The 72089-nt window shown below is 43.9% G+C and overlaps 1 protein-coding gene and 1 pseudogene across 2 annotated transcripts; both read right to left on the minus strand.

Annotated features, from left to right (window-relative positions):
• Positions 1-862: 862 nt before the first annotated feature.
• Positions 863-36159, minus strand: LOC148115326 (sterol O-acyltransferase 2-like; annotated as a pseudogene). The gene is made up of 12 exons (XR_015731994.1): positions 36069-36159; positions 34252-34307; positions 33608-33735; positions 32038-32094; positions 31203-31310; positions 24195-24477; positions 23265-23340; positions 22177-22258; positions 21943-21988; positions 21176-21305; positions 1889-1985; positions 863-914 (listed from the first exon to the last, which is right to left on the minus strand). The product of XR_015731994.1 is annotated as a sterol O-acyltransferase 2-like (transcript).
• Positions 36160-44359: 8200 nt separating this feature from the next.
• Positions 44360-71979, minus strand: LOC117666479 (sterol O-acyltransferase 2). Its single transcript, XM_087886737.1, has 15 exons — positions 71843-71979; positions 68269-68327; positions 67573-67700; positions 67287-67343; positions 65973-66080; positions 60959-61241; positions 60395-60470; positions 59577-59658; positions 59345-59390; positions 58592-58721; positions 52375-52472; positions 51308-51406; positions 50803-50938; positions 47128-47273; positions 44360-45044 (listed from the first exon to the last, which is right to left on the minus strand). The coding sequence occupies exons 1-15, from the start codon at positions 71931-71933 to the stop codon at positions 44994-44996; spliced, it is 1590 nt and encodes a 529-aa protein (XP_087742863.1). The 5' UTR covers positions 71934-71979; the 3' UTR covers positions 44360-44993.
• Positions 71980-72089: the final 110 nt, after the last annotated feature.

Raw genomic sequence — 72089 nt, forward strand, 5'->3', positions numbered from 1 at the left:
GCTATTTTCCTGTTGCTCTTCTATCTGTGTCCTAATTGTGACTAAAGCATCTGTTTTGGAAATGTAATTGGACTTCTGAAATAACAAAATTTTGTTTTCCAGTTATTAGTTTTGTTTCTGGTCTTGCTTTTCAAGTGTAGAAACCCCAAACCAAAGGAGGGTAGAACAGAATGAAAGAAGGTTCACCAGGAGCAATCCATGCTACATTATTTTTTAATGGGCCTTGCTTGAATTCTTTGAAGGATGGTTTATTAGTCCATTTCCTGAGGCAGTACTAACCTCCAAGCATGGCAAAAAGCACAAACATGACAGGATAGAAGAAGCCAAAGGACAAGGTGAGTATGTATTCATGGAAAACTGCTGACAAAAGGAAGACGATGAGCATAGCTCCACCTCGGGTTCTCCCTCCAGTCAACTGGAAGAGAAGGAGCACAGGTGAATTATAGACCTCATCTTGGTGTTCATCAATAAACAATGAAGATAGGCATCGAGAAATTACACACGGCTGGTTTACTTTATGGGGTAATATAGGGTGGGTCTGGTAATCTTGTCAGTCCTTTCAGGTAGTTCAAACAGTAAACCAATAATAGTACTTTTATTGCAAGGTTACAGAAATAGAATCTTGCAAGTCTGAAAGCACTTTCCCCATTCCCAACCTTTATTTTCTGAACCACAAGGAAGAATCCCTCCTGAAATGTTATTGTACCCCCATTCCTGCTCCGAGCTGAGACATCTCCTTTTGACCATTGTCCTGGCTGCAGTTCTTCCTCCTGCCCCCCAAAATTATTCTCACAGCCCATTACAGCCTTACCTACCCACAGAAAATCTTGATAAATATAGCAGTACAGCCAGTCGTGTACAATCACATTCCATGATCGAAAGTATGTCGAGAATGATGTGGAATTCCACCAGTCCTAGGCAAGGAGAATGAAATAAAGAGCATGAAAAACATAGAAATGCCAGGCTTGAAACGGGAACATCACTATATTTTGGCAAGGAAAGAGACAATCCACCTTAGCTTGTCTGTGTACAGGTAGTCCTTGAGTTACAAGAGCAATCAGGATTAGGATTTCCATTACTAAGTCAGTGGGGAAACCAGTGGGAAATTGCAACTCCCAAACAGGCAGGTAAGTGGCTACTGTCAGGTGTAGGAGAGCAAGGAGATGCACAGGGTGTTAGGGAAGGGGTGAGATCAAGGATTGGAGAGGGTCAAGGGGGGCATGAAAAGTTAAATTTCAGCCATTGAGAAGACATGAATGAACCACCATGTGGGGTCTTGCAAAATCTTTCAGAACATGTTATTTGATCTCTCTTATAATCCCTAAACATACATGTTTCTACAGGCAGTCTTCATTTAGTGACCACAATTGGGAACAGCAACAAAGTTGTTAAGCGGTCATTAAGTGAAACAGTTATGTTATTTGCCTAATTTATTTATTGCCAAATTTAGATGGTTGCCTATCTCACCTAAAGTGACTCCGGTGCCATATGATAAAAGCAAAAATTAAAATATTTTACAAGCCCATTAAAACAATTAGTATGGAAAAAATAATGCTTGCAATCTTAGTTCTACTTTGTTTTGCTTTACAGACCTGCAGAGGCTGTAAATGTGAGATTTGATCATAACTTTACTTTATCATCAAGTTGTAACTGCACCCAGTTGCTAAATGAGGGACCACCTGTATTTATTACTTTGATAACAATTAATCAGATAACAATTAATGTCAGCTTCTTCAGTACAGTTGTTTTAGCAAGTTGAAATTTGCTTCTCTTTCAGAGCCATAGCCTCTCAGAACTCTGTGCAAAGTTTTTCAAACTGTTCTTCATGGCCAATGAAATCCAGACTCTCCATATCTTTCTTGCAACCTCTGCCACCCCTTGTTATCACCTTGTAGAAAGAACGGTCTGCAAAGCGCAAGATCTCAGCAAATATGTTTTGCTGGCAGTCTTGAAGAAATAGGCGATCAAGAGTAGTAAAGTTGTCCCTGAATGAGAGAGGTAAAGAAATACATCAGTTCTTCCCAGAGATTAAAAACTCAATTATTGTTACAAATTGAAGACAGACAATTGCAACTCATATTAGACTTTTAGGTTAGTATCCTAGTGGAATATCTATTGAGATTCTTAATCATCCAGGTCATGGTTGGTCCAAGCAAAGCTGCCTTTTGCAATTAACTAATAGTAGTTTGTCAATGCTGATGGTGCTGAAGTGGTGCAACAGATGTTTTGGGATTGCACCCATGGTACCTATTATTATGAGCACTCTCTTTGCTTTCTTTGGCTACAATTGTTCTGTTTGCATATCTTTATATTTTGTGATTTTTCTGCACTTTTTTTCTCTTTACTTCTGCTGTTTCCAGGTACTACAATGTCTACTAGCCAGACTTTTTTGTTGAAGGAGCCAATCTGGGTCAGTCACTGGGACCAGAGGTTTTGTCTTCTGAATTTTCGGACTCTAGCCTAGGCTGGAGAAAAGTTCCATGAAGATGGGCTCCAGCACGAGTCCGAAAGCTCAGGAGACAAAACTTCTGGTCCTGGTGAGTGACCCAAATTGGATCCTTCAACATTATCCTGGGACACATATATTCGCCTTCATTCGTGAATTTTGTCTTATCGATAATTGTTAACATAAACTGTTATGTGGCAGGTGCTTGTTTATTTTAATTCTAAAGTGTCAGTGCAGATTAATCTCTTCATTTTCTACTGTCTATTTTGTGCTCTTATCAGTTCCTGTTTGCAGGCAAGTGTTGTTATTATTGTTACATTTTTATCCACCTTTTGAATAAGGTGGAAAACATACACAATATTCAGCCTCCTACTTTCTTCGCAACAATCCTGTGATGTGGATTGGGATGAGAGGAATTGACCGGCTGCCTTTCATGCTTCTTAAGGCAGGCCTAAAACTCACTATAAACTGGTTAGAAGGCCAGCGGTTTTACCATTATACCCAACTGGTCTTGTTCCCAACATGTGTGCAGAGTATCCGGAGGCAGGCAGCCAGCCAGCCAGCGTAGTTTGAACTGAGTCATCACTCCGCTCCATAATTCAGTAAACACCTATGAGTGATTTTAGCTGGGCACAGAGGGAAGATAGCTTCACATTTTTACAAGGAAAGAGGATTGGTTTAATATAAATCATTCTTTTTCAGAGGCAGATAATAGGCTACAGTCAAATAATCAAAGGATCTGAAATGCAGATGCACTGCTAAAATTATATATTTATAATTATCCTCCCCACAAAAACCTAAAGCAATATATTTACAATTCTGTGATCAGAATAGATGAATTGCACAATCGCTTTATATATATATATAATATAATATAATAATATATATATAATAATATATATATATATATATATATATATATATATATATATATATATATATATATATATATATATTGAAAATACTGTGGGAAGTCCTACCTCCCCAGAACAAAATTTTCTACACAATATTAAAAGAGGCAGAATAGAATATTTCCCCTAAAGGAGAAATAATCTCCTTAATAAAGGCACAAAGCAATCCCCAGTCTTTCTGCTATAGGAAAACACCCTCAAACAGAAGCCTGAAGAGGCTAGGCCAGTGACGGCTAACCTTTTTGTTGTCATGTGCCGAAAGCTCTCTCTCGTGCACCTGCATTCATAATGAAATGCGCATGCGACCCCCTGTGCCTGCGCATGTGTGCGCGACCCCCCCATACCCTATTTTGAGCCTAGTAGGCCTCCCTGCAGCCTCCTGGGAGCATAAACGGGCCATGGAGAGATCGCACTGTATCCCATGCCCCATTTTGGGCCTCATGTCAGCCCTGGCATGCTTGATGGCATGGGGCTGCCACTCCAGCAGCGAAAGGCGACACTGGGGCAGTTCCAGCAGGGACCGGAAGACTCCGAGGCAGTGCTACACCCACTGTGCCCTTTGCTTGTGGACCTCAGCTCCGTCACAGACACTGACTGGGTTCTGGCTAGACCGGGCCTGGCCACCACTGCTGCTGTCACAGATGTCAATTGGCAGGATCAGCTGAGAACCAGGAGCGGTGAGTTCTGGGGATCAGGAATAGCTGAGAGGTGGGACGGGCGCTAATGCAGCTGAGCAGGGTGGGGTGCGCACAAGGCTAGAGGCTGGCCCATGGGAACATTTAAATGGTGATAGGGGGCACTGGGCAGCTAACCCTGACGTCATTTCACTCTATTGCATTCAATGATGGTCAGTTTGTGCCAGAGCGAACAAGATAAATACACTACGACTCAGGACTGAGTTTTGTGGAGTTTTCTTTTCTTGACTACCGGAACCTGACAGGAAGTCAGAGCTACCTTTATCAGCATGGCTGAGGGAATGCAGCCAGTTCTGGAGGCTGCGGGCTCGGCAGAGTCCATGGACTAGTGGAGCCTGCCATCCTGGAGGCCCTGTCAGTTCCATCGGTGGGTCCTTCCCTGGATGTTCGACCCAAGGAATGGCCAATATCAAAAAAAAAAAAAACCTAGCAGGCCAGGAGATGTTGGAGGCTTCTCAGGGTATGCTGCCTATTAGGCCTCCCTGCAACCTCCTGGGAGCAAAAATGGGGCGTGGGGGGGGCACACCGCTCCCCCCACACCCCATGTTGAGCCTAGTAGACCTCCCTGCACTTATAACCCATAATGCAATGCACGCTCGACTCCCCCCGCACACCCACGCCTGCGCTGTGCCTGCCTGCACATGTCCTACATGCACCCCGCCCCCCGCACATGCGCGCCAGAGATTCAAAAATCAGCTGGCCGGTGGGAGGTGCGCACACATGCATGGTGGAGCTGAGCTGGGGCGACGGCTCGTGTACCCGCAGAGAGAGCTCCGCGTGCCACCTGTGACATGTGTGCCATAGGTTCACCAGCACGGGGCTAGGCTTTGTGAATTGATATTTTGTATCCATTCATAAAGCCAGGCCCTCTATTCATAAACAAAGGGAAGTAAATAGCTCCAAATAAGCAGCACAATAGGCAAGGAGCCAAAACTGACAAGATTGCCTCAAACGAACAAAACACCTGGGTATTGCATTTCCCCTTCTGCCTATAGAACCAATCATGACCCCTACATGATGCCATAGGAATCTGGCAACAGCCATTAAGATAATCCCTACTCATGGTCACTCATGCCCTAGTCACTTCCTGTCTTGACTATTGCAACACGCTCTACATGGTGGTGCCCTTGAAGAGCATCCGGAAGCTCCAGCTGGTGCAAAATGCAGCAGCCCGCATGGCTTTATGCAGACCTCGGTGTGCACATGTATCACCTCTCCTGCGGGAGCTGCATTGGTTGCTGATTTGCTTCCGGGTGCAATTCAAGGTGCTGGTTGTCACATTTAAAGCCCTTCATGGCTTGGGACCAGATTATCTGAGGGACTGTCTCTTACCGGTCACATCTACCCAACCCACCAGAGCGGGGAAGTATGGAATGTTGCGGGTCCCATTCCCTAGCCTAGGGAGATACACCTGGTATGACCAGTGGTGAAATCTAAAATTTGTTACTACCGGTTCTGTGGGCGTGGCTTGGTGGGGGGGGGTAATATGACTGGGTGGGCATGGCCTATTTTTTTTTTACTTTTAAAACCATTTTTTACATGTAAAACCATGTAAAAAATGCTTTCAAAAGGCTCTGACAATCCCAGCTGAGTTGCCTGATCATCAGAGGGTCTTTAAAATCCCTCTGCCGATCAGGCAACTCAGCTGGGATCGTCAGAGCTTGGATCATCAGAGCTTGGTTCGTCAGAGGCATTTAAAAGAGAAAAAGGGCTCTGATGATCGCGCTGCTCAGCTGGGCATGGGGGGCGGGGGCAGGATTTTTGCTACCGGTTCTCCGAACTGCCCGCCGTCATTGCTACCTACTCGCCCAAGCTGGTCTGAACTGGGAGCATTTCACCCCTGGTTATGACCCAGAAGACAGCCCTTCTCTGTGGTGGCTCTCTCTTTCTGTAACATCATTTCCTCAGAGATTAGAATGGCCTCCCACTCTAACCCTCTTCCAGAAGAATCTGGTTCTTCCAGTGGGCCTGGGAACACAGAGCAGGATGGAGCCCATTAAATGGCTCGTGTTGAGCCAGGCTAAGATTCGATATTGGGATAAAACTCAAATATTAGAAATCCAAATCTTTGGTCAAGGCAGAAGTGCCTCTTCCATGCCAAGGTGCTGAATTGACAAACGGTATTTGACGTAGGTACAGAATTGTAAAAGGGCAAACTGACCCTAAACAGATACATCCTGTTGTTTAATGTTTATTACACCCCAAATGTCATGTATATCTTAGAGAAGAAAGACTGCTTCCCTTACTGTCCTCTTTACTGCTTTTGAGGCGCCTTTGAGCCTTTTATCTCCTCTTTTATTATGTCTTGAGCTCCGGAGCTGAAAGCCTGAGCCTGTGGGAACCAGGCTGTTATGTCTTTCCTAGAGATAGATTAAAGGGTAACTTCTACGTGTGAAATGTTGTACTCTTCGTAATAACTTTGTCTTTATACTGTATAAATATCTGGTTGAAATCAGCCATCTCTGTTCAGACCTTTCACTGTCTTTGGACTGTTTGAACCTTGCGCAATAAACTCTTTCCTGCATTGAAGAGCTTGCTCTAGTCCGTCATTTTTCCTATAACAGCTGGCGACCGCGGCAGGACTAGGTGCAAGGCGATATTTCGCTGAGGACCGTTTCGACCCCTCGGGACCATCGGGAGGTCGCTCCTGAACATTCTCCAGGCGCCACGGAGATACATCTCCGGGAGACAGCCGCGATAACCCTGTGGGCCCAACGGTGCTCTGATCGAGTCCAAGAACCCTGCAGTGCAGGAAAGGTGGTCTGAACAAATTCCTGGCCAGGAATCTACGGAGTGGGAGCGTTTTTAAGTGAGTATATTGTAAGAGAATTGTACCTGCCTCCTTTGAAGGCAGAAGAAGGGATTTGATCAATCCCTTGGACCTGGGGTAGGCTACCCTAACGAAGTCCGTGTCAGGTTGTGTGGGTGGTTAAGTCGTCGCATTTCTCGCTAGTGGCCGTGAGTTTCCGGGGCTACGAGTCGACGGCAGTGTGATAGAATGGGAGGGGCTCAGAGCGTGCCAAATACTCCTTTGGCATGCATGTTAAAAGGTTTTGACAAGTATTTCAGCAACCCTTCCTATCCGAAAGGATCAAAGGAGAGATTAAAATTTTTATGTAAGCATGTGTGGCCATTATTGGGGACAGGGTGGCCCCCGCAGGGATCACTAAGGGAGGAAACGGTGGATAAATTGTGGGGGGTGATTGTAGTGAATCAGGACAAATATCTTGATCAATTTCAATACATTGACCAATGGGCGAGAGCCCTAACAGAAAAAGCTGAGGATTTGCTGCAGTGTCAGGCTGAAATGGTCAGGCTATGTGTATCCAGATCTGGCGGAAAGATTAAAGGGGGGAGAGAAGGGGGGAGAAGTGAGCAAGAAAAAAACCAGGCAAAAAGAGGAGAGGAGTATTCAAGAAGGAGAAAAGTATTAACAGAGGATGAGGAGGAGTTAGTTAGACCCCCACCGTATGCTCCATTGTGGCAGCAACAGCCCCCAGCGCAGCAGCCCCCAGCGCAGCAGCCCCCAGCGCAGCAGCCCCCAGCGCAGCAGCAGCCCCCAGTGCAGCCCCTAGACCAACAGCAGCAGTTGCCGGGAGCTGTAGGAGGAGAGGGAGGTGGAAATCAGAGATGCATGAGCGATCCTGGGGCTAGACCGAAAATCAGGAAAAGTCCCCCGCTGGAAGAAGGTAGTCGGAGTGAAGGAGAAGATCGGGATGATAAGGGGTTGAAGGAAGTAACAGGAGGAGAGCAGGTGGGGGTGCAAACTCGCGCGGTAACAGCGAAGTTGAAGGCTAGCAAGCAAGAAGTTACAGCGCCTTTGCGCCAGGTGGATCAGATAATAGTAAACCAGCAGGGGCAGGTAGTAGTCAGCCCCTTTTTCAATACGTGCCGTTTACTACTACTGATCTTTTAAATTGGAAGCAACATTATGGGCCGCTGACTACTAAGCCCACTGAGATGGCGGACCTGTTTCAAACTATTATGTTAACACATAATCCAACGTGGCAGGATGTACAACAGTTGTTACGCACTCTGTTAACTCCGGAAGAACGAGAGAAGTGGAAAGCGGCAGTTAGGCAGTGTGTGAAAGAGATGTTGCCAAATGATGCGGATGTGCAGCCGGAGGTGTTGGTCCGGGCGCCTGAAATAGATCCGGGCTGGGACCCTAAGGAGGAACAGGACCGGACATGTTTGAGGGAATATCAGAATTTGGTGGTGCAAAGTCTTAGAAGAGCAGGGAAGCCCCCAGTAAATATGTCCAAGCCATCTTTAGTGATGCAGAGTGCGGATGAAAGCCCGGAGAGTTTCCTGCAAAGATTGATTGAAGCGTATGAGTTATATATGCAGGTGGATCCAAGGCAGGGGGATAATGTGCGGATGTTGAATGAAAGATTTATAGCTCAAAGTTATGAGGATATACGGCGAAAATTGCAGCGGGTAGAGGGAGCCCTTGGGAAAAATACGACGGAATTGTTGGAATTGGCACGGAAGGTGTATGTCAATAGGGATAAGGTGGAAAAGAAGGAGAGAGATGCTAGAATGCAAAAGAAGGCTGAGTTATTGGCAGTAGCACTACAGGGAGGAATGAGTTTCGACCCCAACCCAGGGACACCCCTGGGTCCTAACCAATGCGCCTATTGTAAAGGAGAGGGCCATTGGCAAAGAGAATGCCCCAGACAGATGATGAGAGGTAGAAGGATGATGAGAAGACCTGAGTTTGGAGCAGGGATGAGGGGGCAGTTTGCAGGGAGAAGGGGAGAACGAGGAATGAGAGGGGGCTTGAATAGAGGATTTGGACAAAGAGGCTTGGGACGAGGCTTTGGTAGAGGAGCTAGAGGGGGTGCCGGACCAAGAGAAGCGGAGAGTATTGGATTGGCAGACATGGTGTGGTCAGATTGACGGGGACCAGGCTTGGAAGAACCCCCGCCTGAGCCGTTGGTTACAATGAGGATAGGGGGCCAGCAGACAACATTTTTAGTGGATACAGGAGCAGGTAGATCAGTTGTAAATAGGCAAATTGCAGCCCCTGGATCACGTAAAATCCAGGTTCAGGGGGTATCAGGACAGATTATGGGACGGCAGGTCCTAAAGCCTGTGATGTTCTTTGGCAGCGGCAGTGAAAGCGGCGTTAGCGGCGGCTGCGGCTGCAATGGCGGCCGTCTGGCAACGGCGGGAAGGAGAGCATCAGCCATCAACCCTGCTGTGGTGCTTGACGGACTTAACGGCAAACTATAACATCGTCCGTCCGGGACAGGCTATGACCAGCGGGGGGGCTGCCCAGCTGATGGGTTAGTCCCTCACGTTGTTGGGAGGCCTCCACTGACTTTTGGGGGCTGGGAGATTTCTCCCTCTATTTTCCATCGTTCCCCTTGGCATTATACCTATCTCGGACTGGTTGCCATTTATGGACTCACTGGCACTGAAATCCAGCTCATATTCATCAGAGCCCTTCCCCCTGCCGTGGAGGGGGACTGTAAATTGTGTTGGGAGCTTATGGGAGCCGGTTCACTTCTTCCATCCCACCGGCAGAGGGGACTGTCCATCATACCAGCCACCGTGAGAGGGTGGTTTTGGTTTTTTGTGCCCCTCGAGCGGTGTCGGTATGGTATCATCTGCACTTCACCAGCAGAGGGGATTGACCATCAGACCAACCACCGTGAGAGGGTGGTTGTGGACCATTAGACCAGCCACTGTGAGAGGGTGGCTATGGACCTTAACCCCTGCTGAACTGATATTGCAAAGGTTCACTACTTCCATCTCACCAGTAGAGGGGACTGACCATCAGACCAATCACCGTGAGAGGGTGGTTGGATTGTATCCCCCTTGAACTGTGTCGACTTGGCAAGAGATCCTTCCCACTGTGGTGAGGGGACAGTGGACTTTGGACCTCGGATTTTGGATGTCCCCACTTTATTTGCTCCCTTTTGGACCTCTTATTTTCCATCTGACCCTTGGGACATGGTCACTTATCCTCTGTGGCAAGATGTATACGGCAGCTGAGCTTCTTGTTCTGCGAGACTCCCCCCTCTCGCAGGATTGGCCCTCCACTCTATCGAGGGCCTACCTCGATGACGGATTTTGGAATCCCGAGAGGTGGCATGCGGCGAAGAGGGGGTTGAAGGTTTTTTTAAAATTGTCATTTGCCAATCTTTTAAGGGGTTTTGGGAGGGGGGAGGGTTGTTTGGCAAAGGATAGGGAGGGTGATTTGTTGGGGAGGGGACCAGGCCCGTCACAGAGTCGTGCTAGGGGAGGTGCGGAGCGGGGATCGGAGGGGGTTGGTGTTGGTAGGGAGGAGGGCGATGTCATCAGGACCGTGGGTGGGAGGGGCAGGTATGGTGGGAGCAGGGGGCCATATCATGTTGTGGGGGCACGTATCCGCTGTCTCCAAGCAGTGACATGCTCCGGCCCCCAATGCTCTTCTCGTTCCCTGGGTTGTCCGTAGTCTCAGAGCCTGGGTCTTAGGCTGATGCTGTGCAACGCCAGGTCCGTGGCTAATAAAGCCCCCCTCATTTGTGAGCTGATTCAGGAGGGGGGAGCGGACCTGGCGGGTATTACTGAGACCTGGCTGGGCCTGGAGGGGGGGGTCCCCCTCGTAGAAATGTGCCCACCGGGTTTCCGCGCATTCCATCAGCCAAGGGCCCAGGGTAGGGGTGGGGGGGGGTGGCGGTTATTGTAAAGGAAGGTCTTGATCCTAGGGAGGCCACTGTACCTCAGATAGCCGGTTGTGAGTCTCTCCTTGTGAAGTGGGGCCATGGGAGGCAGATGGGCCTGCTGGTTACGTACCTGGCTCCTTGCTGCGTGGCAGCGACCCTGCCCGAGCTCCTCAATGTTATAGCCAGGGTGGTGGTTGATACCCCCAGGCTTTTAGTCATGGGGGATTTCAACCTGCCGTCCATCGGTGAAGCATCTGAGGTGGCTCGGGAGTTCATGGCTTCCATGATGGCCATGGACCTGACCCAGTTAATTCAGGGCCCCACTCACATAGGAGGAAACACGCTGGACTTGGTTTTTGTCTCTGGTCAGTGGTTGAATGGCTTAGATACAGGGGATATAGTTATTGAACCCTTGTCATGGTCAGACCATTCTCTCCTTAGACTTGACTTCCTGACCGCTATGCCCCAACGCAGGGAGGCGGAACCGATCAGGTGGTTCCGCTCCAGGTGCCTGATGGATCCTGATAGGTTCCGAATGGAGCTTGGGCCATTTCCTGAGACTCTGGTGCGCGACTCGACGGAAGACCTGGTGGCCGCCTGGGATAGAGTGGCTGTGGCTGCCGGCGTCCCGATATAGTCAGCTGGTGCCATCGCTGACTATTGGGGGGCGAGACATTGGCCCCCACGGAGAGGGCGCGTAACTTGGGTGTCCTCCTGGACGCACGGCTGTCTTTAGAAGAGCATATGACGGCCGTGGCCAGGGGGGCTTTCTATCAGGTTCGCCTGATACGCCAGTTGCGCCCCTTTCTGGATCGGGACTCCCTATGCACGGTCACTCATGCCCTCGTTACTTCCCGCCTCGACTACTGCAACGCTCTCTACATGGGGCTCCCCTTGAGGAGCACTCGGAGGCTCCAACTGGTGCAGAATGCGGCCGCGCGGGTACTTATGGGGGCGACATGGCGCTCCCACGTGACACCTCTCCTGCGCGAGCTGCATTGGCTTCCAGTGGTCTTCCGAGTGCGCTTCAAGGTGTTGATTCTCATCTTCAAAGCGCTCCATGGCTTAGGACCCAGTTATTTACGAGACCACCTTCTGCCTCCGATAACCTCCCACCGGCCAACACGCTCCCACAGAGAGGGTCTCCTCAGGGTGCCGTCTGTCAGACAATGTCGGCTGGCGACCCCCCGGGGAAGAGCCTTCTCTGTGGGGGCACCTGCCCTCTGGAATGAGCTACCCCCAGGGATACGACTAATCCCGGACCTCCGGACCTTCCGCCGGGCCCTGAAGACTTTTTTATTTCAGCAAGCCGGGCTGGGTTAAAAATTTTTAATTGGGTGAATTTTATGGGTAACGGGGTTTTAAATTGGAGAAGCCTAAGATAATTTAATTTTGTTTTAATGTATTTTAATATTTGTATTGTGTGTTTTTAATTCTGGCTGTTCACCCCCCCGAGTCCTTCGGGAGAGGGGGCGGTATAAAAATTTAATAAATAAAATAAATAAATAAAAAATAAATAAATGTGTGATTTTAAAGGAGCTGAAATCCAGCATGAATTTTTGTACATCCCTGAGTGCCCTATTCCATTGCTAGGCAGGGATCTGCTGAGCAAATTAGGGGCAACAATTTCTTTTGATGAAGGCAGTCAGAAAATGACCATAAGGCATTCTCCGGAGGAGATTTGGAGGTTGATGATAGAGAGACAGGTCGGTGAGAAAGAAAAGGAGGAAAAGTGGAGGATGTTTGATGTGCCAGGTTTGTGGGCAGAGGACAATCCACCAGGTTTTGCAGCACACCACCCTCCCGTGGTGGTTGAGCTAAAGCCGGGAGCGATGCCAGTTAGGATAAGGCAACGTCCCGTTTCATGGGAAGCGATCTATGCTATCTATGAGAGCATACAGAAATATTTGGAAGCGGGTGTTTTGGTGCCGACTCAATCCCCATGGAATACCCCAATTATCCCAATTAAAAAGGCAGATGGGTCTTATCGCCCGGCCCAGGATTTGAGATTTGTGAATAGCCTAACAGTTACCTTACACCCAGCCGTGTCTAATCCATATACTTTGTTAAGTTTAATCCCACCCCAGGCGGGGTGGTTTTCTGAGTTGATTTGAAGGATGCCTTCTTTACAATTCCTATTCATCCATCAAGCCAGCCGCTGTTTGCCTTTGAGTGGGAGAATCCTCATATGGGCACAAAAATGCAATACACATGGACTAGGTTGCCACAAGGGTTTAAAAATTCCCCGACATTGTTTGGAACAGCGCTGGCTAGGGACCTGCAGTATTACACGCCTCAGCAACCGGGGGATACAATTTTACAATATGTTGATGATGTTTTAGTGACAGGACAGACAGAGGATTTATGCTGGGACAATACTAAAATGTTGTTAGACTTGTTGCTCGAGTGTGGGTATCGGGTATCAAGGAAGAAAGCTCAACTAGTGAGAGAGAGGGTGAGGTACTTGGGTTATGATATTGAGAAAGGACACAGAGCTTTAGGACCAGAGCGGAAACAGGCAGTTTTGATGCTGGCCGAACCTAGAACAAAGAGACAACTGAGAAGCTTTTTAGGGTTGACTGGCTTTTGTCGTATTTGGATCCCTAACTTTGCTTTGATGGCAGCACCCTTGTATGTAGCCACCAGGGGCGCCAATACGGAACCCCTTGAGTGGGGGGGAGAACAGAAAAAAGCCTTTAAAGATATAAAACTTGCGTTAACTCAGGCGCCGGCGTTAGCCTTACCGAATTTGCAGAAGCCTTTTAATTTATATGTAGATACAAGTAGAAATATTGCAGTGGGGGTGCTTACTCAACCGTTGGGAAGTTGGCAACAACCGGTAGCATACTTATCAAAACAGCTGGATGGAGTAGCACGAGGCTGGCCGCATTGTTTGAAAGTGTTGGCTGCAATTGCAGAATTAATTCAAGATTGTAATAAACTTACTTTTTCCTGTCCTATAAATGTGCACTCTCCCCATGCGGTGCAGTCCATTTTGGATGCTAAAGGACATTTATGGATTAGTGGGCAGAGATTGGCAAAATATCAGGCAATCATGATTGAGAACCCCCAGGTGCGTTTGGTGATGTCTAATAGGTTGAATCCGGCGACGTTATTGCCAACGGAAGTGGATACGCAACACAATTGCCTACAAGTATTAGACAAAGTTTATTCTACCCGCCCTGATTTAATGGACATCCCGTTATCCCACACACGGTTTAATTGGTACACAGATGGATCCAGTTACATTGTGGATGGGTATCGGGTGTCTGGATATGCCATTGTAGATGATGAAGGAGTGGTGGAAAGCGGACCTTTGGGAAGTGGACATAGTGCACAGGTGGCTGAGTTGTGGGCATTGATACGTGCCTTAGAAAGGGCCGAGGGAGAAACATTGAATGTATGGACAGATAGTAAATATGCATTCCTTACTTTACATGCACATGGGGCTGTTTATAAGGAACGAGGGTTTAGAGATTCAGCAGGGAAAAACATTTTGCATGGACATCTTATTAGCCGCCTGATTGAAGCTGTAAACAAACCAAAGAAAGTAGCAGTGATGCACTGTAAAGGACATCAAAGAGGAGATGATAAGGTAGCTATAGGAAACAGAGCAGCGGATGTGGAAGCAAGGGAAGCGGCAAAACAAGAGGGGCCTTTGCCCGATTTATCTGTTTGTGTAGCAATGGATTTAGGGGTTATACCCCCTGAAATCAAACCAACATATACGCAACAGGAAAGTGTGAAAGCAGTGACAGACTTGAAGGCTCAGGTTGAAGATGGGTGGTATGTATTACCAGACAGGAGGGTTTTCGTACCAGCCTCAATGGCGTGGACACTAGCACGCCTAGCCCATGAAACAACACACATGGGTAAAACGGCCTTGGAATTAGCACTAGGAAGGGATTACTACATTAATGGGCTGGCCGGAGTCGCTGCCGGAACGGTTGCAAAGTGTGTTACATGTGCTAAGGTTAATCCAAGGCAAGGGCCCCTGCTGCCCCCTGGTGCCATACCCCGGTCATACATTCCCATGGATTATATTATGATAGATTTTACTGATATGCCTAGATGTGGATGGTTTAGAGCTCTGTTAGTTATGGTGGATATGTATACAGGGTGGCCTGAGGCTTTTCCAACAAAGACCAAACAGGCACGGGAAGTGGCAAGACTATTATTGAAAGAGATAATTCCCAGATTTGGAATTCCTAGTCATATCTCATCGGATAATGGTCCCAAGTTTGTCCATCATATTAACCAGGCAGTTGCAAAGGCGGTAGGAATAAAGTGGCGGTTTCACAGTTCATTTCGGCCAGAAGCAGGTAGATGTGTGGAACGAATGAACAGGACTCTGAAGGAAAGGATTACTAAGATTTGTACAGATAGTCACTTAAAATGGCCAGATGCTCTACCACTAGCCTTGTATGCCATTCGAAGCTCACCAAGGGACCAGCACAAGTTATCACCATATGAGTTAATGTATGGATGACCGCCAGGGTTGTTAAGAAGAAACTTGGCAGGGTGGCCAGATTTGGGGCATAAAGGGAGGGTCTGGAATATGGAAATGGTACAAGAACTTAATAAGCAAGTTGAGAGGCTTCAGCGATATGTGATGGAACAAGTGCCCCCCCCCCAGTTAATAACCCATTGTCATCCGTTCAAACCAGGGGATCAAGTGTGGGTCAAACATTGGAAGAAAGAGCCACTGGAAGGACGGTGGAAGGGACCTTTTACTGTTATTATGACTTCTCCCCTTGCTATTAAGATTGCAGAATCAAAGTCATGGATCCACTGGACACGAGTCAAGGCGGCAGCAGAAACTGGCTTGAAAGTGATCATGGATAAACAAAATCCTACTAAGCTAACATTCAAGCGTGCTCAAAAATAGTTTTTTTCTATTTTATATAGGATACTTGGAGGTGTGATCGATTGTGGGGATCCTCAACGGATCATAAGAGTGAACTACATACCCGGGTTGTCGTATTCTTTTGGAAGCTGATTAACGACAAGTGACTGAAGAACAAAGGATCCATGTGGGAGGAGAGTTGGATGTGGGTGTGTTGGGGATTGGGGGTATTGGTTCTGTCGATTATTGTGTTTTACAGGTATAAACAGTGATTTTGTGGACGACCGAGGAGCATCACGGCACCAGCTACTCCAATTCCTAACTGCCCGGATCTGCTCCTGAACACCCACTCAGTATAAATTGTTTGGTTACTAAAGAAATCTTGATTGTAATAAGTAAAAGGCGATTTCTGAATGTATTAAGATTTTTTTCATTTCCAATGTGTTGGTTCTGTAATTGTGGATGTGAGTGCTGTTGTTGCGCTCATTGTATAGACTGTGTTTTATGTACAGGGTGTTTGATTAAGTGTGACATAAAGATCATAGAAGAAGTACTAGCACACTATTTGGTGATAGGGTTAAAGACATCTCATTATACACTTAAGGTTAGCCCCACCGTTGAGAGAGCATTGAGGGATCGGAACAAAAAGGACCGGGAGGATGCAGAATATGGTGATCATTGGACTGGGATTATGGATGAGCGGATGGGTAATGAGACTACAAAGTGAGCTAGACATTCCCATGACAGAAGCAGTGAGTGAAGAGAACTGTGACCCATGCATATGCACAACATTGCAGGGAACACGGGTTTCTAAAACTTTGATTTATCACACTCAAAAGCCTGACGGGTGTAGGGAGTACAAACCCCAAACCTGTCAGGTAAACAATATCATATATCACATGTGTATGCTGAAGGATAAGGTACAATGTTACAACCCTGCAGAAGCTAAGCAAATCACTACTTATGAGATGTCAATATATACAACAGAATGTGGGAGAGAAGAACTTTTAAATAAGACGGAGTTTAGAAAATTAGGAAAGCCAGTAGAGATAACATTTGATGCCTGTTTAGCTATCAATCGTAACTGTGATGTGTGGAAATCAACATGTGGGATATTAGAATGGGAAAGAAGTTATATGTTGGACAAAAAGTATATGTGCCGAAAGCAGGGAGAATGCAGTGATCGGGACACATATAGTTATTGTCCATACTGGGCTTGTGCAGTTATGTGGACGGGAGATCAGCCAGGGGGCTCCCAAAGATGTAAGCTGGAAAACGGGGTAGCTAGTAGTAACGGTTTTGGGAGCGACGTGGCGCTCCCATGTGACCCCCCTCCTGCGCGAGCTGCACTGGCTCCCGGTGGTCTTCCGGGTGCGCTTCAAGGTTCTGGTTACCACCTTTAGAGCGCTCCATGGCATCGGACCGGGGTATCTACGAGACCGCCTTCTGCTACCAATAGCCTCTCACCGACCAGTACGCTCCCATAGAGAGGGGCTCCTCAGGGTGCCGTCGGCCAAACAGTGTCGACTGGCGGCCCCCAGGGGGAGAGCCTTCTCTGTGGGGGCACCTACCATCTGGAACGAGCTCCCCCCAGAGATTCGGAGGATCCCGGACCTGCGCACGTTTCGCCATGCTCTCAAAACTTTTCTATTTCAGCAAGCTGGCCTGGCCTAACTCCCCTCTTTTAAATTTTTAAATTTTTTAATTCGTGATTTTATAAATTGGGTGTTTTAATCTGTGTTTCGGCCGAAATATTTAATAATTTTAAGGGATTTTTAATATTTGTATTATCTGTATTTTATCTTGGCTGTTCACCGCCCTGAGTCCTTCGGGAGTAGGGCGGTATAGAAATTTGATTAATAAATAAATAAATAAATAAACTGTCAACAAAACCAATGTAACCCTATAAAGATTACATGTACCCCGACAAAATTATGGAAGGAGGACTATGGATTAGGAATCTATGCGAAGGGAAAGGATCCTCTTGTAACCCTTCGATGGTATGTCACTAAAGTTACCAGAGCGACACAGGATACGAAAGGATTGTTCTGGTCATATTATTTGGAAATGGAGAAGTTGAATGTACCTGAAATTCCTAGTCATGTAACAAATACCTTTGTCAAATTAGCCGAAGACATAGCCCATACCCTGAATGTATCGAATTGTTTTGTTTGTGGAGGAACTAACATGGGAGAAAAATGGCCATGGGAAGCCCAGGAATTAAATTATTCCAAAATCTTAGAAATGGATTATAAGGGTAATCTGTCATATAATAAGGGTAAGGATGGAGACTGGACCTTGACTACTAGTTTGGTAGGGAATGTTTGTTTTCAGAGAAAAATTGTGCCAGGCTGTCATCAGGTAGGAAACCTCATATGTACAGGAAAATGGGAAAGTAAGGTATGGTGGTCAGGAGCTAATGCCACAGAGGGAACTGATGAAATGGCCCTGTTTAAAGTAAACAGGTTATCCTTTTTAAAGGATCCAGATAATCAGACCCTTGAATGGCTGGCTCCTGATGGGCTATACTGGATATGTGGTAAGATGGCATATGGGGTCCTACCTAAATCCTGGTGTGGAGCCTGTGTCCTGGGACTAATTAGGCCTGGATTCTTTTTGCTTCCCCTTAGAACCCGACAGGTGTTAGGTGTCCCGGTATATGATGAGGTGGGAAACTTAAGACAAAGAAGACATGTAGATACATCTGCAATAGGAAAAGTTAGGGTCAGAGGTAACCAACGTAGTTGGGGAAGTGAAGAATGGCCTGCAGAGCGAATTATTGAGGTTTATGGACCGGCTACATGGGCGGAAGATGGCATGTATGGCTATCGGACCCCTATATACATTCTGAACCGTTTAATTCGTCTGCAAGCGGTGGTTGAAATCATCACCAACGAAACTGTAAAAGGTCTTACTCAATTAGCTAGGGAAAGTGTCAAATCAAGGACATATATTATGCAGAATAGATTAGCCTTAGATTATTTGTTAGCCAAGGAAGGAGGGGTATGTGGAAAGTTTAATTTGACTAACTGCTGTATAGAAGTTGATGAAAGCGGAAAGGTTATTATGGAAATAACAGACAAAATGGTTAAAATAGCTCATGTGCCAGTCCAGACTTGGAAAGGCCTTAATTTACAGGATATGTTTTCAGGATGGTGGCCAAAGTTACCTGGCCTGCAGGCCATTTTTGGCCTGGTAGGATTAATAGCTGCAGGGTGTATTTTTCTCCCATGTATTTTACCTCTGTTTGTTAAAGCTATCTCTAAAAGTCTATCCTTGCTGGTGGAACGTAAGACTACTGCTCAGGTGATGGCTATGTGGGATTATAAAAGGCTCCAGCAGGAAGAGGACTTAGAGGTGTGACTCGTCTGGTTATATCAGATGAGTCACAAAGGGGGGGTATGAGCCAGGCTAAGATTCGATATTGGGATAAAACTCAAATATTAGAAATCCAAATCTTTGGTCAAGGCAGAAGTGCCTCTTCCGTGCCAAGGTGCTGAATTGACAAACGGTATTTGACGTAGGTACAGAATTGTAAAAGGGCAAACTGACCCTAAACAGATACATCCTGTTGTTTAATGTTTATTACACCCCAAATGTCATGTATATCTTAGAGAAGAAAGACTGCTTCCCTTACTGTCCTCTTTACTGCTCTTGAGGCGCCTTTGAGCCCCTTATCTCCTCTTTTATTGTGTGATGTGTTGTCGCTGGGTTGGGGGTTATTTTATTTTATTGCATTATTTTATTATATGATTATTCTCATTTATTAGTTTTATTATTTTATATATGAGGTTTTTACATTCCTTGAGTTGCCATGTGCGAATAGGCAGCAATATAAATTTCCTAAAATAAATAACATTAAATTAAAATATTTAAGGGTATGAACAGGCATCTCAATCAGAAATCCCCCCAAATTGTATAAAAGCCTATCTACTCTCAACCAAAATTTGTCACCCACATCATAGACATGCTGCTGTTACTGTTGTTTCTGGCTACCAAATAAATGCAGACCTCCTTTCCAACTGCAGCTGCCTTCAGTTCATTTCTCCTGCATCTTTCTCCCAGCTTGGAATAAGAATCAGACCAGATTTTACTTCCCACAATGCAAAACATATCTTTGCAACCAGGACTACAAATTTCCGTTTAGAAGTAAAAGTAACATTTTTGGCAAGTAGAATTTTATGAGCAGCACCATATTCTCCAGCTTTATCTCATGTATACAGGATTTTTGCATACCCCTTATTCAGGGGTGAAATCCAAATTTTTTCCCTACCGGTTCTGTGGGCGTGGCTTGGTGGGTGTGGCAGGGGAAAGATATTGCAAAATCTCCATTGCCTCCCCACTCTGGAGGAAGGATATTGCAAAATCTCTATTCCCACCCCACTCTGGGGCCAGCCAGAGGTGGTATTTGCTAGTTCTCTGAACTACTCAACATTTCCGCTACCGGTTCTCCAGAACCTGTTAGAACCTGCTGGATTTCATCCAGGACAATGTTCAAATGGCCATAGAGCACAGCAGTTGGAGAATAATTCAGGCAAAAGATGTGGATGTTACATATAGTCCAAAATCATATATATATTGGGCTGTAAAATGAGGTAACTAATTATTTATTAAATTTATATACTGCTTATCTTGCTACTCAAAGCAATTCTGGGTGGCTTACAATGTATCACTTAGCTGCTACAGATAGTCCTCGACTTATGATCATAATTGAGCCCAAAATTTTGGTTGCTGAGACAATTAAGTGAGTTTTGCCCCATTTTATGACTTTTCCTGCCAGTTGTTAAGTGAATCCCTGCAGTTGTTAAGTTAGTAACCTAGTGGTTAAGTGAATCTGGATTCCCTATTGATTTTGCTGGTCAGAAGGACACAAAAGGTGATCAAATGACCCCGGAACACTACAACCATAATAAATACATGTCAGTATTTATGGCATGTAGTTTGATCACTTGAGCATGAGGATGCTGCAACAGTCATACCGTATTTTTCGGAGTATAAGACACACCTTTTCCCCCCAAAAAAGAGGGTGAAAATCTGGGTGTGTCTTATACTCCGAATGTAGCCCCGCCCAGCTTCTCAAACGGAGGTTTCAGAGGCTGAAAAAAGCATCAGAAACGAAGCTTCAGAAACGAAGCCCCCAAACAGAGCTTCAGAAGCTTTTTTTCTGAAGCTCTGTTTCGGAGGCTTTCAGAGGCAGGAAGAAGTTTTTTCTGAAACAGAGTTTCAGAAATTTCAGAGGCAGGAAAAAAAAGCAAAAAAAAAAAAAAAGCAAGGCACAGACCTCACAACCAAGGAACCTGTTGCTAAAATTCACCTCTGGGAACAGCTGATTGGGGGTATTCCGGGAGGCCGATCCACCTGCCAATCAGCTTTTTTCTTATTTTCCTCCTCAAAAACTAAGGTGCGTCTTATACTCCGGTGCATCTTATACTCTGAGAAATATGGTAAGTGTGAAAAACATTTATAAGTCACTTTTTTCAGTGCTGTTATAACTAAATAAATGGTTGTACGTTGAGATCTACCTGTAGTACGTCTCTCTTCACTTTTTCTAAAATGTTACAAATCAGCCCGATCGCATAATCCTATTACAGGAATATGAAATCATAATTGTTTCCACATACCGGGTACAACTGAATCAAAGATGTAGAGCAGCAGGATTTTGATGGTGAAGGGCTGCTTATGCATGTTGCTGAAGTTAGGGATGAAGTAGTATTTCAGAAGGAAATTCATAAAATATACACTCGCCAGAAACTGTGGGACAAAGAGAAAGTACTTTACCTTAGTGATCTACTGACATCTCAGTATTCTGGCAAGGCATGCTGGTTGCCAGCTCTCGGCTATAACTAAGAACAACCTTCTTCTGGTCTATGATCTCAGAAGCTGGATTTGGCTGCCATTTTAATACAATCCTACAATGCCCAAATGCTGTCCTCCAACACCGGTCCCTCTTCTGTTTAGTTTTAGTCAATCTGTCATAGATTTCTGCACCACTCACTTCCTGAGTGGCTCTAAGTTCCATCCCCCTTTTTTCTTTTGTTTTCCTGTGTGAGATATTTGAAACTATGTACGTTGTGTCTAAAGTTTTAAATTGAACATCTCTTAGGAAAGTGAACTTTTTTGCATCAAAGATGACTCAGGACAAATATTATAATTCATTCACTCAAGGCTAGAGAACTCTGGGAAATTTAAATGGTGGTCTTTGGTCACTCAGGGCTTCTTAAATAATTATTGCTACAGTATTTACTACCTTGGCCAGCTAAGACCCCTTAGGGTTTCCAGATCAGCTCAGTCTCAAGGGAAAATCCAATCGTCTCCAAGCTCATTTCTAATCCATAGACAGATCAGATAAAACCAACCAGCCAACGGAAACTTAATGTGTTTCTCTCACCTCAACCAGTTTTTGGATGACATAACTCCAGCGGATGTATGGATCTCTATAAGGAAAGAAGCAGGGATGGAGTTGAGATATGAGAAGAGAGTTTTCCCTTTTCTCGGGTTATACCATTGCTCTGGGGGCATTGGCCGTAGACCCAAAAGCCTGTTTTGCCCACCCTTTTTCTGATAGAGCTGAGAAACCGGGGGAGGGTGTGCAAAAACACAAGGATGATATGCAAGGAATTACCTTGGATAGCTCTTTCTGTAGATCAAAGTAGGGCAGAAGAGAAAATACAAGTAGGTTGAGAATTCAGGAGGGCTTATCTTCCCTGGAGTGGGGGGAAAGAAGCAAAGGAACAGTTGGAAGTACACAGGGACAAGTACAGAGATAGCAATTTGTATTATACACTGAAGAAATAGTTGTCCTGGAGGACACATGGTACTCAAGTGCAGGCATCTTCTCTCTCCATGCCGTTTCAGCAGGAAGAATGCAGAGCTTTATGTATATGTGATGATAGCAGCAGCAATAGTACTCTTGTATACCATTTCACAGTTCTTTACAGCTCTCTCTAAGTGGTTTACAGAGTCAGCATATTGCCCCCAACAATCCTGGTCCTCATTTTATTGACCTTAGAAGGATAGAAGGTCAAGCTTGAGCTGGTAAGACTCGAACTTCTAGCATTCAGCAGAATTAGCCTGCAGTGCTGCATTCTCACCACTGCGCTACCATGGCTCTGCTGATTAAGATACTTCTTATGTACAAAAAATAGCTGCAAAACCCGCTATAGTTAAAGTGTGATACAGGATGTAGAATACAGCTTTGTGAAAACCTGTCTCCATTGGTATACAAAAGCAACAAACAAGGAACATTTCTATTCCACGTGTTCACAAAGATATGCATAAGAAAAAATGCAATCAATAATATCTTACACTACATGTCAGATTTTTTTTTTATTTTTGAGTTGCTTTGTATTCTGATAAGAAAGATCAATAAATAGATCAATAAATAGATCAATAAATAAATCACCCATGTTCTGCAGCTCTTCATGCAAAACAAAGTCTGGCAAATAGGAGAAATTGTAATTTGATGAGGGATATGGAAAAATAATTCTTGATCCTTTTCTTTGCAGCCATATAAGCTTTCTCATTATTTTGTTATACTTAAAATCTACTACCGTACCATACGTAGCATGTGGAAGCCAATGGTTGCATGACTATTTTATGCTACAACTAAGATGCTGCATTGGTGGAAAATCAGTTTGGGGACTCTGGGGGCGACTTATAGCCATCATAATAATCACTAAGAGCCTCTTAGTCAAACTTAGTCAAACTCACCAACTTGGTCCCTGGCATGGAGAAGAGGCGGCATCGATTCTCGCAGAAATGAGTAGCTTTTCATCAGGAACCGGATCTATGCCAGAGAGGGAAATGAGCAAGGAAACAGTGTGAAGTTGAGTCATGTTGTAGATATCCTTGCAGAGGACTTTAGTATTCAGCTATGCCACCTACCTGCCCTTTGGTATCATTCTTGTGGATATTCAAAGAAAGGAATTGCACCCATTAGCTCAGCAGGATGGGGTGATCCAAGAAGTCTCAAATGTTCCCATGGTGGATCCCATGGATCCCATAGTGCTCCAGACTGTCTAGACTTTTCAGACAGAAATGGCCCCTGCTTACTCACTTGGCTAACTGTCAGCTATACTGCCTGCTGATCTTTCTGCTCAACTTCTTGCTTGGATGAAATCTGCTTATCTTCCAGCTTGCAAGAAGAACATATATTTGAGGCCATGGCAAGTGCTACTGTAAGCATTTATATATGACATATACATGACGATGGCTGCTAAGGACCATAACTTCTGCCACAAAATTTTTAAAAATGTACTGTATATCTTCTTCAGGGCAATGTATAGTGAAGTATATATCTTTAACCTGGCCTACCCTTAATGACTCTATTTGGGGTTTGTCCAGACCATTTAGAGGACACCAGATAGGAGAAAGCTGCCTTAAACCTGGAGTGAGGTTGGCATTTCTTCTCTGTACAACGGCAAATATATGGCCTGTGTATGGAACTATACATTTATGAATACAGGGGGCCTTTCTCGCACTTGCTGCTATCTATACTTTCCACACTGAGATGTCCTGGGGCAACCAGGATTCCTTCATAAATCCAACCTCACTTCAAAGTTCAACCTTAGCTTCCCCCATTTCTGTCTAAAAACACCTTTCCCCTATACCCACTTTCTTTGTGCTGCCCCAGTGCCATACCTGCTCATAGAGGACAATTTTACGGGAGGCAATTCCCAAGTTACAGTAGACAGAAATATAGACGGGGAAGAAGCCCAGCACTGCAGCATGGCAGAGCAGCACCAGCAACACCAAGGTGACCGTCAAGAGGTTGGGGAACCTGGTCATCTTCAAGCAGCCTGACCATATTTGCAGGGCCTGGTAGGGCACAAATAAGGTGTAGAGGAACATGCAGAGCCAGGCCAAGAGTGCTGTGGGCAGCTGTCGAAAGCCAATGATAAAGAGCTCGAAATCCAAAACAAGACTGTGGAAGACAAAGAAGAAAAAGAGCTCTAAGGATGCTCCCCGAAAGATAAGGATGTTTCAAATTAAATAAGCAATTTCTCTGGGGCAGCCCCAATATTCAGTGGCATAACTGCTGAAAAGTGAAGGAAATGGGTTCTACTATTTTGCGAAGGTAAACTCATGAAAGTTCCCATGAACTCTTCAAAATAGTCAGAACAAAGTTAGAATGAAGGAAAACCCACCTCCAACTGAAAAAATTACAATCAGTCCCCCTCATTTTGTCCATAATCTTGTTTTGTTTCATAATCTTTGTTTCATAACCTTCATAATTTTAATTATTGTTCATCCTTAAATATTGGACCCACAAAAATGTCCCCAGCACAATTTAAATGGGTCAGGAATAGAGGACTGCGAGGTATTTGAGGGGTCTGTCATATTAGAAACATTACTCAACATTCCTGTCAGAATTATTTTATTTATTTATTTGTTTGTTTGTTTGTTTAGATTTATATGCCACCCTTTCTCTGCGAGGACTCAGGGCGGCACACAACAATAAAACAGAAAAATAAAACAAAAACTCCGGGTTAAAAGTTACACATAAAATCGCTAAAATCAATTAAAATCCATTTTAAAATGGATTAGAATAATGTCTAATCGTTTTTTGGTACATCTCCCTGAGCTTTCTACTCTGCTGGTCTACAGCTTATGTGGAGTTTAGGTTATTGTATAAGACATTTATTTATCCCATGTAAATCTTCCGTTTTGAAAATTCAAGGCAAACACCTGGAATTTCCTCCTAATCTTATCCCCAGTGAAAGCTGAGAGGTTGATCAACTGACCCAAAGCGACTCAATTAGCTCCCTCGCTGTGAAAGTGAACTTGGTGCTCTGTCTTCTAGTGGACTTCTTCCCTGACCTGCTTCATGCTTGTTGGAATATATGTTAGAATTGGAATGTATTACTTAATTATTTAATTAATTAGCCAGTAGATGGCAGTGTTTAGTTAGCATCTATGGTCATAATCCATGGTTCCTTTATGTTCTGAGGAGAGTTTCCTGCAACAGTTGTGACAGTTGAAACTATTTACCAGCAAGGCCCATAGTGACTATACACTGTACACTTTATTTGACCTGTATGGCTACATAACCATCCTCTGCTACCAATCTGTATGGCAATATAATAATCCTTTGCTACCATTTCTACAGAGTAAATCAGAATTTCTAACAATGGTTCAGCTTCAACAGAACTGCTGATGATTTCAAGAATTTGCCTATCATGGTCATTTCCTTCTCCTTCTTTTCCTTTGATGAATTGTTTTATTCGTAAGGCTTCCCAATTAAAAAATGGCCCATGGCAGCATACAACATTAAAAACAGATAAACATTACAATGAGCAGAATGGGCAAAAGGCTAGAATAATGCCAGAACCAGATTTTTCATAGGCAGATGGAGACTGGCTCAAAGACTTCATATTTTTCCATGAATGAAGGCAAAAATACTTATCCCAGGATAATGTTGGGGGATTCAATCGGGGTCAATCACTCGGACCAGAGGTTTGATCTTCCAAGTTTCAGGCTTCTGCTGGAGCCCATCCACAGGGAACTTCTCTCTCACCAGAATGTTTGTTTGTTTCTTTTTCAGGTCTTTCAAGGTGTGTTGCTTCATTGGACTGAGCACATTGTATGGTTTGTGTGCGATCAGCATTGCCAATACTTTTTGCCTGATGCATGTTTTTCTGGTTCTTCTATCTCTGATATGTTGAATATAGAGTCTAATGCTGCTATAAATTCTCTTAGGGTGGCATCTCGCTCACATTCTGGTGAGAGAGAAGTTCCCTGAGGATGGGCTCCAGCACGAGTCTGAAAGCTCATGGTGACCGACCAGGATTGGATCTTTATGTTTTTCTTTCCTACGGCCACTGGATCTGGATTGCAAAAATCCATCTGAGATATAGGTGACACAGAGAAATATTTGTATCTCTCGCAGGGGTGACATTCAAAATTTTTCTCTACTGGTTCGGTGGGCATGACCTAGTGGGCGTGGCTTGGTGGTTATGTGACTGGGTGGGTGTGGCTTGGTCATGTGACTGGGCGGGCAGGCGTGGCCAACTCAATGTTACTCCCATCCTGTCACATGAACACCCCCCCCCCAGGCACACCTGCCCAGGTTTTGTGGGTCCTGGTGTTTTCTGTGGGAAATGGGTCATGTGACTGGGTGGGCATTGCCAACTTGATTGGTCTCACCCTTAGGAAATATCTCCTTAGTCCGACTCACAATAAAATAGCACTGTTCCAATATTTAGAATAGAATAGAATAACAGAATTGGATATGACTTGGAGGTCTTCTAGTCCAACCCCTTTCTTAGGCAGGAAACCCTGCACCACTTCAGACAAATGGTTTACCTAACCTCTTCTTAAAAACTTTCAGTGTTGGAGCATTTACAACTTCTGGAGGCACGTTGTTCCACTGATTAATTGTTCTGTCAAGAAATTTGAGGGGCTCCTAAAAAAATGAGGGAGTCAATCTATTTTTCAAAGTACCAAAAGGCAGAACAAGAAACAATGGATGGAAACTAACCAAAGAGAGAAGCAACCTAGGAGTAAGGAGAAATTTCCTAAGGGTGAGACCAATCAACCAATGGAATAGCTTGCCATCACTAAAGGCTTTCAAAAAGAGTGACGGAAGTGCACCCCAAAAGGACAGTGCCAGGAACCACTAAAACAATGCAGAAAATATAAAACAGCTATTTCCCCCTTTTAAAAAAGTCAACCCCAAAGCAAACACAGTAGCTGAGAGGGAAACTAAGAGCAGCTGCTCAGGCTAATTGAAAGCCTGGGCATGCTGCCAAAAGCCATTAACCCTTCCAACTCTATTATTCTATGTTCTAAATTGGGTGCTTCACAGCAGAAGCAATACAGCTGGCTGGCCACACATGCATTAGATTCACGGCCTGTACGATCAAACTGCATCATTGTCCAGTCCTATATCTTTTCCCCCAGGGAGAAACAAGAAGTAGCCAACACTGCAGCAGCTATAAAAAGTCTGGGGAAACTCCAGGGAGGATCACAGAAGTGTTACTTAATACTCTTTATAATGAAAATGTTTGTAATCTTGTCCTCCTTCCTGAAGGGAAAAGGTTAATCCCATTCCTAGATGGGTGATTGATCGGTTTCTCTGCCCTAATCATGTCAATTTCTGTTGTTTATTGACTTGATTCAGCATGTATCGGCTGCATTCCAGCTACAATTGTTGAGCTATTAACTAAAGTGAGAGAGAGAGAGAGAAAAAAAACCTCTCTTGCACTTTATTTTTAACTGGTTCTCTGAACTGCCTAAGCAATTTACTAACGGTTCGGGTGAACCGGTGAGAACCGGCTGAATTTCACCTGTGATCTCTCTCTGCCTCCATCACATAGTCGTTTGGACTTTTGCATATCCCAGAAGGAGGGTAGAAGAAGTGAACTGCACAAGTAAGCTACTAGCATAGAGAAGAGTGTTTGGATGCCTAGCAAAGGGGACACCAAAGGAGGCACTCCGCACTTAGGCTAAGTCTCTAGGCAGGCATAGGAGGGTCCCAAGTGTTACTGCTCAACAGGAGCACAAAGGCAAGGAGAAGAACAAATTGCATTTTCTTTTTAGCTAGCAGATGAATAGTTACAAGTGGGAGGAGATGCAGCTAGATCAAGTTCTCTGCAGGGGCCCAAGGACTAGGCAGGGGTCCAAGGTTGTTAAACTTTGGATGGAATCTAAATTCACAGATTAGGTAAATATGTTTTTAGGATTATTACTGTGTCCGTTAGCACAACATTATTACTGTGTCCGTCAGCCAAGGACTCAGGGAAGGGGTGGGGGCGTGGCAGCAATCATTAGAGAAAGTCTTTGCCCGAGGGAGGCCACTGTTCCTCAGATAGCCGGATGTGAGTCCCTCCTTGTGAAGTGGGGTCAGGGGATTCAGATGGGCCTACTGATTGCGTACCTGGCTCCCTGCCACGTAACAGCGGTCCTGCCTGAGCTGCTCAACATTATAGCCGGGGTGGCGGTGGAAACCCCCAGACTTATTGTTATGGGGGATTTTAACCTGCCATCTGCTGGTGAGATGTCGGAGACGGCTCGGGAGTTCATGGCTTCCATGACGGCCATGGGCCTGACCCAGGTAGTTCAAGGCCCCACCCACTTGGGGAATCACACTCTGGACTTGATTTTTGTCTCTGATCAGTGGCTGAATGATCTAAGAATAGGGGATATAGACATCAAGCCCTTGTCATGGTCTGATCATTCTCTCCTTCACATGGACTTTCAAGTCACTTCCACCCACCGCAGGGAGACGGAACCAACCAAATGGTTCCGTCCCAGGCGCCTGATGGACCCCGAAAGGTTCCTGATGGAGCTTGGGCCATTTCCTGAGACTCTGGCTCACGACTCGACTGAGGACCTGGTGGTCGCCTGGGACAGGGCGGCTACTGGGGCCTTGGACTGCGTCGTGCCTTTGCGGCCTCTGACCCGATGCCGATCTCGTCTAGCTCCTTGGTTTTCCGAGGAGCTGAGAGAGATGAAGCATCGGAAAAGACGCCTGGAGAGTGATTGGAGGACAAGCCGATCTGAATCTGACCGAACACAGGTGAGATCTTATATTAAGATCTACCTAGTGGCGATAAGAGCGGCGAAGTCTAGCTACTTCTCCGCTCTTATTGCATCTGCAGAGAACCGCCCAGCTGCGCTGTTTAGGGTGACCCACTCCCTACTTCAGGTGGGGGTACGGGAAGATCCCTTAAAGGGTCGAGCTGAGGATTTTGTACAATTCCTGCATGATAAAGTCGCTCAGATTCGGGAAGGCCTGGACTCCGATTGGGTAGATCCAGGGGAGGAGACGGGGGCAGGTCTTGAGAGCGTTATCTGGGAAAAGTTTGACTCTGTGGCTCCTGAGGACGTGGACAGGATTCTGGGCAAGCTTAATGCTGCCACATGTTTATTGGACCCGTGTCCCTCCTGGTTGGTACTGGCCTCCCGGGAGGTTACACGAGGCTGGCTCCAGGGGATTATAAATGCTTCTCTGAGTGAGGGTGTCTTTCCCGCCGCCTTGAAAGAGGCGGTTGTGAAGCCCCTCCTCAAGAAGCCTTCCCTGGACCCGGCTATATTATCAAATTATCGTCCAGTCTCCAATCTTCGCTTTGTTGCGAAGGTTGTTGAGAGTGTGGTGGTGCGACAACTACCCCGATACCTGGATGAAGTTGTCTATCTGGATCCGTTCCAGTCGGGCTTCAGGTCACGATACAGCACAGAAACGGCATTGGTCGCATTGGTGGATGATCTCTGGAGGGCTCGGGACAGAGGTTGCTCCTCTATCCTGGTCCTATTAGATCTCTCAGCGGCTTTTGATACCATCGACCATGGTATCTTACTGCACCGGCTGGAGGGGTTAGGAATAGGGGGCACCGTTCTTCGGTGGTTCTCCTCCTTCCTCTCTGATCGTTCGCAGTTTGTGTTGGCAGGGGGGCAGAGGTCGACCTCGAGGCACCTTATTTGTGGGGTGCCGCAAGGGTCAGTCCTCTCACCCCTTCTGTTCAACATTTATGTAAAACCGCTAGGTGAGATCATCCGTGGTTTTGGGGTGAGTGTTCATCAGTATGCTGATGACACACAGCTATACATCTCCACCCCAGACCACCCCAATGATGCCCTTGCTGTGATGTCCCGTTGCCTGGAGGCCGTGCGGATCTGGATGGGGAGAAACAAGCTCAGACTCAACCCCTCCAAGACCGAGTGGCTGTGGCTTCCGGCATCCCGGTATAGTCAGCTGGTACCATCACTGACAATAGGGGATGAGATCTTGCTCCCCACAGAGAGGGCCCGCAACTTGGGTGTCCTCCTGGATTCACGGTTATCTTTAGAAGATCATTTGACGGCTGTGGCCAGGGGTGCCTTTTATCAGGTTCGCCTGATCCGCCACTTGCGTCCCTTTCTGGATCGGGACGCCTTGCGCACGGTCACTCATGCCCTAGTTACCTCCCGTATGGACTACTGTAATGCTCTCTACATGGGGCTCCCCTTGAAAAGCACCCGGAGGCTCCAACTGGTCCAGAACGTAGCCGCGCGGGTGATTATGGGCGCAGCTCATTACGCCCATGTAACACCTCTCCTACGCGAGCTGCACTGGCTCCCAGTGGTCTTCCGGATGCGATTCAAGGTGTTAGTCATCACCTTTAAAGCGCTCCATGGCTTAGGACCTGGGTACCTACGAGACCGTCTTTTGCCACCAATAGCCTCCCACCGACCAGTTCGTTCTCACAGGGAGGGACTACTCAGGGTACCGTCAGTCAAATTATGTTAACTGGCGACTCCCAGGGGAAGGGCCTTCTCTGTGGGGGCTCCAACCCTTTGGAATGAACTGCCCCCGGAGATACGGAATATCCCTGATCTCCGTGCTTTCTGCCGTGCCCTCAAGACCCTGATGTTCCAACAGGCAGGGCTAAACATGCAAATGATTTTTTAAATGCTATCTAATTCTGGGTTTTATTTAATTGACCAAACTAAGTAACAATTTTAATTAGCAATTTTATGATGTTTGTGTGTCTATATTTTTCTTGACTGTACACCGCCTTGAGTCCTACGGGAGAAAGGCGGTATAGAAATATAATAAATAAATAAATAAATAAATAAATAAATAAATAAATAAATAAATAAATAAATAAAATAAATAGCATCATATCCCCAGAACTAGCATACACCATCCCCTCTCCTGAATCATACCGTCCTTCATCAATGGAATCCACAATGATTTGTTTGAGGACAAAGATACAGAGCATGGCCACAAATATGTGATGGATTGTGCGGAAATGTTCCACCTCCAGCAACATGCTGTAAAAGAGAGACAAGTTGCCAGCAAGTAAGTTGTTGGGAGAGATGGGCAGATGGAGATCATTGGACAAGACCTGGGAAAATCTGGGAAAAGATTTTCATTTGGTCTTCTGTGCAAAAACTTGTAGTTTCACTTTTACAGAAGAAATAACATTCAAGTGGCTGAGGGGAAAATGTTCCATCTCTTATGATATACAGGTAGTCCTCAACATACGACCGCAATTGAGCCCTTGGACCAGTGGTGAAATCTGAACTGGTTTGCTACCACTTTGCTGGCTCCACATGTGTGCTTTGCACCAAGCACGCACTTGCACTGCGCACCAAATGTGTACTGCGTGCACACATGTGCAGTACACACCAAAAGGAGGCTTGGAAAGGTAAGTAGAACAGCGGGGGGGGGGAAATCAGCTGTGGTGCGCGAGCTTGGGAACCTTTTAAAAAACTTTTTAAAAGCATTTTTTATTACCGGTTCTCCAGTAGTATACTCATACTCATACTCATACTCATACTCATACTCATACTCATACTCATACTCTCCCAGCACCTGCCAAAGAGTCTCAGCATTGTGTTGCTATGGAGCATGCTCAGTCCTTATTGGGTTTTCCAACTCTTGTTCTTCATCAACAGTGGAGTATCAGTTGGAACCTGAGGCCTTTGGAGCCTGAGGCCTACTTTGCACATTGTCCCTCTGTCTAAGTCTTATCATATCATAGCCAGGCATACTTACTCAAACAAGGACCGTTGAGGGACAAAGACTTTCTTCTTCAGTAGCTGACCCTTCTCTCTGCAAGATAACATTTCAAAGCAGGTAATATTTAATATATCTCTCAAAACCCTTCTCACCTCTGAGAAGTGGGGTAAAGGTGAGAGTCCCTGAGGATTTTACTCCACAGTCATTGATGACTATAGGAGGCGGTGCTCATGACTATAGGAGGCGGTGCACCGTTTTGCGGTGGTTCTCCTCCTATCTCTCCGACCGGTCGCAATCCGTGTTGACAGGGGGGCAGCGGTTGACCCCGAGGCGCCTTGTTTGTGGGGTGGCACAAGGGTCGGTCCTCTCGCCCCTCCTGTTCAACATTTATGTGAAGCCGCTGGGTGAGATCATCCGTGCTTTTGGGGTGGAGTTCCATCAGTACGCTGATGATACTCAGCTGTACATCTCCACCCCAGACCATCCCAACGATGCCTTGGAAGTGATGTCCCAGTGCCTGGAGGCCGTGCGGGTCTGGATGGGGAGAAACAGGCTTCGACTCAATCCTTCCAAGACCGAGTGGCTGTGGCTGCCGGCGTCCCGGTATAGCCAGCTGACGCCATCGCTGGTTATTGGGGGCGAATCATTGGCCCCCACGGAAAGGGCCCGCAACTTGGGCGTCCTCCTGGACGCATGGCTGTCTTTAGAAGGGCATATGATGGCCGTGGCCAGGGGGGCTTTTTATCAGGTTCGCCTGATACGCCAGTTGCGCCCCTTTCTGGATCGGGACTCCCTACGCACAGTCACTCAAGCACTCGTCACCTCTCGTCTGGACTATTGTAACGCTCTCTATATGGGGCTCCCCTTGGGGTACACCCGGAGGCTCCAACTGGTGCAGAATGCGGCCGCGCGGGGGATTATGGGAGCGACTGGGCGCTCCCATGTGACTCCTCCCCTGCGCGAGCTGCATTGGCTTCCGGTGGACTTCCGGGTGCGCTTCAAGGTGTTGGTGATCACCTTTAAAGCGCTCCATGACTTAGGGCCAGGGTACTTACGGTACTTCTGCCACCAATAGCCTCCCACCGGTCAGTTCGCTCCCACAGAGAGGGCCTCCTCAGGGTGCCGTCGGCTAGACAATGCCGGCTGGCGACCCCCAGGAGGAGACCCTTCTCTGTGGTGGCACCTACCCTTTGGAACAATCTACCCCCAGAGATACGAGTGATCTCCAACCTCCGGACTTTTTGTCGGGCCCTAAAAACTCATCTCTTTCAGTTAGCTGGTCTCTCTTGATTTTATGATTTTATGGTTGGTTTTAAATTTTGATATGGATTTTAAATTGATAAATTTTAAACTATGGGCCAAATTTAATTATTTTAAATCTATTTTTAATCGTACTTTATGTATAAATGTTTTTATTTTGGCTGTTCACCGCCCTGAGTCTGAAAGGAGAAGGGCGGTATAGAAATTCGAATCATCATCATCATCATCATCATCATCATCATCATCATCATCATCATCTCTGTTTCAAGGCCATTGAACCAGCACTGTCTGCTGACTCCATTTTCCCATCCCTCTTCTAAAATCAATTGCGAGGAACCTCTTCCACCTGCTTTGCTTCTTTGCTGGGACAACACTCAATTGCTGGGGTCTGGAATGAGCTGCTTCTTCCAAGGTCTTGTCCAAGACATCACTCAGCTGATTGTGTACCTGTTCTAGTACCTTCGCCTTCATTACCTACCAGCAAAACAGAGGGAATTTAATGATGCCCAGGCCTGTCATAGATAGATTCCTAGAATGCATTTAGGTGATGGACACTGTCAGGGAATTGAACGTCACAGATGATGTCCAAATGGCATTAGACATGCTGACAGGAACTTGCAGTTTTATATAAACAAATATATTTACAGTAGGAACATCATGAGGTAAATTGCACACAACACACAGCAACTAATCACGCCTTAGATTGCCTCGTGCAGTGGCCAGCTCTCCTCAACCAATTAGCTAGAACTGTGTGTTCTTACTCATTGTTCGGTTGCTTCCATTCTTTGTTCTGTTACAGAAGCTCCCTTGCCTAGAAAGCCTAATAAACATACAGGACCTAATACTCTATGGCAAGGATAGAGACCATGTGACCGTGGAGACATAGAATTGACCATTTTCATCATTCTTGATAATTCATCATTTAGGGAGAATATTTGTTTCTCTAGTCCACCTGCTTTTATTATTACCTATTATAATATCTATTATTACCTCCAGGTGTCTCTTCCATTGGATATGGGCAGTGATTTTCTCCAGGTGTTCAACTTCTGCTAGAGAATTAGAAACAGGTTCACTTTAAAAGCATGATTGGACATTGGGCAAATGGAGGAAGTCAGTTCATTGCTGGGATTAGACAGAAATCTTCCCATTGTACAGAGTTTTTTCTTCTAAATTACCACTCCAAATTTCAAGCATTAGTTTCTCCACTCTTCGCATACTTTTGTAGCCTTTTTTAAAAAGCAAATTTCCACACTATAGTAACTTCTTTTAAATGGCAGATCTGGAAGTCTGTGTTTATTATTATTATTATTATTATTATTATTATTATTATTATTATTAATAATAATAATAATAATAATTAAATTTCTATACCGCCCTTCTCCAAATAGGACTCAGGGCGGTGCACAGCCAAGATAAAAACAAAGCATACAAAATTTAAAAACAGTATTAAAATAATTAACTATTTTGGCCATTTTTTTTTTTGTTTATCCTACAAGTCTATTTTGCTTAATTACCAAGTAAAGCAGCACAAAACATTATATCATTTTAGTAGGAAGGAATATTGCCAGTATCTCTAACAAATATTTGTGTGCAGTACAGGTTGTCCTGACCTGTGACCGTTTGAAGTTACAATGGGACTGAAAAAAGTGACCTATGACCATTTTTCACACTTACAACCATTGCAGCATCCCTATGGGCACGGAATTAAAATTTGGACATTTAGCAACTGGCATGTATTTGACGGTTGCAGTGTATCGGGGTCATTAGATCCTGTTTTTGCGACCCTCTGACAAGCAAAGTCAATGGGGAAGACAGATTCACTTAACAACAGTGTTACGGTCTTGTGATGAAAATTTCCAAATGTTTTCTTTGTAACTAGTTAACTAAGATGTTAATTGTTCCCTTCAGCTAAATGCTTGCATTGTTTTGTCTTTGAAAGATGAACTTTAGCATTTTCGGACAAATATTAAAGGCACACCTGCTCTTCATGCAAAGCTCTTGATATTTTTTTGTCATTATTTTCCATATTATTTCGTACTGATGTGTGGCTCAACCATTATCGGATGCTTGCCTCTCTGCCCCACTTCATAGGTTGCTGTCAAGCCCAAAACCAAGAATGCCATGCAGTGATTCTTCCCAGCTGAGTTCTTCATTATTTCAGACCTACAGGCAGAATTTTGCCAAACCCTGGACTCTACTATCTGCATCTACAATACACTATTAGGGAAGGGCTGTCTTCAGCCTCTTTCTCTCACATATAATGTCTGGACTGAACTGTCTCCTTACCCCTTTGTGAATGCACCCCTTCCTTCCTGGGAATCCAGCTCCTTACTACATTCCATCACATCTGGAAATGATTAAAGATTGCATTTGCCATCCTTTCTGTAGAACCCTTTGGTATAACTTCCCCCTATTTTCTTCTTCCTTTAGTGCACATTCGATCATCTCCTGTTCCAGAATCCCTACAATTACTTTGTAAATAAAGAGAACGCTCTGTATTAAGGAGAATACATAGAACATACACTATACCTTTAACTACAAGTTCTGCAGTCTTTTAAGAGGCATTCAGAATGGCAGGAGCTTCTTGGGGTTAAACTGCAAAGCATTTGGGGGACACTATGTATCTCTCTAGTAAAGTAATATAAGGCTTTTTGCTTTTTGCTGTGGTTCCCAAAATGCTAATCTCTGCATAGTACTACCTAATTCCAAGACCTAATTGAAAATCCCCAGATAATTTATCCACATTAAGGATATCCCCCCATTTGTGCAACAAAATATATCATCCATGCCCTTAAATGCCTCCTTACCATTGAGTAATTGTGTTTCCTCTTCTCCCCTGGTCTGCTCCTGAGAGCTTCTTTGCCTCATGCCTCCAGTGCTCATTTACCTTGGGTCCATGATGGTTCTGAATGCAGAGTTTCTTAGGTTAATTTCGCACTCTAGCCCAGCAGTCAGATAACTAATTCACCACGGGAAGAAATAAAGCCTCTGGAATTAGAACTTTGCAGTTCCTTAATGCACCAATGAGGTAACTGATATCAGGTAGGCATAGCAAAGGTAGAGGTCTGACCTCCCTATCCTGATTATGAAGCTATACATTTTCAACCGAACTTTGCTTAGAGAAAAGTTGTAATGGAGCAAGGTTTCCAAAATCTTCCATTATTCACACAGTTTTATTTTCTGAATCAAATTAGCAAATATTTATTTCTTACAGCTGAAACAATTCCATCTGAGAGTCAGTGAAAAGGAGCTATGTATTTCCCAGGTTCTATGATTTGAGAATATGTCAAGGATATATTTTCTTGGCTGAAGTCACACTCTGTAATTCAACTGCATTTCCCCCAGCTGTTTAGTCACAAGGCCAGAATGTTTTCTAGTAATAATATTGGGGACAGAGGTAGAACCCTCTGGACTTAATTCATTCAGATCTTTGTGGTTCAATGAAAACATTGACTCCAGGAAAGAAGAAGTATTTTCTCACTTTTATAGATGATTATTCCAGGTATATTACACAATATCTCTTACACAACAAAAGTGAGGTACCAGAGAAAGTAAGCCACAAATTAGGCAAAATGCCAAGTGTCTTGTACACAGACAACGAAACTGAATATACAGGTGACAACACACAGGCAATTCTCAGAAAGCATGGCATAATAATTCAAAGTCCTGTACCATTCAACCCAGAACAAAACAGGTTTGTAGAAAGAAAGAACCATACTTTGTGAGAGTGTAAGAACTATGTTGTTTGATGCAGATATGCCAACCACATGGGGGGGGGGGGGAGGGAGGCCAATATGACCGCATACTATCTCCAAAATCAACTACCAGGAAAATCCACTGAGAAAAACTCCACATGAACTGTGGAATGGAAAAAACCCCAAATTTAAGCCATCTAAAAATTTTTTTAACCAAAGCCTATGTGCACACCCCAAAAGAAAAGCATTCAAAATGGGATGCTTGTGCAACGGAAGGTGTACTTGTGGGGCAGGGGTGGGTTCCACTTACCTTTACTACCAGTTCGCAAGAAGCTTCAGCGCATGCGCAGATTGTCAGTGATGACATCGGGGTGGGGTGGGGGTGGAGGTTTTTATTAAGTTACATAGTTATACAATTCAACAATTTTCATTTAACCTGTGGTTTGTTCATATACACAAGTTTATATACATGGTGTTTCTTAAATTACTTGATTAATTTAATATTACACTCTCTCTCCTTTTACTTTTTGCGTTTACTTTCCATCCACTTATACCACATTTCCCACACCGTGTAAAATTCTGAATTCTCTTTCTCGTTTATCACATTGGTTAATTTACACATCTTTGCGTCCCACCGCCATTACTATCAGTTCGCAAGAATCGGACCGAACCGGGAGCAACCCACCACTGTTGTGGGGTACCGTGAATCTCAAAAGGGACACAAACAAGGTACCCATCAGTAGAAGTATAATTACTGATGAAATCTCAGTGGGTTCAAAATTTCATGAAGTAACACAAATGCTTCAAACTGAGGAAAATTCTACTTCAGTGTCACATGAACATAAGAAACAAAATGAAACAGAAATAGAAATTAATGCAGAAACTAGGCCGTAAGAAGTTTCAATCAGGAGATCCACCAGAAGCAATAAAGGCATCCCAGCCAAACTTCTCTCCTATGTCGCTTGCATAGTTGAATGTTGCATAGAAATACATTCCAATAATGAATTCCAACATCCCCACTCAACCACTAATTATATTAGCCCCATTTTGAATCTTAGTTCTGCAAATCTGTTTCTTATGCTTCTTCTTGTCCTCCCCACCCCCCGCTTCTTCTTGTCATCCTGTCTGTCTGCAGAGCTGCTGCTGTTGCTGTGGCTCTCCAAAGGGCTGGCACTGAGCAACTGGGGCTTTGGCTCTGGCTCTAGCTGGGCTGGGGGACTAGGGCAGCGGCTGCAGCCTCTTTTGGATTCTCCTTCCTGTCTCTGGGTTTTAGTGCTACACGAGCAACATAGGAGAGACGTTTGGCTGGGATGCCTTTATTGCTTCTGGTGGATTTGGTGATTGAAACCTCTTGCAGTCTGGTTTCTTCTTTTATAACACTTGGATAGTGATTCTCAGTTAATTTATTTGTTATGTCAGGACTTCAGTGCTCAAGTCGTCTGTGCTAAGTGTGAATGCAGTTTGAATGTTTTTCCTCCTTGGCAGTATTAGCTACCGGATTGCAGTTCAGTTGGTACAGTTCATCTGTAATTTTAGCCCTTGCAAGTAAGGCTTAAAAGCAAATCATGTTGCAATACAGACCAGCCTTTTTTAATTGTACTGGCACAGGATGATTGAACTTGGAGTAGGTTGTGGACAACAATCTGGACTTTATCTTCTTTCTGTTCAGTTAGATTAAGAACAATGTTTCTATCAATTGGCAAGAAGATGATAATCACATAAATTCATGGACACATGGACACTATCAACTGAGGAGTATAATGAGAAAAGTTTCAAAAGAAAAATGGGGTTCAGTGATTTATTACTTAAGTGAGAGCATTAGTAAATCAATAAAGAAGCATGGGGCAAAGCAATTGCATTTTGTTGTGAAAGAATTGCACAAATGAGTAAATTTCAGAACTGGCACTCAGATTAACTAAGTGAACCTGGTGCAAAAGGGAAAATTCTGAGCTCAGGGAATTTATTCTCACCAGCAAAACTGAATGGAGCTTATAGTTCTTCCTATATAAAAATCTACTAATAAACACCGTGTTTCTTGCATTTGGTAGTGGTAGTAGAAGAAGATGATGGTGAGTTTACCAGGGAATCCTGATTTATCTCCTGTCCTTTTCTGAGTTTTATACATTATAATAAACTCTGGTTATATCTTTATGGTTGTGTTAAAGATAACTCTATGTCCCTTCTATTTTCTATTTTCAAGTCCTGCTCTAAAATGGCTCACTCACTCTAGGCCAGGGCTGTCAAATTCACGGCCTGTGGGCTAGATGTGTTATGCGCTGGCCATGCCCATGCCCGGCAAAGGGGGAAAAAGTCACAATACATTACATGACACCGCCATTATGACGTGAGTTTGACACCACTGCTCTAGGCAAAGTTCTCTCTCTCTCTCTCTCTCTCTCTCTCTCACCCACTCCCTCCCCCACCCTCCCTCCCTCCCTCCACCTATCATCTATCTAATGTAGATACGTGCCCAGCTCAATTCTTGTGACTCTGGCAGCTCATTGTACTACACATAAAAACAGGAAATCATTAAATAATATTACAGTATAAAGATACCATGATCACTGCTATTCAAAGCCACCAAGAGACCTAGAAGTAGGGATGAAATGCTCCCGGTTCAGACCGGATTGCCCGATCTGGTAGCAATGGTGGCAGGTGGTTCAGAGAACTGGTAGCAAAAATCCCTGCCCCCCTCATGCCCAGCTGAGCCGCGTGATCATCAGAAGTTTTTTTTTTTAATTTTTAAAAGCATTTTTTCTACAACCTTTTCGGCCGAAAAAATGCTTTTAAAAGTAAAAAAAAAAAGCCTCTGATGATTGTGCGGCTCAGCTGGGATCGTTGAAGAAATAATGCTTTTAAAAGCCTCTGACAATCCCAGCTGAGTTGCCTGATCGTCAGAGGCTTTTAAAAGCATTTTATTTTACAACCTCTTGGGCCAAAGAGGTTGTAGAAAAAGTGGTTTTAAAAGTTTTTTTTTAAAAAAAGTTGGCCACGCCCACAGAACCGGTAGTAACAAATTTTACATTTCACCACTGCCAGATTGCACTCAAGAAGTGCAATCACAATCAAGTCTCAGTACTGTAACCTGGCCTGAAATCTGACTGAAAAGATCTAGATAAGGTCTGGGGAACTTTGAAGCTGTAGGCCTAGGTACAACTCAACATTCTCCCCCCAGATCGAAAGATTTGAGGTCAGAGAGGAATTCTCAAGGTCTGTGGAATCGAGCAACTGTTTCTTAAGGAAAGAGGACTCAAAGCAGGCAGAATCATCTCCTCCTTCAAAGAAGCGTTCACAGCTCAGGATCCAACCACATATCATTTCCTAGGAAGCCTTGTGCGTGTCATTTCCTTGGCTATAATGTAGAAGTAGATTGAATTTATTCCTGAATGGTTTTTCAACTTCCTAATCTACAGATTTGCAATTCCCCGGATGTCTCCACATACTAACCTGATCTGATTCAGCTTAGCTTCCCAGTTCTGACAAGGCCGTCCAGGACTGTCACCATCTCCCATCTCCTCCACCAAATGCAGGCGTGAGAGCAGCATTGCTCAGTTTTTCTTTTGTTCTTTGTTTATAGAGGCTACAGGTTTGTATTCATTATGTTAAAAGTTAACTTAGTTTTGTCTGTGGTGATTTCCATGCTACAGATAAAGAAAGTAATGGTGACCTGGAAAGAGAGAACTTCATCCCTGGCTACTACAAACAGGAAAGGAGGAATCTCAAGGTATAGGCATTTTATTCCAGTTATTCTCAGTATTAGGTGTCCAGATATTGTTCTGTCATTTCCAGCCAAAATGAGCAATTGTCAGTGGTGATGGCAGCCATCAGGTGATTCATGATTGGAAGCCACAATGTTTCTTCTATGTGAGATGTACAACTACATAAATTTATATCTAATTTTATAACAATTTAATTATAATTATAGAGATGATGTAATGCTGTGTGCACATTCAAATATTCTGCAGACAATGCTTCAGCCTCTGCAGTGAAATGAAAGATGTCACTTTTTTGTTACATTGAAAGAAACAATTGAAACACTATAAAGTTTGTGACCAAAAGTTTGTTTTTTTAATACTGTACTGCGGGAACAACTTGTTTCTCCTTGGATGACAAATATGGCATGATGAGCAGATGACTTTATCCTTGTCTCATACTGCAGACTATTCTATTGTGGATGAGGCATCCCTTAGTTCAGGGATCAGCAACCTGCGGCTCTGGAGCCGCATGTGGCTCTTTCACCCCTCTGCTGCAGCTCCCTGTCATTCAAAATATGCATCACAACTGCCAATGTGCGACATCCGACAGCACGTGATTTATTGAGCTTTTCAACCTCTAGAAATAGAAATAAAGGAAATAGTCAGGCATGGGAAGGGTTTTGTGGCTCCCGGTGTTTTCTTTTCTGTGGGAAACGGGTCCAAATGGCTCTTTGAATGTTTAAGGTTGCAGACCCCTGCTAATGTAGCTAGCTGCCCAGGTTAATTCTGGTGACTCTGGCATTCATTGTACTACACATAAAAACAGGAAATCATTTAACAAAATCTAATGTACATGAGTCAGCAACCTGCGGCTATGGAGCCGCATGTGGCTCTTTCTCCCCTCTGCTGTGGCTCCCTGTCACTCAAAATGTGCGTCACAACCACCAATGTGTGACACCTGCTGGCATGCAATTTATTGAGCTTTTCAATCCCTGGTAGGCCAACCATGGATAAATCCAAGAAAAGAAAAGTTTCAGAAGAAAACAGAACATTTTATTCAACTACATATGCTAGTTTTGTGGCTGCTCAAGAAATAGTCAGACACGGGAAGGGTTTTTGTGGCTCCCGGTGTTTTCTTTTCTGTGGGAAACAGGTTCAAATGGCTCTTTGAGTGTTTAAGGTTGCAGACCCCTGCCTTAATTCAATCAATCAGAATAGATCTGGAAGGGAGCTTGGAGATCTTCTAGTTCAACCTCAAGTAGGAGACCCTATACCCATGCTGGCAAACCTATGGCACGCGTGCCGGAAGTGGCACGCAGAGCCATGTTGCCTGGCACGCGTGGCATCGCCCATTTCTCTTCCGGGTTTCCAGGGTACGCATGCGCACCAGCCATCTAGTAACTTACTGGTGCGCATGCGTGCATGACAATCAGCTGGCCTTTAGTGTGGGTGCGCACTGGTCATGCCATCGTTGCCCACATACAGCCCCGGGATATCCACCCCTTGCCAGCCAGGAGCACTGCCACCAGTCACTGCCTGCTTGCCTCATCACCGCCACCGCCACTGCGAGGAAAGGCCCTGCAGCTGCGCTGCCTGGAATCCACGTGGGCTGGCGCAGGGGGAGGACAGATATGGCTGCCTGGATGCTGCCTGGAGCGCGAAGGTGGCAGGAGGAGGAGCCACTGCTGCCTTGTAGCCAGTGCGACCAGCCTGCTGCTACAGCCTGCCACCACCCTCTCCCCCGCCAACTACTCCTGCCACCGCTGGGGAAGAGGACCACAAGAACTGCTGCCGCCGGGTGCAAGGGGGTGGTGGGAAGGATCTGCGGTCTGGGGCTTCCCTGTCTCCACACCCAAGCAGGCTATCCAGGGAAAGGGATTGAAGCCCCAGCCTGGCACCCCCTCATCCCAGGCAACAGCGGTTATTGCGGTGCCTCTTCCCTGGCAGCACCAGGAGCAGGACTTCCTGTGGGTTTTTCCCCCTTCGCACCACAACGAATGAAGAATGGGGGGGGATGGCAGTGGGAGCGACCCGCTTAGCCCTTTTCTGGAGGAGGTGGAAAGGGGGTGGGGATGGTGTTGTCTTCGTTATTCTGAGGCAGGGCTGTTTGGGCCAGCCGATTCTTGTTGTGCCACAGAGGCTTGTAAAGCTCGGGCTGAGCCTGCGGGCTGCCAAGTCTGGAGCCAGCAGCAGCTTTTTCCTGCCCCTGGACAGCCTGGACAGGTCTGGAGCTCGGCTGGGGAGACAGGGAAGCCCCCAAAGCAGATCTTTCCCCCACCCCCTTGTACCCAACGGAGCCGGTTCTTGCGCTGTCAGAAGCAGCAAGTGGAGGCTTCAATCCCTACTCCCGAAAGCCCAAAACAAGTCACGGGAGAGGGGGCACAAAGCGCATGTGGGGGACTGCGCATGCGCAATGCAGAACCTATGCATGGGGGAGTGTGCGCAATGTGGGGCGCATGCGTGGGGTGTCATGTGTGCATACACATGTGTGGGGGGGTCGCATTGCATTATGGGTGCTGGCACGCACGGGCGTTATAGTGCGTACACACACACACACACTTCTGGCACGCAACGAGAAAAAGGTTCGCCATCACTGTCCTATACCATTTCAAACATGTGGTTGTCTAGTCTTTTCTTAAAAACCTCCAGTGATGTAGCACCTACAACTTCTGAAGGCAAGAAAGTTTCTCCATCATTTCAAGTGGCTTCTCCCCTTGATTAATTTTCATCCATTGTTTTTTGTCTTGTCTTCTGGTGCTTTGGAAAATAAGTTGACCCCCTCTTCTTTGTGGCAGATCCTGATATACTGAAATACTGCTATCATTTCACCCCTAGTCCTTTTCTCTAGACTGGCCATACCCAATTCCTGCAACTGTTCTTCATATGTTTTTGTCTCCAGACCCTTAATCATCTTAGTTGATCTTCTTTGCACTTTTCCCCCCAAAGTCTCAACATCTTTTTTGTAATGTGGTGACCCAAACTGGATGCAGTATTCCAGGTGTGGTCATTAAAGATTTATAAAGCAATACTAATACTTCATGTCATTTTGATTCTACCCCTGTGTTTATACAATCAAGGATTGTATTAGCTTTTTTTTGCTGCTGCCGCACACTGCTAGCTCATGTTTAAGTGATCATCCACTAAGGCTCCAAGGTCCCTCTCACAGTTACTGTTTTTGAGCCAGGTTTCACCTAATCTGTACTTGTAGCTTTGGTTATTTTTCTGTCTAGGTGTAAAATCTTACTTTTTTCCACATTGAATTTTATGTTGTTGGATAGGGCCCATTGTTCAAGTCTGTCAAGATCTTTTTGGCTCCTGAGCTTGTTTTCTGGGGTGTTGGCTACTCCTGCCAGCGTAGTGTCATCTGCAAATTTGATGAGTTCCCTTTTTATTCCCTCATCTAAGTCATTTATGAAAATATTGGAGAATACCGGTCCCAAGATGGAACCTTGTGGAACCCCACTGCTTACTTCCCTCCATGTAGACATCATGCCATTAAGGACTACTCATTGAGTACAGTTTGTCAGCCAGTTACAAATTCAAATTCAAGTGGTGGGGATGTGTCTAGCCCACATTTTTCTAGTTTTCCAAGAAGTAGATCATGGTCTACTTTGTTGAATGCCTTGCTGAAGTCTAAGTATACTATGTCCACAGAATTTCGCTTGTCTACTAATTTAATCACTTTGTCAAAGAATGAAATAAGATTGATTTGGCATAATCTGACTTTATTTCCAAATATAGTTTCAAAAATCATTCACACAGTACAGTAGGTACTGCTAGAGATAAAATGTTGAATGAAAGTCTAAAGATAGAAAATATAAGCAATAATTCTGATATTGTTGAACTGTAACTCCCATCATTCCTCATCAATGGACGTGCCGGGAGCTGGATTTCACCTGTATCTGGAAAACTGCCTATCGATTTAAAAGTCATATAGTTTGGATTAAAGCTGAGATGTGGGATAACCTACGTTTCAAGGTGGAGCTCTCACGTTTTCTTTTAAGTAGGTTAAGAAAGAAAGATAAGTCTTGTAAGTCTTGGAGACAACCAAAGACTGTTATTTATATATTTTCCTTTGTCCCTTTTGCCTGGAATTTTAGCACCAAGAAGACCCATGAACTTCACACAGCAGGGATCTTTGTAGATGTTTTGTCTCTACTAGATGAGAACCTTTGAACCTACAAACCAAATTTTAGCAGCCTCAGGTAATGAATTTCCAAATACAGCTTTGGAAGCCCTTGTTGAGAGTCCTTGTTGTCGCAGCAGCAGAGTCATGTGTTATCCTTGTCAGACGTGATTTTTGAAGCAAAGTAGAAGGCTAGGGTAGGCTGGAAATAGTTGCTTATGGGTGGCAAGACCAGGAACGTGGAGTCACTAGCCCCCAGAAGCTCTTCTGAAAAAAGAAAATGATGACTATGTCAAGAGAGAAAGAACAGCTAGAAGGGAGAGAACTATCACAAGACAAATTGATACAAGGATTCCAGCTAATCACATGCTTAGATCTAGATCAGCAAGATCAGCCATATATATGTTCCAACATAATCAGGAGCCCATCAGCACAATAATATTCCCAGAGTCTCAGCAATGTTGAAGGCAGCACTGGAGAGACTTTGAATTGCAGACCTGACCTATTCTGGGATGGAGAATCTAGCTCTGGTAGTTTTGCTTCTCAGGCCCCTCAACTCCTGGAGGCAACCCAAGGTAGCCCAGACTTGAAGGATGCTGCTTGTCAAAGGCTTTCCTCACCACACCTGGCCCCGCATCACCCCTCCCCTGCCAGTCACTACTTGTCACTCCTGGCCATTCACCTCGCTGGAGCGAGTAGTTTTCAAATAAAAAGAATGCTCACCTTTTGCAAATAAATAACAAACATCTTGGCTTCAGGTTTGATGCATCTTGCAAAGTATTACTGCTCATTCTAGCCTCTTTTCTTACTAACAGGTCCATCTCAGATTGTAATTTGCTACAACTTTTGCATCATTCTAGGGGAGATTATTCTGAAATGTTATCTGTGATGTTTGCAGCTTTACAAGTTTGTTTCCTCCAACCCTGTTTTCGCATGCAATTCCTACAAGTTATTTTGACATTCCTTCCTCCTTTTTAAACAAAGTAGTGGTTAGTGCTGGCCTAGAAACCAAGAGACTCTGACTTCTAGTCCCATTTTAGGCTTGACAAAACGGCTGCGTGACCAGTCACTCTCTCACAGCCAAAACCACTTCTTAAATTGTGGTTGTGGGGAAACTAAGATAGATCTTGAGATGGACCGAGGCTATTCTATTCTATTCTATTCTATTCTATTCTATTCTATTCTATTCTATTCTATTCTATTCTATTCGAGTCGAGTCGAGTCGAGTCGAGTCTATTCTATTCTATTCTATTCTATTCTATTCTATTCTATTCTATTCTATTCTATTCTATTCTATTCTATTCTATTCTATTCTATTCTTGGCTGTCTGCCCGGAGCTATTAGCTGAAGGGAGAGAGAAGGAAAAAAACCTCTTGCACTTTATTTTCAGCTGGTTTTCCGAACTGCACAAGTAGTTAGCTAGTGGTTTCGCCGAAACTTTGTGAATCGGCTGAATCCCACCACTGCTTTCTTTATATCTGAAAGCAACAAAAGTTGAGAAACCATTGTGCTCTCATTTTTAACAATACCTACTGTAGTTTCCAAATTCATGAAAATATGTATGCCAGGCCTCGGTTTCCCCCAATAGTGATGAGATAGAGGTTATTTAACTTAAGAGCCAGTTTGGTGTGGTGGTTCAGGTACTGGCCTAGAAACCAGGAGACTGTGAATTCTAGGCTTCCCTTAGGGATGAAAGTAAGCTGAGTGACTTGGGGCCAGTCACCCTCTTTCAGCCCAGCCCACCTTACAGGTTTGTTGTTGAGAAAATAGGAAACAGGAGCATTAGATATATGTAACGCCTTGAGTTGAGCAGAAATAAAAGCAGAATAAAAATAAAATACATATTTATTTTGAGCTAGCAGAGATACAGGCAAATAAGGCTAGGAATAGAGAATGTTGGAAAAGAAGGAAGGAAACAGAAGAGAAGGATGACCAGCAGCAAAGTGGATGGAGTTATACTGGCTATGACTGCACCATAGGGAGACTTGAAAGAACAAGAAGGCATAGATCCACATGGAGAAGATCTATTTATGTTGTAACTAGGAATCAGAACCAGCTTAATGGCACAAATCAACTGGTTAGTCGGTTGGTCAGTCTGTCAAGTTAATTAATAAGTATATATAGGTACAGACTATATTAGAATCAACTCTTAGCTTTATAACAATTTCATTTGCAAGTTCCTGGTGTTTCTGAATTCCCCACCTTCTTTACCTTAATTTTAGCAGATGGAATATATACCAGTTAGTAGGCTTGACCTTCTTGGAAGAAGAGGTATTTTCATTAATGAAAAATGGTATGAAGAGGGAACCCAACATTTATTCTAACTCCACAAGGTAAACGGTCTACTCACCTCTTTGAGTGGACAGTGGACCTGAGCAAAGTACTCTTGGCAGTATAAGGAGAAAAAGATCCCTGTGCCCAAAGAGAGGCATATCCACATGATGATGTTCCAGAAAGGGCCTTTTCTCTTATCATTGAGAACAAAGTTAAATAACACTATGAAGACAAACAGAAAAAGGGTTAATTGTGTATATTCCAGCCACACTGAGCCAAGGAGTTCTCTCAGTTATTGATTTCTAATAACTGTTATCTACAATAGGAACATTCCTCATTACCAAATCTAAAATAACAGCAATGTCCATGTTAATTACAAGACAATATGCCCCATCCCTACTCCCATGGAGGTAAAAGCATCCTACCTATTAATGATTACTTTAACTTCAACCGCAATAACGCAAGGGCTATCAATAGATACAAACTAAATGTAATCCGCTCTAATCTTGATTGCAGAAAATACGACTTTAGCAATAGAGTAGTAAATGTCTGGAACACTCTACCTGATCCTATTGTTAGTTTCTCTAACCCCCATACCTTTTACTTAAACTGTCTACCTTGGACCTTACACATTTCTTAAGAGGTCCCTAAGAGGGCGTACATAAACGCACCAGCATGCCTACAGTCCTTGTCCTACTGTCCCCATTTATATGTACTCATGTGTTTATGACTATGTTTTGCTTATTTATATCCATTTATTTGTGCCCTTTTTTCATGTGTTCATGTCTATGTCTATACTGATACTTGTTTCCTTGTACTTGTTGACAAAATAAATAAATAAGTAAATAAAATAATAATAATAATAATAATAATAATAATAATAATAATAATAATAATAATTTGGGAAACATAAACATGAAACGCAGCTTCCCTCTGCACAGCAGTTACAGACCCAGAAAAAAGAATTTGATGTGGGAGATTTAAAACAATTTATTTCTAAAACTCTGGATGATAAATTTCTAAAATCTCAACAGGAGATAGATGATAAACTTCAAAAATCACACCAGGAATTTATGCAGGAAATTAATGAAGTTAAAGATATGGTGAAACAGAACCAAAACAAGGTGACCAAAAAAATATCAGAAGTGGCGTCTGGCCTGGCAGAATTTATTGGGAAAGTTGATTTTAAAGTTGAAGAATTTAAATCAGAAGTTAATGTCAAGATGAAAGACAATGATTATAAAATTGATGAAGTTGACAATAAAATGCAGAGAATTGAAGATGAGATTGTTATGATACAATTCCGGGCGATGGAGTTCGCCATACGGCTTCGGGGAATTCGAGAGGGGGAAAGACAGGATTTGAGACAAGTTTGTTCTGAAGCCTTGGCCAAGATTCTACAAGTTAATCCTGATGTGGTTTTTCACAAAATAGATAAAATCTACAGAGTGAACTCTTGGGTGGCCAGACAAAGACAATTGCCTAGAGATGTGGTCATATATTTTACAGATAGAGAAATAAGAAATGATATCCTGCAAAAATCTTTTCATACTTCTGTACAAGTGGGGGTTCACGACTTGAAATTTTCAAAGAATTACCTCCTAAAATGTTGAAAGCTAGAAAAGAATTTGGTTTTCTTGTCAAGGAATTGAAAAATTTACAGATACCCTTCCGGTGGGACGCACCAGCTGGGATAATTTTTAGATATAAGGGAGAAGGATATCGGTTGAATACCGTGGAGAAGGCACAACACTTTTACACCACTATTCTTAAGGAAAGAACACCATCTCCACGTACATCCACAGTTTTGGAGATTAAAGAGAGTGAAGAGAAGCAATTGCAAGAACAGTCCAAGCAGGAATTAGAAGTAGTGCAAGGTGCAGAAGGAGGTTTTCTGAGTGAGCCCTTGTTAGATTCTTCTCCAATTTTGGACCTGATTCAGATGACTGAAGTTAAAGATCAACGTATAACTAGAGCTCAATTTAAGCTACTTAAACAAAAGCAACAACAACAACAGGAAAGACAAGACAAGAAGGCAGTTAAGAGTACTGCACAAGAGAGTGGAGCTATGGGAGGAGCGAGATCGAAGCTTTCGGATGATCTTCAAGCATTTTGCTCTGTGCTCCAGAAAGAGGCTGATGACCTTTAAGTGTTTATCTTGGAATGTTAATGGGTTGAATTCAGCACAGAAAAGGAAGAAACTATTTACATATTTGAAACAATTTAATAATGATATAATATGCTTACAAGAAACGCATATCACAACTCAAGATCAAAAATATTTGATAAACTCAAAACTAGGAGCACATTTTATATCTTCAACTTCGCAGAAAAAGAATGGTGTGGTTATTTATGTAAATAAAAAGTTAACAGCTAAAGTTATAGAAGCAGATCAAGATGGTAGGTTTGTAGCAATCGAATTGCTTACAGCAAATGGCCAAATTCTTTTGATTGGAATTTATGCTCCCAATCAACAACAGGACTATTTTTATAAGATGTTACATACTAAAATATTGCAATGGGACTACAGATCTATTTTAATTATGGGAGACTGGAACGGAGTAATTGATTCTAAACTAGATAAAAAGAGTTTGGCAAAGTCTAGAATCAGACTACCACAGACTTTTTTTGATATGAAAGAAGATATGGAACTAAAAGATGTTTGGAGAATACATAACCCAAAAGAATTGGACTACATTTTCTTTTCTGATAGACACAGATCCTTTTCTAGGATTGATTTTATCTTGTTGTCAAATGATCTACTTGTTAAGACAAAAAGAACAAAGATTTTTCCAAGAACTTTGACTGACCATAGCCCTGTATGGATAGAAATTGAGATGGATAAGGTTGAGAGACGTTCTTGGAGATTAAATGAGAACTTGTTTAGATACCAAAATTACTTTCTCAAGCATGAAAAAGCAGCCTCCATCCTAACCATACAGAGTATCATCTGGGGCAATAATACAATGCACATGGCTGCCTGGGGAATTCTGGGAGCTGAAGTCCACACATCTTAAAATCACCAAGATTGAGAAACACTGGTAGGGGGCGAGGAGTGTGGTGGGCAGGGTAATACCTTGAATCTTTCCTTAACTAGTGTTTCTCAATTTTGGAAGCTCCACTCATTTAGGCAAGCAATTCCCAGGATTCTGTAGCCAGGATGTCTGAAGGCTGTAATGACTGAGCATACTGGCAATTATAATAATAATAAATCTGGAGTATATGAGGTGGGTGTGGTTAATTTTCTGAGCTTGAGGGTTGGTTTCCAAACATTTTGTTACCAAGCTAGGTAACATCTTCTATGGAATTTAGGGGATGTTGGTGTCAGTGTTGTTCTGCTTATAAGGTCTCCATGTTGTCAGTAGGCATCGTGATGGTGAGGTCATATCAGATGAGGGTCACATTAGGTCAGGTTCTTGTGATGAGTCGTGTGATGGGTCAGGTGTGGGTCACATAAGTTGACACTCTTGTAATGGGTTAGTATTTGGGGTTAGATGGATCACAACACCCTGGCCACTGGCTTAATGTATTTCAAATAAATATGGAGCAACCCCACCTATCAGTGGTAAAATAAAATCAACAAAAAGGACATGAATGTGTGTCAATTGGGAAGTGTGGGAACTGCAAACCAGAGAAAGGCAGAAAAGAATGAAAGAAGGTTTAACAGGAGCAATCCATGCCACATTATTTTTAATGGGCCTTGCTTGAATCCTGAGGAAAGGTTCAGTCCATTTCCTGAGGCAGTACTAACCTCCAGGCATGACAAAAAGCACAAACATGACAGGATAGAAGAAGCCAAAGGACAAGGTGGCTACGTATTCATGGAAAACCGCTGACAAAAGGAAGACGATGAGCATAGCTCCAGCTCGGGCTCTCCCTCCGATCAGCTGGAAGAGATGGAGCACAGGTGAATTATAGACCTCATCTTGGTGTCCACCAATAAACAATGAAGATAGGCATTGAGAAATTACACACGGCTGGTTTACTTTATGGGGTAACATAGGGTGGGTCTGGTAAGCTTGTCAGCCCTTTCAGGTAGTCCAGACAGTAACCCAATAATAGTACTTTTATTGTAAGGTTACAGAAATAGAATCTTGCCTTTATTTTCTAAACAACAAGGGAGAATCTCTTCTGAGATGTTATTCTACCCTCATTCCTGCGGTAGGCTAAGACATCTCCTTTTGACCATTGTCCCAGCTGCAGTTCTTCCTCCTGCCCCCAAAGATTATTCTCACAGCCCATTACAGTTTACCTACCCATAGAAAATCTTGATAAATATAGCAGTACAGCCAGTCGTGTACAAACACATTCCATGACCGAAAGAATGTAGAGAATGATGTGGTATTCCACCAGTCCTAGGCAAGGAGAATGAAATAAAGAGCATGAAAAACCACAGAAATGCCAGTCTTGAAACGGGAACATCACTGTATTTTGGCAAGGAAAGAGACAATCCACCTTAGATTGTCTTTGTACAGGTAGTCCTTGAGTTACAAGAGCAATCAGAATTAGAATTTCCATTGCTAAGTCAGTGGGGAAACCTGTGGGAAATTGCAAGTCCCAAACAGGCAGGTAAGTGGCTACTGTCAGGTGTGGGCGAGCAAGGTGATGCACAGGGCGTTAGGGAAGGGGTGAAATCAAGGATCGGGGAGGGTCAAGCGGGGCATGAAAAGTTAGATTTCAACCATTGGGAGAGCATGAATGAACCATCATGTGGGATCTTGCAAAGTCTTTCAGAACATGTTATTTGATCTCTCTTATATAGTCACTAAACATACATGTTTCTACAGGTAGTCTTCATTTAGTTGCCACAATTGAGAGCAGCAACAAAGTTGTTAAGTGGTCATTAAGTGAAACAGTTATGTTATTTATTTGCCAAATTTATTTATCAAATTTACATAGCTGCCTATCCCACCTAAAGTGATTCTAGTGCCCTATGATAAAAGCAAAAATTAAAATGTTTTGCAAGCCCATTAAAACAATTAGTATGGATAAAACATGCTTGCAATCTTACTTCTACTTTCCTTTGCTTTACAGACCTGCAGAGGTTGTAAATGTGAGCTTTGATTACTTTACTTTATCATCATAGTTGTAACTGCATCCAGTTGTTAAATGAGGACACCTGTATTTGTTACTTTGATTACAAATAATTGGATACTTCAGTGTCAGTTTCTTCAGTACAATTGTTTTAGCAAGTTGAAATATGCTTTTCTTCCAGAGTCATAATCTCTCAGAACTCTTTGCGATGTTTTTGAAACTGTTCTTCATGGCCAATGAAATCCAGACTCCCCATATCTTTCTTGCAACTTCCCCCACCCCTTATCACCTTGTAGAAAGAACGGTCTGCAAAGCGCAGGATCTCAGCAAATGTGTTTTGCCAGCAGTCCATGAAGGAATAGGAGGCAATGAATAGAAAAGTTGCCGCTGAATGAGGGAGGCAAAGAAATACATTAGTTCTTCCCAGAGATTAAAAACTCAATTATTGTTACAAATTTAAGACAAACAATTGCAAATCAAGTTAGACTTTTAGGTTAGTAGTATCCTAATGGAATGTCTATAGAGATTCTCAATCATTCAGGTCATGGTTCTCCAAAGTTTCACATCTCATCCAAGAAGCTTCTTCAGTTCTGAAAATGAACTGAAGAAGCTTTTTGGATGAGAAATTAAAGTTTTTAAAGAAAATCCAATTGCTTTTTGAAAAATACTTTTGGGATATCCAAGTGGAAGAAGAGCAGAATGGCCTTGCCTATGTTGTTTTGTCAGGGTATTGTGCAGTCAGTGTCCAAATGGAGTCAGAGAGGCTGATATGTACCAGTTTTATATAAATAAATATATTTACAGTAAATAAGATAGGAAAACAGGAGCACCATCAGGTAAATCAACACAGCAGAAACATCATGAGGTAAATCTCAGACAGCACACATAACACCCAGAGGAAAAAGGCGGGAAACAAGGAAACTCCCCCTTTACTCTCACAGCAACTGATTACAACTCAGATTCCCTCATGCAATGGCCAGTTATCTTCAACCAATTAGCTAGAACTGTGTATTCTTACTCATTGTTCAACCCTTCTCTGCTCCATCTAATAAAATTTAAATATCACTTAATGGCCAGTTGCTTAGCAAGTGTTCTAATTTATGACTGACCTCCCCAGAGGTCCCAGTTTTTGGAGTTTTGACAGCCATGCATGCATAAACACACACACACACACACACACACACACACACACACACACACACACACACACACACTTATGATCAATTACAATATCCCACACAGTCATGTAACTGAGGTTTTGTATGTTTTTTGCCAGTTTCCAACAATTCCTTCTGGTTTCCTGTTAAAAATGCCCATTGGGGAAATGGACTTGTTTAACAACCACAGTGTTCGTTTAATAACCACAAGGTTCATTTAAACAGGTTTCTCTCTCTCTCTCTTTCTTTCTCCCTCATCTCTTTCTGTTTCTCATCTCTCTTTCTCTCATCTCCTCTCTCTCATCTCTTTCTTTGTCCTTCCCTCTCTTTCTCATCTCTCTCTCTCTTTCTCCCTCCCCCCTCTCTCTGTTTCTCATCTCTCTCTTTCTCTCTCTCTTTCTCTTATTTTTTCTCATCTCACCTCTTTCTCATCTTACTGCACAGATGCAGTATACATGGTACCTTGCTCAATAGTGGTGATTGTGAGAGGGATCTTGGAGTCCTAGTGGACATTCATTTAAATATGAACCAGCAGTGTGCAGCAACTGCTAAAAAAGCCAACACAGTTCCTGTTATGTATCTAATTTTGGAGGGAAAATTAGAGCGGGAAAAAGCTTGATGATCATTGGCTAACACATTTGGCAAGTAGCTATATAAGGAGAGCTGATGGACTGTAAAGTTGTTAGATTCTCACTGTACATTAAAGAGTTGTTGTTCACTTCAACCTGGCTCCTATCTCCTCATTCGCCCTATCTAACACTGGCGATGAAGGTGGGATTGAGGTAGACAGGTAGCGCAAAAAGAAAGCTGACAACTGAATCCAGCCAGGTGGGAAAATCTGCACGAGCCGAACACAGCAGAGCAATGTCCACCTTCACACCGCCAACGCTGTTCGATCCCGTGAAAGAAAAATGGGGATCGTACATGACGCAGTTTGAATGCTTCCTCGAAGCAAATAACCTCCAAGGACTGTACAACAATTGGAAGTGAGCCCTCTTCTTGAGCCACTGTGACCATAAAGTGTTTGACACAGCCAAATCACTGTCAGAGTCAACACCAGTGCGGTCTGTACCCTGGCAGGTCCTGCAGACCACGTTGAGGACACACTATGTCCCGGTGCCGTCCAAATTCGTTCAGCACTATGAGTTTCAGCAAAGACTCCAGAGGGACGGTGAGTCGATAAAGACATACATGGTGATGCTACGCAAGGCTGCCACGCATTGCGAGTACCATGATCTAGATGATATTCTCCTAGATCAACTAATCTGTGGGGTCAAGGACATTCGCCTCCAGAGGTGACTGCTGGCCAAGAAAAACCTCACCCTCCACATTGCCCTAGACAAAGCCAGGGCACATGAATCATCGAATAAAACAGCAGAGTCTCTGCAGCGGCAAGTGCCACCCCAGCCGGCACAAAAATCTACCCCCATCCATAGTGAATCCCTCTTTTGCTTATTGACTCTATGGACTCTGGCCCTATGACTTCTGCTGAAGTTGTGAGGGCCTCTGCTAAAGACTCTGTGTTGAGAACTGTTATTAGCTGGGTGCATAGAGGATGGCAGAATGGCCCTGTTGGCGGGGAATTCAAACTGTTTGTCTGTAAACAACACAAACTGTCTGCGCAAGGGGGCTGTTTACTGGGGGGGGGGCTGGGTCATAATTCCACCTTGCCTAAGGGAAACAGTATTGGCTACATTGCATATTGGCCATCCGGGTATTGTTAGAATGAAGGGATTGGCAAGAAGTTATGTATGGTGACCTAATATGGTGTGCATATGGTATAATATGGTATAACATATGGACAATTGTATTGCTGAGTGGGTAGCTAAGTGTACTCCCTGTCAAGAGTCTCGCCCAGCTCCCCCGGTAGCCCAGACCAAAGAGTGGGAAAGGCCCCGAGCACCCTGGTTGTGCATTCACATTGACTTTGCAGGACCATTCCACAGCCAAACATTTCTGATCATAGTGGATGCTTATTCTAAGTGGCTGGAGGTCATCCTGATGCACACCACCATTGCGGAGGCTGTAGTTAAAGCACTCTGGAGGCTATTTGCCACGCATGGCCTACCAGGCACCCTGGTCTCTGGCGATGGGCCTCAACTTACGGCAACACAATTTGAGGGGTACTTGGCCGAAATAGGGGTCCGACACGCCCTCATGGCACCTTTCCCCACCTCTTGTTGCAGCCTCACTTTCTTCTTCTTTCTCCCTCCTCCACAAGCTTGTCATTCCCCTCGGGGCGCCTGCAGGGCTGAAGGCTTTCCCGTCTCCTCTTTCCTGAGGCATGGGCTTTAACAGAGGGGAAGCAAAAGCGACCAAATGGCGCACGTCCTCCCGGAGCAGCAGCTGCTTGGCTTGCCCTGACAGATCGCCTTTTTTTCCTCCTCTCGCCTCGTTTTTTTAACTCACCACTTTAGAGGCAGCGTATACAGGCAAAGCCCGGGAGGCACGCGCACACGGGGCACCCTGCCCCCTCCCCTCCAGTTTTTTTCCCCACCTTCCTTTTCTCTCGGGAGCAAGGGGAAATAAAGAGGCCAGCTGGCAGGTAAAGGTTCACTCGCTTGCTTTGCTCACCTGTCTCCGCTGCCTTTTCTCTGCTCCCCTCATCTTGCAGCCAGCTTTCTCATTTTTTTAAAAAAAATTTGATTTATATGCAGCCCTTCTCCAGAGACTCAGGGCGGCTTACAATGTGCTCAGCAATAGCCTTCATCCTTTTGTATATTTATACAAAGTCAGCTTATTGCCCCCACAAACTGGGTCCTCAATTTACCTACCTTAGAAAGGATGGAAGGCTGAGTCAACCTTGAGCCTTGGCGAGATTCGAACCTGCAGTAATTGCAGGCAGCTGGTCTTAATAACCAGCTTAATAACAGGGTGCCTTAGACCACTGTACTACCAAGGCTCATTTAGGGAGATGCTGCAGCCTCAAAGATCGGGAGGGCAGCGCAGCAAGCGAAAGGGCAGTGAAACTTGTAAGAGCGAAGATGGGAGAGCAAGGTAAGCAATGCTTCGGGCTGCCAGCTGGCCTCTTTATCCCCCTTGCTCCCGAGGCAGCCAGGTAGCACAAGACGAGGCTGTTTCTGCCCTCTTTTGGAGCTGCTGCTGCCGTTCCAGAGGGTGGGTGGGCGGTTGGGAGGCTAGGCACTCCCCACATCGTGACTGGGCAGGTGAGCTCAGGCTGGTTGGCAGAGGGCGATTGTTCCTTCGCTTGTGGCCCCTGGGGGACTGGCCAAGAGCGCCTGGCGGGCTTGGGCTAGATGGGCTGGCTCGTGTGACAGGGATCACCGCTGAGGGGAGGGTGCTGCAGGACCTAGATGCGGCAGGCTGCCCTTGCCCAGGTGGCTTCGAAATTAAATGAGGAAAGCAGCATACCACGGGAGGGAGACCCACTCCGGACCTGCCCGTTTGGCCGAAGGGCTGCCTCGGGGGCAACGTGGCAAGGCCCAGCTCTCAGCTGCTGCCTCTAATCTGCACTCGTGAGCACCATTGGCCTTTCTCCCTGCTTCTCCCAGCCAATGGTGCTCACGAGTAAACTGCAGCTAGGAATGTCAAATATGGCTGGGAATGAATGTTTATGTGGTAGCTGCTGGCTGGAGTTACTAAAAGGTGGCCAAACTAAGTGCTGAAGGACCCCATCCTGTCACTTGGAGTCCAGGCGACTTGGCGATTGGTGAGTGGCTGGGCTCCTCAAGAGACCGAGTTTGCAGGGGGCTGATCTACTGCTGGCTAAAACACAATGTTCATTCTCATCTGTTTTGAGATTCCTAGCTAGGGCTGACTTCTGCAGCTTCTCTCCACTGGTGCGCTGCCTGGATGTAGCTTACAGCTCTGAGCCCAAAGCAGCAGGAGGCATGGGCTACCTTGGCGCCACCAGCTTTGGGCTCTTAGCCATCTGCAGAGGACACGCTCGAACTGGCGCAGAGACCAGGATCTGTTGTGGCCCATATGCGGCCTGTGCAGCTAGTAGCTGATTCAGACAGCGAGGAGGCTGGTGTGGTGCTGTGCCAGCAACCTGTGCAGCTGGCACTCGAGTCGGACAATGAGGAGGCTGGAGAAGATGTGGCGCCAGAGGTGGGGATTCAGCCAGGGCCTTCAGAACCTCCAGAAGCTCCCTTAAGTGAAAAGGACGAAGAGGAGGAGCCTCTTCTCGATGCACGAGCGCACAGAGCTGCCAAAAGGCAGGAGTGGCTCCTCAGGAGGAGATCTCCTCGAGAGTAAGGCTTGGGGCTAATTAGCCACTCCTTTAGCCTATTTAAGGAGGAACACCAACAGAAGCAATTTGCAGGGAACAACTTAGTTCACATACCTTTGTGTCTTATTTTGCTTATCTTATCAGCTTTCTGCAAATTGCTTCTGGGCATTCTGCCAACCATAGTAAGTTTTCAATTACTCTTCTTTGAATTCTTGGCGGCTGCCCGCCCACCCCCATCCACCTCACTAGTCCAGCTGGTGATCTCCCGCGCGCTTCCGTTGCAGGTAGGTTGGCTTCAGCAACCACACGGGGAGGGCTTTGGGGCTGCTATTCCCCATGCGCTTCCCTTGCAGGCAGGCCAGCTTCAGCAACCACAATGGAAGGGCTCTGGCTGACTTGGGATGGAAACACAGGGAAATACCCGCCGAAGCAACTGCCTTTTCTCTCCAACTTCTGTTCGCAGAGAGAAGGAAGAGGCAGAGGCTGAGGCAGCAGTGGAAGGGGCCGACTGCTTCGCAGTGGCATAGTTACCTGGCCTCCCTTCACCTGGCTCTCCTTTAGCGGTCCTGGCCCTAGCTCTGCTTCCTCCCCCACCACCGCCTGCTTACCTTCCGTGGCAGCTGGTCCAGAGTCCAGAAGGCAAGCTGACTGGAGTTTTCGGCGGCCCCCAACCAGCTGCTGCTGCTGGAAAGCGGCTGGCAAAGAAGCCTCTGAAAAGGCTTCTTTCCCAGCCACTTTCTCCACAGGCCGCCGAAAAGTACCAGCGGAAAAAGCTGTTGCCGTTGTCGCCATGTTCGTCACGCTTGCGCATCCCATTGGACTTGCAAGGCAATGGGATGCGCGTGCACGAAGAACATGGCAGTGACGAATATGGCAGCCGGAGCGAGCAGGGATGCTGCAACAATTGTAAGTACGAAAAACATTTATAAGTCACTTTTTTCAGTTCTGTTGTAACTTCGAAGGTCAGTAAACAAATGGTTGTATGTTGAGAACTACCTGTAGTACGTCTCTCTTCATTTTCTCTAAAATGTGATAAATCAGCCTGATTCTGTTTGAGGCTCTCCTGTTTCTTCTACTGGATGAGGTCAACGTTACAGTTCCATAGCATTACCGCTTAATCCCATTACACAAATGAAATCATAATTGTTTCCACGTACCGGGTATTGCTGTATCAAAGATGGAAAGCAGCAGGATTTTGATGGTGAAGGGCTGCTTATGCATGTTGCTGACATTAGGGATGAAGTAACATTTCATAAGGAAATTCAAAAAATATACATTTGCCAGAAACTGTGGGACAGAGAAAAAAAACTACCTTAGTGATCTACTGACATCTCAGTGTTCTGGCAAGGCATACTAGTTACTAGCTCTCAGTTATGACTAAAGAACAGCTTTCTTCTGGTCTATTATCTGAGAAGCTGGATTTAGCTGCCATTTTAATATCCTACAATGCTCAAATGTTATCCTCCAACACCAGCCCCTCTTTTGTTTAGTTTTAGTCAATCTGTCATAGATTTCAGTACCATTCACTTCCTGAGTGGCTCTAAGTTCCATCAACTCTGCTCTCTTTCACACCCTTTTTTCCTGTGGGAGATATGTGAAAATATATACATTGATCTGAAGTTTTAAATTGAACATCTCTTAGGGTAGTGCATCAAAGATGACTCAGGAGAAATGTTATAATTCATTCATTCAAGGCTAGAGAACTCTGGGGAATTTAAATGGTGGCCTTTGGTCACTCAGGGCTTGTTAAAAAATTGCTATTTACTACCTTGGCCAGCTAAGACCCCTTAGGGTTTCCAGATCAGCTCAGTCTCAAGGGAAAATCCAAAAATCCCCAAGCACAATTTCTAATTCATAGAGAGGCCAGATAAAACCAACCAGCCAATGGAAACTTAATGTGTTTCACTCACCTCAATCAGTTTTTGGATGACATAATTCCAGCGGATGAATGGATCTCTATAACAAAAGGAGTAGGGATTGAGTTGAGATATAACAGAGTCATTCCCTTTTCTTGGGAAATACAATGGGTACACCATTGCTCTGGGGGCATGGTATCCAGAAGTCTGTTTTGACCACTCTTTGTCTGATAGAGCTGAGATACCAGGGAGCCCAGAAAGACAAGGACAATATGCAATAAATTACCTTGGATAGCTCTTTCTGTAGATGAAAGTAGGGCAGAAGAGAAAATATAAATAGGTGGAGAATTCAGGAGGGCTTATCTTCCCTGGAGTGGGGAGAAAGAAGCAAAGGAACAGTTGGAAGTACACAGGGACAAGTACAGCCTGCAATACTGCATTCTAACTAGTGCGCCACCATTGCTCTTCTTATTAAGATACTTCTTATGTACAAAAAGTACCTGTAAAACCAAGATGCAGAATTCAGCATTCTGAAAATCTGTCTCCATTGGTATACAAAAGCAACAAACAAGGAAGCTTCTATTCCTTGAGTTCAAAAGGATATGTATAAGAAAAAAATGTAATCAATAAAATCTTGCACTGTATGTCAGATTTTTTCTTTAATTTTTGAACTGTTTTGTATCCTGATAAGAAAGACAAATAGATAGATAAATAAATAAATCACCTATGTTCTGCAGCTCTTCATGTAAAATTAAGTCTGGCAAATAGGAGAAATTGTGATTTGGTGAGGGATATGGGGAAATGTACTTGACCCAGGCAAGAGGTTTCCTTTGCTTTGCATCCATATTACTTTTCTTAGTATTTTGCTATACTTAAAATCTACTTACATCTACCATACCCAATCACTGACAGGCGAATGGAAACTCCAATCCAATAGTTTCATACGTTGAGAAAGTCTGTGATAGTAATTAGCATGTGGAGGCCAATGGTTGCATGATTATGCTACAACTAGGATGCTGCAATCGGTGAAAAATCAGTTTGGGGACTATGGGGGTATCTTACAGCCATTGTAATCATCACTAAGGGCCTCCAAGTCAAACTCACCAACTTGGTCCCTGGCATGGAGAAGAGGAGGCATCGATTCTCGCAGAAATGAGTAGCTTTTCATCAGGAACCGGACCTATGCCAGAGAGGGAAATGAGCAAGAATGGCATTTGTACATGACATATACATGACGATGGCTGCTAAGGACCATAACTTCTGCCACAAAATTTTTAAAAATGTACTGTATATCTTGTTCAGGACAATTTATACTGAAGTATATATCTTTAACCTGGCCTACCCTTAATGACTCTATTTGGGTTTGTCCAGATCATTTAGAGGACACCAGATAGGAGAAAGCTGCCTTAAACCTGGAGTGAGGTTGGCATTTCTTCTCTGTACAATGGCAAATATATGGCCTGTGTATGGAACTATACATTTATGAATACAGGGGGCCTGTCTAGCAGTTGCTGCTATCTATACTTTCCACACTGAGATGTCCTGGGGCAACCAGGATTCCTTCATAAATCCAACCTCACTTCAAAGTTCAACCTTAGCTTCCCCCATTTCTGTTTAAAAGCACCTTTCCCCTATACCCATTTTCTTTGTGCTGCCCCAGTGCCATACCTGCTCATAGATGACAATTTTACGGGAGGCAATTCCCAAGTTACAGTAGACAGCAATATAGACGGGGAAGAAGCCCAGCACTGCAGCATGGCAGAGCAGCACCAGCAACACCAAGGTGACCGTCAAGAGGTTGGGGAACCTGGTCATCTTCAAGCAGCCTGACCATATTTGCAGGGCCTGGTAGGGCACAAATAAGGTGTAGAGGAACATGCAGAGCCAGGCCAAGAGTGCTGTGGGCAGCTGTTGAAAGCAACTGATAAAGAGCTCGAAATCCAGAACAAGACTGTGGAAGACAAAGAAGAAAAAGAGCTCTAAGGATGCTCCCCAAAAGAGGAGGATGCTTCAATTTAAAATAGGCACCCCAGGTTACCTATACCTCTCCTCCTCTACTGCAACCCCTTGAGCTTCCTCTGGGGCATCTCCAATTTTCAGTGGCACAATTGCTGAAAAGTGAAGGGGATGGGTCCTGCTATTTTGAGGAGGTAAACTCAGGAAGATTCCTGTTAACTCTTCAAAATAGACAGATCAGAGTTAGAACGAACTGAAAAAATTATGCTCAGTCCCCTTCATTTTGTTCCATAATCTTGTTTTGTTCCATAATCCTTGTTTCATAACCTTTGTAATTTCAACTATTGCTCACCTTTAAATATTAGACCCACAAAAATGTCCCCAGCACAATTTGAATGGGTCAGGAATAGAGGACTGCAAGGTATTTCAGGGGTCTGTCATATTAGGAACATTACTCAACATTCCTGTCAGAATAATGTCTAATCCTTTTTTGATACATCTCCCTGAGCTTTCTACTCTGCTGGTCTACAGCTTATGTGGAGCTTAGGTTATTGTATCAGACATTTATTTATTCCATGTAAATCTTCCCTTTTGAAAATTCAAAGTGAAACACCTGGAATTTCCTCCTAATTTTATTCCGTGAAAGCTGAGAGATTAATCAAGCGACCCAATTAGCTCCCTGGCTATGAATGTGAACATGCCTCTCTGTCTTCTATTGGACTCCTTCCTTGATCTGCTTCATGCTTGTTGGAATACATGTTATAATGTATTTTGTATTGTAGCAACTACACAATTAGCCAGTAGATGGCAGTGTTTCATTAGCATCTATGGTTATAATCTATGGTTCCTTTATTTTCTGAGCAGTTTCTTGAGACAGTTGTGGATGTTGATACCGTTAAACAGCAAGGCCCATAGTCAGTGGTGGAATTCAAATAATTTAACAACCGGTTCTCTGCCCTAATGATTGGCTGGGTAGGCGTGGCTGGGTGGTCATGTGACTGGGTGGGCATGGCCAACTCAATGTCACTCATCATACCCAGCCCCTCCTCCTGGCAACTTGCCTCAAAGGCAGAGGTGGAATTTAGCCGGTTCGGACCAATTCAGGCTAATCCCACCCATTTTTTCGGCCCGTTTTGAAGTCATCAAGTCTTAAAGTTGCCAAGGTTGGATACCCCTGAGCTAGATGTTCTGATAGATCGGTATTTTTCAAATTTGGCAACCTTTAAGATGTGTACATTTCAACTTCCAGAATGATGTCCGGGCAATTCTGGAAGTCCACACATCTTAGGATTCTAACTTTGAAAAACCCTGTCAAAAATGGGCAAATTAAGATCCCTTTTAGGGATTTGTTCTTTGGTCTCCTTTAAAAAAAACATATTACAGATTATCCTGAGCAGCATATCTATGAAGGAAGACTCTAACAAAAACATGCTTTATGTATAAAAATATAGAAAGGCATCTAAGCATCACTAATCTCCCCATCTTCATGGACCATAATTTATGAGAAGAAGTTTGCAATGATCTCAACAGAAGTTTTCCTCAGCTCTGCTTTGCCTGAATATGCAATATCTATGCTTTGTCATTGAGCTGTGATCATTCGGGCCTTAAAAATAGACACAAAGTTCTCTCAATCACAAGAATTGTCCTCCATTCTCTTTATTTATAGTATGGGACCCTAAAAATAGACACAAAGTTTTCCCAATCACAAAAGTATCCTCCTCTGTCTTTATTTACCATATTTTTCAGACTATAAGATGCACTGGAGTATAAGATGCACCAAGATTTTGAAGAGGTAAAGAGATTTTGAAGAGGTTTTTTTGCAAAAAACAGGGCCTTTTTTTGCAAAAATGGGATGGGCAGAGGGGTTGGGAGGCCTGCAGAGTGCTCCAGGGGGCTGGGGAGGGCAAAAACATGATACATGGAGGATTTGGGAGGCCAAAACTGAGCCCGTTTTTTGCAAAAATGGGCTAATTTTTTGCAAAAATGGGGAGCGCAGAGGGTTTGGGAGGCCTGTAGAGTTCTCCTGGGGGTTGGGGAGGGCAAAACCACAAGCCCTTTCAAATCCAGATTATTGTACAGCTTCAAGAGAGATAATTTTCGAATCCCGCCAGGCTCAAGGTTGACTCAGCCTTCCATCCTTTCTAAGGTAGGTAAATTGAGGACCCAGTTTGTGGGGGCAATAAGCTGACTTTGTATAAATATACAAAAGTATGAAGGCTATTGCTTAACGCATTGTAAGCCGCCCTGAGTCTCCGGAGAAGGGCAGCATATAAATCAAATTTTAAAAAAAATGAAGATTTGAAATCTTAATTTTTGGGCAGTTTTTTGGGCCATTTTTGGCTGTTTTCAGGCCATTTTCCGTGCTGTTTTTTGGGGCGGTTTTCGGCCAGTTCTTGACCATTTTCAGGCCGTTTCTTGGGCTGTTTTTGATGTTCAGTAGTAGTAAATAAATAGAGAGGGAAGTTGTACCTTGTTGAACATCCAAAACGTCCCCAAAAAAAGGCCCCAAAACAGCCGAAAACAGCCTGAAAAACGGCCCTAAAACAGCTGAAAACAGGCCAAAAAATGGATGGGGGCAGGGCCAGACAGTGGTGGAATTAGCCGGTTTACCACACTGGACAGAATTTTAACAACTGGTTTGCCTGAACCGGTCCAAACTGGCTGAAGCCCACCTCTGCCCATAGTGACTATACATTGTACACTTTATTTGACCTGTATGGATACATAACCATCCTCTGCTAACAATCTGTATGGCTATATAGTAATCCTCTGCAACCATTTCTATAGAGTAAATCAGAATTTCTAACAATGCTTCAGCTTCAACAGAACTGCAGATGATTTCAAGGATTTGCCTATCATGGACATTTCTTTCTCCTTCTTTTCCTTTGATGAATTATTTCATTCGTAAGGCTTCCCAATTAAAAAATAGCCCATGGCAGCATACAACATTAAAAATAGATAAACATTACAATGAGCAGAATGAGCAAAAGGCTGGAATAATGCCAGAACCAGATTTTTCATAGGCAGATGGAGACTGGCTCAAAGACTTCATGTTTTCCAATGAATGAAGGCAAAAATACGTATCCCAGGATAATGTTGGGGGATTCAATCGGGGTCAATCGCTGGGACCAGAGGTTTGATCTTCCAAGTTTCAGGCTTCTGCTAGAGCCCATCCACAGGAAACTTCTCTCTCATCAGAACGTTTGTTTGTTTGTTTTTCAGGTCTTTCAAGGTGTGTCGCTCCATTGGACTGAGCACATTGTATGGTTTGTGTGCAATCAGCATTGCCGATTCTTTTTGCCTGATGGCATGTTTTTTCTGGCTCTTCTATCTCTGATCTGTTGATTATAGAGTCTAATGCTGCTATAAATTCTCTTAGGATGGCATCTCGCTCACATGTTCTGGTGAGAGAGAAGTTCCCTGAAGATGGGCTCCAGCACGAGTCCGAAAGTTTGGAAGACTAAACCTCTGGTCCTGGTGACCGACCCTGATTGGATCTTTATATTTTCCTTTCCTATGGCTACTAGTTCTGGATTGGAAAAATCCATCTGAGACAGGCCCATATTTTTTGAACTATAAGATGCACCAAGATTTCGAAGAGGTAAGCAAGAAAAAAAAAGTTTTTGCTCTCCCCGGCCCCCAGGAGCACGCTGCAGGCCTCTGTGCACCCTGTTTTTCATCCGCTTTTTGAAAAAAAACGAGGGCAATTTTGTCCTCCTCAGCCCCCAGGAGCACTCTGCAGGCCTCCCAAAGCCTCTGTGTGCCATTTTTGTGAAAAATGGGTCCATTTTTTGCAAAAACAGGATGCACGGGGCAGGGCTTCAGAAGACCAAAAATGGCTGTATTCGGTGCATAGGACGCACCAACATTTCCACCCTCTTTTGGGGGGGGGGGAACTGCGTCTTATACTCTGAAAAGTATGGTAGGTGAAACAGAGAAATATTTTTATATCTCTCTGCCACCATCACATGGTTGTTTGGATTTTTGCATATACCACCCTCTCTGAAAGGATTAGTTTCCTTCATATAATCTCTTTCACTGTTCCTATTTTCTATATTTTTCCATTCCTGTATTAATAGTAAATTTAGCCTGATTTTCTTTAAAGTCAATCAGTCAGTTAATCAATTTATTTATTGTTTTTACCACTGGTCAAATGGAATGAAATATAGTACAAATACAAATCATGACAACAAATGGCAGGTGCATACTATGTGACACAATACATATGCTCAGCCATGAACACATCCACAGAAAGATCCAAAAGGTAACATGATTCATTCAGAAGGAGAGTACAAGAAATGGATCTGTGTAACTAGGTGATTAGCATAGAAAAGAGTGTTTGGATGCCTAGCAAAGGTGGCACCAAAGGAGGTATTTCTCACTTAGGCTAAGTCTCTAGGCGGGCATAGGAGGGTCCCAAGTGTTACTGTTCAACAGGAGCACAAAGGCAAGGAGAAGAACAAATTGCATTTTCTTTTTAGCTAGCAGATGAACAGTGACAAGTGGGAGGAGATGCAGCTGGATCAAGTTCCCTGCAGGGGCCCAAGGACTCGGCAGGGGTCCAAGGTTGTTAAACTTTGGATGGAATCTAAGTTCACAGATTAGGTAAATATGTTTTTAGGATTATTACTGTGTCCGTTAGCACAAAACAAATAGCATCATATCCCCAGAACTAGCATACATCAGAGGACAGGCCTTCTACCCCATCCCCTCTCCTGAATCATACCGTCCTTCATCGATGGAATCCACAATGATTTGTTTGAGGACAAAGATACAGAGCATGGCCACAAATATGTGATGGATTGTGCGGAAATGTTCCACCTCCAGCAATGTGCTGTAAAAGAGAGACAAGTTGCCAGCAAGTAAGTAATAGAGATGGGCAGGTGGAGATCATTAGACAAGACCTGGGATCCAAAGATATTCATTTGGTCTTCTTGTAATTTCACTTGTACAAAAGAAATAACATTCAAGTGGCTGGGGGGAAAATGTTCCATCTTTTATGATATATAGGGAGTCCTAAACATATGACCGCAATTGAGCCCTAGGACCAAACAGGAAACTCACTCCTGTTGAGACTACGAACAGCCTTATTTTAATATGCTAATAATAACTCTTTGTACTATCTGTTGTGACCCAGGCCCAAGTAAGAAATCAAATAGGAAAATCACTCAGTGAAAAAACAAACAAACTTTATTTGAACAGCTGAGAATTACTTCATTTCCAGCGTCGTTCAACTAAATTAAAGCAAATTCCTCCCAACACAAATTCCTCAATCCTATCTCAAACCTTGGTCCAATTAGGCAAACTGCCAAAGGCCTTTCTTGGCAAGCGTTCAGAAGTCACAGATAAAAATAAATACAAGACGTAGATGAGGAAGATGAGCTACCAACGTTGTTTTCCGGCAAAGCCCAAACGCCGTTGCTGGTCTGTTTTAAGCGTTATGGGAAGGGCCAATCATCTCTTGGCCCTACTTCTGAGTTGTCCTCTTTGCTTGAGCTACTCTTGCCTTCTGGCAGCTCTTCTCATGCGTGCATTAGGAACAGGCTCCTCCTGTTGCTCTGCCTCACTCCTATCAGGCTCTGGAAGCTCTGGAGTCCGCACCTCACTCCCTGATGGCCCTGGCTCCATCTCTGCCTCTGATGTAGAGCCCTCATCGGGGCCTTCCCCAGCCTCCAGGACTGGCCCATGTTCTTCCTCAGCCTCATTGTTGTCCAACTCCACTGCCAGCCCCACAGGCTGCTGGCGGACCACAACACTATCGTACTAGCCAGCTAATCAACCTAATCCTTTCAAAAATACTTCTTTTTGTTTCCCGCAGTATCTATTCTTTTCATACTCTACTGGCACTCACCAAAGAGTCTCAGCATTGTGTTGCTATGGAGCATGCTCTTATCGGGCTATTTCCAACTCTTGTTTTTCATCAACTGTGGAGTATCAATTGGAACCTGAGGCCTTTGGAACCTGAGGCCTTAGAGATCTGGCTACTTTGCACATTATCTCTCTGTCTAAGTCTTATGATATCATGGCCAGGCATACTTACTCATACAAGGACCGTTGAGGGACAAAGACTTTCTTCTTCAGTAGCTGACCCTTCTCTCTGCAAGATAACATTTCAAAGCAGGTAACCTTTAATATATCTATCAAAACCCTTCCCATCTCTGAGAAGGGGGGTAAAGGTGAGAGTCCCTGAGGATTTTACTCCACAGTCATTGATGACTATAGGAGGCGGTGCTCATCTCTGTTTCAAGGCCATTGAGCTAGCACTGTCTGCTGACTCCATTTTCCCCATCCCTCTTCTAAAATCAATTGCGAGGAACCTCTTCCACCTGCTTTGCTTCTTTGCTGGGACCACGCTCAATTGCTGGGGTCTGGAGTGAGCTGCTTCTTCCAAGGTCTTGTCCAAGAGATCACTCAGCTGATTGTGTACCTCTTCTAGTACCTTCGCCTTCATTACCTACCAGCAAAACAGAGGGAATTTAATGATGCCAAGGCCTGTCATAGATACTGTAGATTCCTAGAATGCATTTAGGTGATGGACCCTGTCAGGGAATTGCACAGATGATGTCCAAATGGAGTCAGAGATGCTGACACGAACTTGCAGTTTTATATAAACAAATATATGTACAGTAGGAACATCATGAGGTAAATTGCAGACAGCACACAGGGCACACAGAGGAAAAAGGTGGGACACAAGGAAACTCCCTCTTTACTCTCACAGCAACTAATCACAACTTAGATTGCCTCATGCAGTGGCCAGCTCTCCTCAACCTATTAGCTAGAACTGTGTGTTGTTACTCATTGTTCAGTTGCTTCCCTTCTTTGTCCTGTTACAGACGCTCCCTTGCCCAGAAAGCCTAATAAACATACAGGACCTAATACTCTATGGCAAGGATAGAGACCATGTGACCATGGAGACATAGAATTGACCATTTTCATCATTCTTGATTTAGGGAAAATATTTGTTTTTCTAGTGCTAACAGCCATCTGCTTTTATTATTACCTATTCTAATATCTATTATTACCTCCAGGTGTCTCTTCCATTGGATGTGGGCAGTGATTTTCTCCAGGTGTTCAACTTCTCCTAGAGAATTAGAAACAGCTTTACTTTAAAAACATGATTTGACATTGGGCGAATGGAGGAAGTCAGTTCATTGCTTGGCTTAGACAGAAATCTTCTGTCAGTATATAAGAATTTATAAACTGGAATAGCCATAACAACAAGTCAGCCAATGGGAAATGTATAAGAGTTGGTTTGTCCTTGCAATATTGATTCTGGGCTTATGTACTCATGTGATTTCTGCTTCTACTTCTGCTTCTTGCAAGAGCTGTATGGATATCGTATACATGCATCATGTTTATATTATTGTATATAAACAAGTTTCTTCTATAAATGAATCCTGGTGAATTATTTACTTGTGTGCTGGTTGGATTGCTGCAAACTCTAACATCTTCCCATTGTACAGAGTTTTTTGTTCTAAATTACTACTCCAAATTTCAAGCATTCGTTTCTCCACTTTTTGCATTCTCTTTCCTTTCGAGGGAAAAAGCAAGTCCAAAACTATCTCTAACAGGTTTCTTAAGTATGGCATGCTTTTATTCACTTTTGTAGCCTTTTTAAAAAACAGATTTCCACACTATAGTAACCTCTTTTAACCAACAGATCTGGAAGTCAGTGTTTATCCTACAAGTCTATTTTGCTGATGGGGTATTTCAAGATATTACCAAGTAAAGCAGCATAAAACATTATATCATTTTAGTAGATATGGAGGAATGAATATTGCTAGTACTTCTGACAAATATTTGAGTGTAGTATAGGTAGTCCTCAACTTACAACCATTCATTTAATTTAATTTAATTTAATTTAATTTCCAATTTATATACCGCCCTTCTCCCTGAGGACTCAGGGCGGTGTACAGCCAAGATAAGAACATAGAATACAAATATTAAAAACAGTTAAAAATATATATAAATTTGGCCCGAAAGTTAAGAAATCACAAACTGATTAAAAGAATTTAAAAATTTCTTCTTAAGCCAGCCCGGCTTGCTGGAAAAGATGAGTTTTAAGGGCACGACGGAAGGCATTGAGGTCATGGATTCTCCTTATCTCAGGGGGCAACTGATTCCAGAGGGTAGGAGCCCCCACAGAGAAGGCCCTCCCTCTGGGGGTCACCAGCCTACATTGTTTGGCTGACTCTTTGAAGTTACAAAGTTAGTGACTATTTGAAGTTACAATGGGACTGAAAAAAATGACCTATGACCATTTTTCACACTTACAATCATTGCAGCATCCTCATGGACACGGGATTAAAATTTGGACATTTAGCAACTGGCATGTATTTGACGGTTGCAGTGTACTGAGGTCATTAGATCCTCTTTTGCGACCCTCTGACAAGCAAAGTCAATGGGGAAGACAGATTCACCTAACAACAGTGTTATTAACAATTGCAGTGATTCATTTAACATTGGCAAGAAAGGTCATAAAATGGGGCAAAACTCACTTAACAACTGCTTTGCTTAGCAATAGAAATTTTGGGTCCAATTGTGATCGTACTTTGAGGACTACCTGTATATAAACTAATATAAAAGGCACTTGGCACAAAATTGGAAACAACCAGACACCCCTCCAGATCAAATCATAAGAAAAAAAATATACGAATGTGCAGAGAAGGACAGATTATCTATGGAAATGAAGGAGAGGGATGTTTTTGTTATGAGATTGAATTGTAAATAGAAATTAAGATAATTTAAATAAAGATGTAAGTTTAAGATAGAGATATTTAGAAGTATAATTTGTGTAAAGAGGTTAAATAGATTAGAGATACCGATGCAGAAAAGTTGTTATTAGTATTGAAATTTTGATATGTTTGTTTTTGGTTGTTTATATTTTTTGGTTTTTGTGTATGTGTGTGTGTGTTTTTCTTGCTTTTTTTGTGTGTGTATTATGTTTCTTTTTGTACTGTGTATTTTAATCTTTGGAAATTTAATAAATTTCTTTTTTTTTAAAAAAAAAGAAAGAAAAAGAAAAGGTGCTTGGAGCAAAATGCTAACTTAAATCAAAGAAGAACGATAGGAAACTCTATTTGTTAATTGGGAAACTTCTTACCCGATTTCGCTCAAATGCAATGTTAAGTATATAAATGTGCAATTCTGAGTAACCCTTTTAGAATGGGCCCAAGACAATTGGTTCTAAAAACCATTAAAAAGGAGCTGATGAAAAATTTGAAATCTTTTCTTTGTAACTAGTCAACTAATTAAGGTGTTCCTTGCTTCTCTTCAACTAAATGCTTTCATTGTTTTGTCTTTGAAGACTGGACAAAAAATAAAGCCACACCTGCTCTTCATGCAAAACTCTTGGCTTTTTTTGTCATAATTTTCCATATTATTTCTTATTGTAGTGGGAAAACCCACTTTCCCAAATACAGGAGACAAGACCACAAAGGTTGGAGAACACAGGTTTTTATTTGCGCAAAGGTTCAGGGCATTTGCATGTCAAATCCTGAACCCCGGGCAATGCCCAGGGTTTATCTTTTATACCTTTTGCAACCCCAACCCCGCCTGGTGCGTTACACTTCTGACTATATTTCCATATATGGGTACTATCTTACAACGACTGTTACTTTCCATGAACACTTCTGGTAATATGTTTCTTAATATAAGTTCGTTACAGGAATGATATACTGTAGAACATGGTCATTAAGCTCATCGGTACATTTAACAAGTTCCTTATTTCTGTTCCTTGTACTTTCCTGAAGTTTGCAACATAACTTCTGCTCCAATGTCAGTACCTCAGAAAACAATATAATACTGTGCATGATACAATACTTAGATTAATAAAGACCCTTCTGTCTCATTATTGATGTGTGAATCAACCATTATCGGATGCTTGCCTCTCTGCCCCACTTCATAGGTTGCTGTCAGGCCCAAAACCAAGAATGACATGCAGTGATTCTTCCCAGCTGAGTTTATTGTTTCAGACCTGGAAAGATTCAGACAGAATCTTGCCAAATCCTGGACTCTACTATCTACAATACAGTATTAGGGAAGGGCTGTCTTCAGCCTTTTTCTCCCACATATAATGTCTGGACTGAACTGTCTCCTTACCCTTTGTGAATGCACCCCTTCCCTCCTAGGAATCCAGCTCCTTACTACATTCCATCATATCTGGAAATGATTGAAGATTGCATCTGCCATCCTTTCTGTAGAACCCTTTGGTATAACTTCCCCCTATTTTCCTCTTCCTTTAATATACATTTGATCATCTCCTGTTCCAAAATCCCTTCCATCCTTACAATTACTTTGTGAAAATGTGTATTAAGGAGAATACATATTACATACACTATTCCTTTTACTACAAGTTCTGCAGTTTTTTAGCGAGGGGTTAGAATGGCAGGAGATTCTTGGGATGGAACTCCAAACATTTGGGAGACGTTACTTAACTATTTTTAGCTTTTTGCTGTGGGTCCCAAAATGCTAATCTTGGCATAGTACTACCTAATTCCAAGACCTAATTGAAAATCCTGATAATTTATCTACATCAAGGATTTCCCCCCCACATTTGTGCAACAAAATATATCGTCCATTCAAAGGCCTCCTTACCATTGAGTAATTGTGTTTCCTCTTCTCCCCTGGTCTGCTCCTGAGAGCTTCTTTGCCTCATGCCTCCAGTGCTCATTTCCCTTGGGTCCATGATGGTTCTGAAAGTAGAGTTTCTTAGGTTACTTTCACCCTCTAGCCCAGCAGTCAGATAACTAATTCACCAGGGGAGGAAATAAAGCCTCTGGAGTTAGAACTTTGCAGTTCCTTAATGCACCAATGAGGTAACTGGTATCAGATAGTCATAGCA

This window comes from Pantherophis guttatus, chromosome 2 (genome assembly GCF_059756535.1).
Source record: "Pantherophis guttatus breed Tessera chromosome 2, ASM5975653v1, whole genome shotgun sequence".
NCBI lineage: Eukaryota > Metazoa > Chordata > Lepidosauria > Squamata > Colubridae > Pantherophis > Pantherophis guttatus.

Coding starts and splice junctions, on each gene's coding strand:
- LOC117666479 (XM_087886737.1), bottom strand. CDS start 71,933: ATGGACCCAAGGGAAATGAGCACTGGAGGCATGAGGCAAAGAAGCTCT. Junction 51,407..52,374: donor CAGACCGTTCTTTCTACAAG/GTGATAAGGGGT, acceptor CTCCTTGCCTAG/GACTGGTGGAATACCACATC. Junction 50,939..51,307: donor TTTATCAAGATTTTCTATGG/GTAGGTAAACTG, acceptor CATCTCTTCCAG/CTGATCGGAGGGAGAGCCCG.